The following is a 72,089-nucleotide window of genomic DNA, read 5'->3' as shown; positions in this document are numbered from 1 at the left end:
GGAGGGTGAGGGGTGGGGCAGGTCCCCCCTTCTGCCTTCCCAAACCATGCTGTTGTATGGTGAGATGGGGCTATGGGGGCTGCCACAGCAAGAGTGAAGGGGTGGCACATGTGGCAAGGAGGGCAGGTTCACACTCCCCATTGCCTGCTTGTCTCCCCTTCCACTGTGATCAGGGGGGCAACTGGACAGGGGTGGTAGGAGACACATGTCATCGCACTTGCCACCAGCTTAGTGCCTGGGCTAGTTGTGGGGGCATCTGCCAACTGCTCTCACCTGCATCTGGCAACTGCTCCAGGGGGCATATGCTGTGTCCCTTCTGGATCTGGGGTGTGTGTTAGGGTTTGTGTGTGTTCATGTTGGCTTTTCCTTTGCTGGCAGCTGCAGCTGCAGCTGCTCTCTTCTCTCTCCTGCCTTGTGGTGAGCAGGGAGTTTGGGGCATGGGGACGGAGTTCAGTGCCTTTGACAATGCTGCAGTTGCCAGGAAAGGATTAACTGAGGCTACCAATCAGGGAGCAGCCGGACTGCAGCTTGGAGCCCTCTGAGTGGTCTCCTTGGGTCACGTGCTTGCCCTGTCCACTCATGGAGCTGCTGTTGCCAGGGGCAGGGCTAGAGGACCAACCATGTTATCTGTGGCTGGGGAACCTTAAAAAATTAATCATCTGTTGCTCACACTCCATGCAAAGTGTGCAGCATGTACTCGTCTGTTTGCTATGAGGTAAAAATAGGGTTCTGTCTGCTTTCAGTGGGTCACCCTGTTTTCTGCTCGTGTGAATAGCATCCCTGTGGCATTACTCATAAAGTGCACCTCTGATTACATCAGCCCAGTCAGACAGTTGTGAATACTAGGAGAATTGAATGGAACTAGATTTATTATCAAACATTACCATGTGTCCGGAGTGTGTATTTATATACATGAGTTTGTATGCATGGTTTGCACACATTTCTAACTGCTTACACCAACAGGAATCATAGGCAGATGAGACAATGTGTGGGGAGCAGTGGGGCAGTGCCTGCAGTCACTGCCCCCTTGCAGAGGTGCCACCTGAGGCTGTTGCCTCAGCTCACCTCACTGACAAGCTGCCTCTGATGTGCTACAATTAATAGATATTGAGGATTTCTACTTCCAGTGTTCTGGGAGAGTATCCCAAAGTTTCTGATATAACGTGAAATCATTCCAGCATCTTATAAAACTCCTCATCTTTTGAACATCTCCCAACACTTCTTGAAATCTAACCAGACGTGTCCCTGTTATCCTATACAGAGGGTCCCATCTACTACTGCATCTGCTTTGCATGCAGAAGGTCCCAGGTTCCCTCCTTTGCATCTCCAGGTAGGGCTGTGAGAGACTCCTGCCTGCAACCTTGGAGATCTGCTGCTAGGAGGTACAGATGACAACAGCAGCAGCAGAAGCCATCATCATCATCATCCCTTATTTGTTAGTTGTCCCATAACAAATTGTTCCCTGGGTGGCTTACAGCACAATATTAAAACATGAGATATAAACACACAGCACATTAAATCATAGCAGACCAAAAAAGTGGGGCGGGAAGAAAATCCAAAATATAATACAGAACAATGTAATAGACATTGTTTAAATCAATAAAAATCAGACCAACATTTTAACATTTAAAAGGCCTGAGTGAACAAAATGGTCTTCATCTGGCATCTAAAAGAACAAAGTGATGAATCCAGGTGAACCTCAGTGGGAAGGCTAGTCCATAAATGGGTTGCAACCACCAAAAAGGCCCTCTCCCTAGTAGCCATTGACCTCACCATCATTGACGCTCTATTCAAACTGCACAGGCATGCTGGAGCACCTCGCTGTTCTCAAGGGCCACTGGGCCAGATAGGCAGGCTCAGTGGCTTCTTCCACTCTGCCTGCCACCATGGGTGTGTGTGTGCTCAGCTCAACCCTCACCCCCTGGCCATGCACATGGTGGATAGAATTATTTTAAAGATTGGCAGTTTGGCCTCGTGGTGGCAATGAGGCGGGTGCAGGGTGGCAGCAGGAGGCAAGACAAAAACCTATGCAACATAGTCTGGCCCTGGGCCCGCTTCCGGATCACCGGGCCCCGGTAATTTGTACCGGCTCCCCCCCCCCCGCATTGGCCCTACACCTATCAGGATGCCATTCGAAGGATGACTGAGATGAAAGAGAAGGCGCCGTGCAAAATGCCTGCCTTGGCTCCTCCTCTGAGCATCCACTCAGCTGACCCCACTCCAGCCTTGTGCCTTTCAACAAAGACTGGCAAAGAAATCCACTCCTCCCAACCCTGGGTTGGATGAGCTCTTAAGCAATTGAATTCGGAATGTTGAATGTCAAATGCAAATTGCAAGTGGAAACCTTTACATTTGAAAACTGAAGAGTCAAATGCGAAACACTTCCAAGTGTGGCATCGTTGTGAATAGAACCGATTCAGTGCCAAGACACCCACATGTATTTAACCCTCTCGTTTTTATATCAATGGGACTCAAGAGCTTCATGTTGGCTGTTTTGTGCGAAAGCCACACAATGAAAACTGTGATGGCATATTTTTGGTATCTCATTGTTGTATAATATATAACATAGCACATGCCAGAGGCATAAAGTTGGCCAATTATCAGTTTTAACCCCCTGGCGCCAAGAAGAATGCCTGGAACTATACAAGGAGGCAAAAGCCTGCTACTCTGGGGATAAAGCCCAGTGGTGATGAAGACATCAAAAATGCACTTCTTTTAAGTATGAAAAAGGTTGGGGGCTTCCGCCCCCCCCCCAACTTCTCCCCTATGGTTACATTTGGGTTAGCTTTCTGTATTATCAGGGGACCTTCTTGTTGTCTCAGGCATAAAGGCTGCCTCTCCTTATTTAGTCTTACATTTCATCTTAATGATCCTTTCTGATAAATATCTTCAAAGCCCTTGCTTGTTTGAAGAAGATGAAACTGCAGAGGCACTGGGCCTGTGAACTCCCATGTGAAGGGCCTGCCTTCCACAGCCGAACGCACAAGGATGAAGTGACTCTTTTTCGCTCCGTCATAAGGGCTAGATCTCCTTTGCCAAGACAAAGAGGAAAAGAAGCATCTTCTTCCTTTGCCGTTGATAACTGAGATTTCCTTTTTTTAAAAAGTTGCAGAGGTGTGTGAACAAGAGCAAGGACTGTAAGACTGGGGTTCAATAATTTGTTATGAATGTTTTAATTTTTATTACCTCCTAGACCTGTTCACATGACGATGAACTAGAGAGGATGAGCATTCTTCCTAGTTTCAGGAAATCTGTGCAAATTGTTCAGAAGCTGGATATGGCGCTCTCTCCTACCCAGGTGGAGATTAGCAGTCACAATCCTCTCCCCCCTTCTTTTTTGCTTGCACATGACCAAAAATCAAGAGTGCACACAGCTCCCAAAAACTGGGTAGAAGCTTGTCCTACTCAGTTCACCGTCATGTGAAAAAGCCCCTCGTTTGTTTCTTTGTTTATTTTATTTGTATACTACCCCAAACTTCCATCTCCGGGAGGTTTACAGCCACAAAAAACAAATTACAGTTATTTAATTTCATTTTTAAAAAATTCATTCTACATCATAACATTTCATCAAAGCAATTAAAACTTTAAAACCATTTAAAACCACAAAAAGTTTGGGTGAATAAATGTGTCTTTAGAGATTTTTTAAAAGTTGTCAGAGATGGGGAGGCTCTTGTTTCAGCAGGGAGCGCATTCGAGAGTCTTGGAGCGACAACAGAGAAGGCCTGTCCTTGCATAGCCAGCAGATGAGACGGTAGCAATGACAGATGAACCTCTCTGGGTGATCTCAATGAGCAATGGGGCTCACAGTGGGGAAAAATGTTCTCTTAAATGCCCAGCTGTTTAGGGCTTTATAACCAGCACCTTGTATTTTGCTTGGAAACTTATTGGTAGCCAGTGTAGTTCTTTTAATATAAGATTAATATGGTCTCTTTGAGATGACCCAGAGACCAACCTGGCTGCCGCATTCTGTTCCAAATGAAGTTTCTGGACTGTGTATAAAAGCAGCCCCACATAAAGCACATTGCAGTAGTCAAGTTTATAGGTTACCAGTGTAGGTACTACTGTTCCGAGGTCGTTTATATTAAGGAATGGATGCAGCTGGCATATCAGTCGAAACTTATAGAGAACACCAGGGAGAGATTTGGATCCAGAGGCACCCCCAGATTGCATACCTGTCCCTTCTGGGGAAGTGTGACCCCATCCAGAACCAACAGATCAATTTTGTCTCCTAAGTTCCAGCACAATTCAGCCTCAGTTTTTATCCCTCATCCAGCCCATCACTGCCTCCAGGCAGGCATTCAAGGAGGTTATCCCTTCTCCTGATGATGTTGACATGGAGAAATAAACCCACGATACGGAGAGAAATCAAGAGATACAACTATCAAGCCACAAAGAGATGTTGGCTCTAGGGCACCCTCTCTGTTTCAGTGGAATAATCGGTGCCGTAGGCTTTCCCAGTGCCTCTGTGAAGTGAGTGTGCAGTCTTGAACACTTCCCAGAATCCTCTTCAATACTCCAGGAGCTTCTGTGACAGTCAAGCAGCAGTTCCTCAGCAGGCATGTCAGTGTTAAAAAGGATCTGTAAAGCCATAAAGTCAGAAAACTGCTATCCCATACTGTGCTTTCAAGCATAGCACCAACACAACATTTGGTATGGGGCACAGAAACCAGCACCTTGATAGGCTAAAGTCCATACAACATTGGAGATGGAGTTCTAGTGAAAATAATCCATTTTACAAATTTTCTTAGTTACATGTCTATTCCATCCCTCCTCCAAAGATTTTAGAGCGATGTACAAGGTTCTCTTCTCCCAATCTTATATTCACAACAACCCTGCAAGGTAGATTGGGATGAAAGGGAGTGACTGTCCCCAGGCCAGTCCATGAGTTTAGGAACATAGGAAGCTGCCATATACTGAGTCAGACCATTGGTCTATCTATGATCTAGCTCAGTATGGTCTTCACAGACTGGCAGCGGCTTCTCCAAGGTTGCAGGCAGGAATCTCTCTCAGCCCTATCTTGGAGAAGCCAGGGAGGGAACTTGGAACCTAGATGCTCTTCCCAGAGCGGCTCCATCCCCTGAGGGGAATATCTTCCAGTGCTCACACTTCTAGTCTCCCATTCATATGCAACTAGGGCAGACCCTGCTTAGCTAAGGGGACAAGTCATGCTTGCTACCACTAGACCAGCTCTCCAGTTTTATGGGAGGCCATGGATATGAACATGGTTTTCCCCAATTCAGGTCAGACACTCTATCCATTAGCTCTATTTTCAGACACTCTATCCATTAGCTCTATTCCTGGACAAGAAGGGTCTAGAGCTGAGCAAATTTTTTTACTTATTACATTTCTTTATCACCACACACAAATGTCTTATGGTGGTTTACAAAGATAAAACAATAAAACTCCAGTTACAACCAAGCAGTATAACCATTAAAAATTTAAAACCAGCATTAAGAACAATAAAACCAAATGGAAACTGATTGAAAGTCTTGCTTAAATAAATGAGACTTGAGAGCTCGTTCAAAGGCTTCGAGAGATGGGGAAGCTTTTACACCCACAGGGAGTTCATTCCAAAGTCACTTACCAGAGAAGCATAGCAGGAGGAGGAATGGGTGGCAGCAAATGGCAGTGATGTCTGCCGGAAGGAGCAGGTGAGTGACACAGCCCCAGGGGAATAGGGCAGGGAAAGCTGAAGATGACAGGTGGCCCCCCTGTGGGGAGCAGCATCCTCTCATGAGACTGCAGTCACCTTAAAGGGCTATTTAGGGCAGGAAGTGTCAGCACTGAGGAGAAAAAGGAGGCTGCTTGAATGACGGTCCCAAGTCCTGTAGAGCAACCGGACTGGAACAGTATAGCTTAGGTGAGGAGGATGGAGGTGGTGCCGGAATCCCCTTACTGCACCCTTACTGAGGGTGCAGGTGGGCAAGGAAAGGGCTGAACCAGCTGCTCAGCACCCAAGAAAATCTCATAACATTGTAGCAAAGGATGGTTATGCTCCCCTAGTAGGATACAGTGGGATTTAGTCAGATACCCATCCCTCATCCTCTCTCGGGGCCAAAAACATAAGAAGTTCTACTCCATGTAGGGTTTGTCATCAGTTCAGAGGCTGACAATGAGAATATGGCCAATATGATAGACTTACAGAATTTGGTCAATGGCTGGCAGATCACCAAGACCAACCAGCTGAAGACATGATGAGACAAAAAAGGAAAACCCAGGCCAGACTGGTAAATGAAGAAGGCATGGCTAGAGATGTGCACAACATGATTTTTTTGATTCATTTTGAATTCAAATCGAATTCTGAACATTCTGATTTGAATCTGATCTGAAATTTCAATGTCTATTTGAATCAAATTTGAATTGATTTGACCCTGTTTTGGTGCCTTTTAACCAATCAGGAGACCTGAATGGTTTGAAAAAAGTGTCAAACAGCTCTCAAATCAAATTTGAATCAAATTTCAAAAATTCATTTCGAATTCGAATCAAATTGCCCTTTTAAGAGGTGTTTCGATCCTAATTTGAATTGCTCAGATCACCTGGATTCAAGTTGAATCAATTTGAATTTGAATTTATTTGCACATCCCGAGGCATGGCCACCCACTACGCTGTGCCCTTAAGCTGACCTGACTGAGGACACAGTTGGAGGGATAGCTACTTCCTCTTTTTTTTTTTTTTTAGAAAACAGTCACCTGACAATGAAATAGAGTCCTTCCTCATCAACTTTGAGAAGATGGCATGAGCTACATATTTGCCCAGACCTCAGTAGGCCTACTTCACTGGACCAGAAGCCATTTTGTGTACCTTGCCAGCAACCGTGCCTAACTACGATGATGTAAAGGGAGCCATTCTAAGCTGATATGGAATTATAGAAGAGCCATAAAGGCAACAGTTTTGCTCAGAGAGATACCAGAAGGATTAGTGGGCAGCTTTTCTAGGTCATAAGCCCTAGCCCAAAACTTTAACCACTACACCAGGCTCATTCTGGATATTCCACACCAGAGTTGGAAGTGTTGAAATACTATACATGCCGTGGGCGTACACATTGTTATAGGCTTGATCCAATTCCCCCGAATTTCTGATTTATAAGAGAAATCTAGTTTCAAATTCCCCCAAGCCTTGGTTTGACCTCCCTTCTCCACTTGGCTCAATGTGAAATTTTCAATTGCCTTGTTAAGGAGAGGGTGACAGCTGACAATTGTTTGGTTCAGAATCATGGAGCTGCTAATGTCTCTTCCACCAAACGAAGGGCGCTAATGATTCGTGCAGGGACGTTTCTTCGTGCTCGGCTGTGCAGCATACAGTTCAGGGCTGTCATTTGTGTTTGGGGAAGGAGGAAAAGAAGGAGGGGAGTGGAGCGGAGGTGCTTTGCTCTTCATGGTAGATTTCTCTATGAAGCAACTAATTATATCCTGATGTTCCCCATGATTTCTGTTTTGCTCAGCCATCTGAAGGCTGCTTTGAAATACCATGTCCTAAAAATATTTTTTCTCTAAAATAAAACAAAAAAATCACTTAAAAAATTACAAATAGGTTTCATGCAAACTGATGGAAAGCCTGCCTCTCCAAGCAAGCTGCATTCAAGCAGAGCTATATTATGAGAAACCCATGGGTTTCCCAGACCCCTCTCCCTGACCATCCCCCTGTTTTCCTCACAGCGTGGCCCTGTACCTGAAAACAAGTAGTGATGGGTGAGTTCTTCTTAGCTCAGATTGGGTTAGCCATCAGTCTATTTTTCCTCCAGAGTGGGAGGAAGCATTTTTCTGGACTAATCCAGATGTGGACAGAACCCACCTGACGCTCATCCCAGCAAGCTTCAGGGCTCCTTTCATCATTCGCATATGCCTGCTTTGCTCCACATATCTTGCTGTTGCTCATAATCTAGTGGGAGTGGCAGCACATGAGACAGGGGGCATGTGAGAGGGAAAGAAAATGCTACCTCCTGACCCCTGGTGTGCAGCTGTATAATTTAGTTGTGGCCTGAGTTATTTACTAAAATTATATTCAGCACATTTCAGGGTACTGCTAGGGACTTAAGGGCAGGGTGAATCACAGTAGTTTTAGGGGGGCTTACAGAAGCCTACCACAATTTTTCCAGGGTGGGGACTTACATTAATGGTACACTTCCTGGCTGTTGGATCCTGCCCACTGCCATGTGTTCCTCTGGAACACACTTTGGATGGCTTCACATTAGGGGGTGTGCACGAATTGCTTCGAAGCAAACTGGTTCACTTCAAACCGTGCTGGTTTGATGGTTCTGTCACAGACTGAACCGGAGGCGGTTTGATCTGTGATTGAAGCGAACCCAGCCCAATCCAAGTCCGACCAAATCAAACCAGTTCAGTGGTTCGAGGGGGTATGCTTGTAAAAGGGTATGTGGTTGTGTCTCTGACATTGACTGCCATCAGACAATGGCTCCAACACTGACTGGCTTCCACGCATGTATGCCCTGTATACATGGATGGACAGCCTGCTGGGGAGCGCTGGGTGTCTTCTAGGAGCGGCGAATACCGAAACTGAACTGTGCAGGTGGGTGGGCTGGTGGGAGCACTGGGGGCCTTCTAGGAGCAGCGTACCACCGCCACCAGACCAGTAAGGATCTTTAGAAGCCTTTTTAAGAATCCCCCCAGCCCTTTGCTTGTAAAGAGGAATTCATCTCCTAGAATGTGATGGCGGCTTTCTAGGAGTGATGGTACAGTCGTCGCCAGACCAGTAAGGCATGTGAAGCCAACTGCCAGTTCCTACACTGAGTTACTGAGTTTCTACAAAGCCTGACTTCTGTAAACAAGATCTGAAGTTGAGAAGAGAATCTAGGCAGAATCTCAGAAATTGTGGGACCTTCACAAAATGCCAGATAGCCTTCTCATTTTTACTGCTGAAATGGGTGGTGAAAATGGGTGTTGCACTCATAGTAATATGACTGTGCAAGGTGCAAATATCATCTGAGAAAGTTAAGTTTCTCAAGGACTAGTGCAAAGCAGGAAAGTGCCATGACCCTTGGTCTGAAGACCCCTCAGTCAGGGGACAATGGACAGTTCAGGGGATGAATTGGGATGGGAAGTCTGAGTTGTGTCACACCCACTCTATCACTATAACCAGTGGATGCATAGCTGTCCCACTGGCCAAGGTGGAGATTTCCCAGCCTTGCCTCAGCCTGCATCTCCAAAACAGGGCACAAGCTCTTTCATGTCTCCAGCCCTCCAGAGTGTCTCCATTTCCCCTTCAAAAGGGCTCAGTCTTCTTCAGGACACTGCTGAAGCAACTGAGTGTAAGCCCTTGCCTTGCTCCCAAGTGGACCTGACTTACCAGCTTGACCTTTGCTTGTTTTGACTCATGCCTGCTCATGCAAATGCCTGACTTATTGGCCGTGTTCACTCGTAATGGGGGACCAGAGTTGCAGGGACCCGCGGTTTACTTGCCATTTTATCCAAATGTCTGCAATTCTGGACCCATCCATAGTGTGACCCAACATCACACTCAGGAGACTACAATTTGGACCCTCAGTTTGTAGTGAGTTTTGGTGCTCCAAAGCAAGGGTCCAGCACTGGAGGCTGCATTTGGCCAGACTGAATTTGAGGGAGGAAGGTTTTCCCTCTCTCCCTCCCTGATTGGCTCTGCAGGAAGCTCGAAGGAAGTTCCTTCAAGCAAGAAGGAAGCTCGCATAGCCAGATCCCCCACCTCTCTTGCTGATGGCAAAGAGGACACTCTCCAGTACATCCAAATTCAGATGGGAGAGCAGAGGCTGGGGGTCTTGGACCCATGGTTCCTCATTACATGCAAATGTCACTGGCTCTTGACACCGACTTGTTTGACTTTGACTCACATTTGCTCCTGCATCCATCTTATTCATTGGCTCTTGACCTTAGCTTGCTGACCTCCTCTCATGTGTGCCCTTTGACATGCTGGCCCAGTCTTGTTCTTGTGCTTGAAGTCTTGCCACAGGATTTTGTTGTGGAGACAAAGTGGTGGGTTTACACACCCTCCACCTAATCTCTCCAGCAAATGTCCCTTGCAAAGCATGGTTGTGGGAACATGTACCATATCTTCTGAGTTCATGCGTAGTTCTGGACTGAGTTGCTGGGGGGAAGGAGAGGGGTGTGTATCACCGAAGACCCCAGGATACCTACAGTTCTATTGATGGCATACAACAGGTCTATGTCTCAGAAATATCTGCAAATGACATCATGTATAAGTTAACTATTTGTGCATACAATTGTATGTGTAATTTGGATCATGAATGTGAGATGAATTTTACACATACATTCCTGTGTGGCAGTAACATAGGAACATAGGAAGCTGCTATATACTGAGTCAGACCATTGGTCTATCTAGCTCAGTATTGTCTTCACAGACTGGCAGCAGCTTCTCCAAGCTTGCAGGCAGGAGTCTCTCTCAGCCCTATCTTGGAGATGCTGCCAGGGAGGGAACTTGGAACCTTCTGCTCTTCCCAGAGTGGTGGCTCCATCCCCTGAGGGGAATATCTTGCAGTGCTTACACTTCTAGTCTCCCATTCATATGCAACCAGGGTGGACCCTGCTTATCTAAGGGGACAAATCATGCTTGCAACCTCAAGACCAGCTCTCCTCTCCTAAGAGAGAGGAGCTCACACATGATATAATTCACATTGTGCCAGGCTGGTGGGGTGGGGCTGCCCACTCCAGATATATGTAGAATTATGGGCCAAATATCTGAGCCATTCCTTCCTACAGACTGCCGAAGAGTTTGCCAGCTCCATGGAAGGGCTGGGTGTGTGCTTTCTTTTATTTCTATGGCTATTAAATAGGGGCATAGGAACATTGGCAGCTGCCTTCTACTGAGTCAGAGACCATTGGTCGATCTAGCTCAGGATTTTCTACACAGACTGGCAGAGGTTGCAAGCTGGAGACTCTCACAGCCCTGTCTGGAGATGCCAAGGAGGAAACTTGGAATCTTCTGCATGCAATATGCAGATGCTCTTCCCAGAGCAGCCTCATCCTCCAAGGGGAATGTCTTACAGTGTTCATACATGTAGTCTCCCATTCAAATGCAGGGTGGGCCCTGCTTAGCAAAAGGGACAATTCAGGCTTGCTACCACAAGACCAGCTCGCCTCCTTTTCAGCTGCTGCTGTCTCACGTTTCCGCAGAACTGTGGCTGGGAGAGAATGGCAGGGTGTCATAATAAATTTAGACCCCTGCCTCTTCCTGCCAGTATCTCCACCACTCTCCTTTCTGTCATCTTCACCCCACTATAGATTCTAAGCTGCAGGATAGACTGGTTAGGCTATGAAGCTCCATTATCCAGGGTCAGACCAGAGGTCCATCTAGCACACTGTTCTCTGCACTGACTGCTCCAGATCTGAGACAGGGGGCTCTCCCAGTCCTACCTGGAGATGCCAGCAACAGAACCTGGGACCTTGTGCATGCTAAGCAAGTACTGTACCAGTGAACTACACATGGGGGGCACTTTCCTGAAGGAGTGAACAGGAACCCATTCACCCTGCCTACTTCAGTAAGAATGATGGGGCTTTGTTGGCTGGAAGTGCGCCTCCTGCAGGTACTGGTGAGGTGGCACCACCACATTGGGACCATGGCGATGCTGCCACAAGAGCATTATGTGAAATGGACTAATCATCCCTTAACTCTCACTCGATTGTGCTCGCAAACACAGTGGATAAACTGTGGCTGAGCAAGACTGTTTTCAACCACCTTCCGTCTGTACCTTTATAATGGGAAGTCTAATCAACAGTTGTGGAACCGGAAAGTGGTAGTTATCCTGGACTGGTTGACGTCTAGTACAAGGGAGTAATCTCATGAATGTAACATGAAGTTCTGAGAGATGTCCCCAGCCAAGCACAACATTAAATTGACTCTATCTCTTTCTCCCCATACAAACAGCTATTTGCAACTCACCTGTTACAATTCAATTAAAAATGGATAAGCTTCTCTAGCCTCCTTTCCATGGAAAAAAGCACTTTGTTAGCACCACGCCATTCATTATACAGACACTATCAGCCATTCTGCATGAGTGCATCTGCTTTTGCATTTTTTTAAAAGTATCACATACACAAGCCTGCTCCCAAGTCTTCATGCAAAGCTAACTTTGCCAATTTGAAGAAAGGCTGTGCAAAGAAGTCATTTCCATCCTGCTTTTTAAAAAAATGTAGCATTTATATGTCTTAGCTAAGGAACAAGAAGCTTTGTTTCACAGACATTCACAAAGCGTTCTTGTGCAGTTATCTTATCCTTTCTATTTGCCTGCCTATTGCCTTCAGAGATAACAAATGACAGATATTTTGTTAAACTCGATTTCAAATCCTTCTTTCAAAGCCCCACTCTTTCAAAAACTTTAATCAATTTGGAACCTTTAAAAAAACCACCCTGAAATATTTGACTTTTTGTGGGCGGATGCATCCTCAGAAATCCAATTTTGAACTTTAAATAAAATCTTATTCCAGCACTCACAACGGCTATGGCCTTAATTTGTCCTCATATCACCTTGGCAATCTTTTTTTTTTAATTATTCTTATTTCAGTGCTTCAGTATGGATTTTCTAGGACCAGATTTCAGCTTATTAAAAACAAGATTCTTAACATTAATTATAGAAGGTACATATTCAGATGACTTTAACTCTTAAAAGTTTTCCTTGCTTCCTTCTACAAACAGCTCCACTGGACACAAACCTTACCATGTATGTATGTGTATGAATGCATACATTTAGTAAGGCTGTGCAGTTGAATAGGTCCAACAAGCATGTTGGATCCAATATGCTCTATGGCATACATTACAGAAATATGGAATGAGTTTTGCAATGACAGGAGAGAGCTCTTCCTGCCCGCTTCCCCTCTCTTACCTGGACCTGGGTACAATAGGCAGAAGCATGATGCCTTCTTCTGAAGGCTGGAGCCATCCTCCCAGTTGCTTACTTCTTGCCATGGTTTCCATCTTAAAAGGGATACATTTTTTCTTTGAGGCTCTTAGGACCCCGGCTGATGTAGTGGATTGTAGGAATCATTTCTTTTAATGGATGCAGTAATGGTCAGGAAAATGCAGGGAAAGGGGGGAGATAGGGAGAACAGCCCTGCTGGATCAGGCCCAAGGCCCATCTAGTCCAGCATCCTGTTGCACTCAGTGGCCCACCAGATGCCTCTGGGGAGCCCACAGGCAAGAGGTATGTGTATGCCCTCTCTCCGGCTGTTATTATAGGAATATAGGAAGCTGCCATATACTGAGTCAGACCATTGGTCCATCTAGCCAAGTATTGTCTACACAGACTGGCAGTGGCTTCTCCAAGGTTACAGGCCGGAATCTCTCTCAGCCCTGTCTTGGAGATGCTGCCAGGGAGGAAACTTGGAACCTAGATGCTCTTCCCAGAGTGGCTCCATCCCCTAAAGGGAATATCTTACAGTGCTAGTCTCCCATTCATATGCAACCAGGGCGGACCCTGCTTAGCTAAGGGGTCAAGTCATGCTTGCTACCACAAGACCAGCTCCCCTCTCCAAAAGCTCCCTGGAGCAGAGAAAAGGCTATAGCTCTGGCTTGTCACCAATCCAAACCAGGGTTAACACATGCTGCCAGGGAGAGAACTTGGAACTTTCTAATCTTCCCAGAGTGGCTCCATCCCCTGAGGGGAATATCTTACAGTGCTTACACATCAAGTCTCCCATCCATATGCAACCAGGCCAGACTCTGCTTAGCTAAAGGGGCAAGTCATGCTTCGCTACCACAAGACCAGCTCTCCTCTCCTCTCCTCTGTTGCTCCCCCGCAACTGCTCCCCCTCATGACTGCTGTCTACAGCCCAGCTGCCTGGCACCTTGGGATGTGGAGAAACTCTTTGAGAACATTATCTGACATTTCTCCTTAGGAGGAATCTGAAATTTGGAGAGATTTCTCCTTGGGTGAACTATGAAAATCGCAAAATCTGGCAAAAATTTACACTGGGGTGGTGGTGGATTCCACATCTCTAGGGAAAGGTGCAGTGCATAGATTCAGATGCAATGGTACATTGTGTATAAGGAGAGAGCCGGGAGAAGGAGAAAAGGAGAGCGAGCGTACATTGTGCCACAATTTGAATTAAAATCAGAACCAAGTAACTTTTAAAGCCTTAATGCTTGCCTTGCATTTGAGGTGAGCATTGCAACTCGTGTTTCCAATCTAAAAAATGAAATTAGTCAACATCCCTCACTGAAATCTCAAACTATCAGAAAGTGATTGAAGTGTCTTTGGATGTCAAACACCAATAAACAATATTTGGGGGATATGTGAAGATCCAAAGAACATCTGTTGAATATTCAATGGTATATTTAACAAATTATATTTTACCAGCAAATTTGATTACACTTCAGTAGACACCATAATGCAAATGTTCCAAAGGGAACTTGTGATAATGTCTTTCTCAAATATACCAGGCGCAACCTCCAGCTGCACAAAGCACCATTTTGAAAACAAGCTTACCACCATACAATGAAGATGTGAGCTCTGCAAATTGGAATTAAAGTTGCATACTCTTTAGAGGATCCTCCCCCCACCCTTCACTAAATATTACAAGATGGTGCATCTCAAAAGGAAAGAAATGTTTAATGGCAGGTTGTAAATAAGAGTACAAACAGATGGTTAAGAGCTCTTCTGTGATGAGAAATGACTTGCTTGACTCTTATTCATTTTTTATTCTGACCTAATTTGTGAGAAGATCAGGCAATGTTCTTTCATTCTCCAGTATGAGAAATGCACCATTCTCTTGCAAGTTCCCTTTAAAAGCAATAGCCATTTTTCCCCACATGAGAGAATCCCACTATCATTGATAAACGGAGAGAAAAGCATGCTTGTCTCAGACTCTTACTAGATTAAAACATACACATGTCCAACATATACAGATCAACTACCAGACATAGGGAAGGGCTCATTTGAGCCCAGGCTAAGCACTGGAAGCGCTTCACGTGATTGGTGGGAAGCACCGTTAGGGTTAGTGGAAGCTTTCCCCGCACACGGGTGGAGAGCCGTCCCCGGGCAGCCAGATCGGCCGCTCACATGATTGCCAGCTCCATCACGGAGCCGGCAGGAGTGGTGGGGATCGGGGTCCAGACAACCCTCAGAGGTTCCAGGATGCCTCACATGAGCATGGGGTACATTCTGGAGAGACTCCCGGAGCCGGGAGGCTTTTTTTAGCTTCCTGGCAGGGGTCTCCTTGTGTTTTGCTGCAGTGCGGAACCACACTGCGGCAGCACACAATCAACTAAACGGGGTTAGTGGGGCGCTTGCTCCACTAACCTCATTTAAGGGGAGGCGGTACTTTTTGTAGTTTGCTGCTGGAAGCCTCACTGCTCCCCTGGCAACAGATGACCAGGAGAAATCAGGCTAGGCTCCCTTCTCCCGGTTTCTCCTGGTCCTGAGAATAGCTTCAGCACCTAGAAAGTTGTTTTATACCAAATCAGACCATTGGTTCATCTAGCTCAGTATTGTCTACACTGATTGGCCTCAGCTCTCCAAAGTTTGAGGTAGGAGTCTTTCCCAGCTCTACTTGGGGATGTCAGGCATTCTGCTCACAAAGCCGATGCACTTCCTGAAAAGTGTTTTCCACACTGTCCCATAATGTCTGAATCGTATTTCTGTTACTTCCAGTCAAAGGGTTAGAAAGATTGGTATATGGAAGAGCTGGATGTTGCCATGTTTCAATGAAGTGGAAAATGACAGGTATCTGACTCCAGTTCAGACATATTTCCATGACATCACAGCAGTTTGGCCACCAGGAAGATGAGTGTGTTCCTTGAGCTGGAGTATGTGCTGAAGTTAAATTATTTATCAAAATATTGTTACCCCAGCTTTCCATCCATCTAGCTTCTCATGACAGAAAACAATAAATCAATCATTTAAAAAACATCATAAAAGATAAAAGTCTCTCATCATTAAAAATTAAACACCAGGCAGCAGCATCATTTGAAGGAAAAAAGCATTCAATTCAAAGCAGCAGAAGGAAGAGGGAGAGCTGAGAGGAGGACTGATTTTGTGGTAGCAAACATAAATCATTCCCTATGCTAAGCAGGGTTTTCTCTGGTTTGCATTTGGATGGCTGATTACATGTGAGCACTGCCTTCTGTAAGATGTTCCGCTTAGGTGATGGGGCCATCACACAGTGGTAGAGCATCGGCTTTGATTGCTGAAGGCCCTAGATTCACTCCCTGGCATCTCCAGGTAGGGCTGGGAAAGACCCCGGACCGAAACCTTGGAGAGCTGCTGCCAGTCATTGTAGACAATATTGAGATAAATAGACCAATGGTCTGACTCTGCATGTTCTGTCATGTCCAGACAGAACATGGTGAAACATACTGGTTCCCGATCGGCAAAGGAGTAAGACAAGGCTGTATACTTTCTCCTTCTTTATTCAATTTATATGCTGAACATATACTGAGAGAAGCTGGATTGGAAGAAGATGAGTGTGGTTTTAAAGTTGGAGGAAGGGACATCAATAACCTGTGCTCCGCTGATGACACCACTCTGATAGCTGAGAATGTGGATGATCTACAAGCTCTAGTAATAAAGATCAAGGAGCACAGTGAAAAAATGGGACTACAATTAAATGTAAAGAAGACTAAACTAATGACACTGGGTACAGCAACCATCCTCAGAATTGACAATGAAGATATTGAAGTGGAGTTGGTTGTTTTATGTTCTGAGGTATTTACATCTAAAATAGGGTGACACGATTCCAGAGTCTTTGTCCGTGAAGGGTGGATAGCTTCTGCCTTTTAGGATCGACCGTCAACAGTAAAGGATCCAGCAGTCAAGAAATACGCCACAGACTAGCACTTGGTAGGGTTGCAATGAAGGCCTTGGAAAGGATATTCAGATGCCGTGAGATGTCTACACCTACAAATATTAGAATCATTCGGACAATGGTTTTCCCTGTGACACTCATGGATGTGAAAGTTGGACTTTGAAGAAGCAAGATAGAAAAAGCATTGACGCTTTTGAACTTTGGTGTTGGAGAAGACTTTTGAGGATACCATGGACAGCCAGGAAGACAAACAAATGGACCACAGAACAAATCAATCCAGAATTTTCACTCGAGGCACAAATGACCATGCTCAAACTATCATACTTTGGACACATTATGCGAAGACCCAGCTGCCTTGAGAAGTCCATAATGCTGGGGAAAGTTGAAGGAAAGAGAAGAAAAGGACGACCAGCAGCAAGGTGGATGGACTCCATGACGACAGCAATGAATGCACCACTGAGAGACCTTAAAGGCCAAGTTGAAGACACATCATCCTGGAGAGAATCTATCTATGTGGTTGCTAAGAAGTGACACCAACTTGATGGCACTTAATCAATCAATCTGACTCAGCATAAAGCAGCTTTTTACATTCCTATGCTTCCAATCTCCCATATGACCAAAGAAATGAGTGGACCAGACCCAGACTGTACTGAAATAACAGCCTGAAATAAGAGCACTGAAACAATAGACCTAGTGCCTGGATACAGGAAGAGAGAGAGCTGACCAGAGATGGTGGGGCAAAGAGTTCCACAAAATGGGCATCACTACCCCAAAGGCCCTGCCCTGCATATCCACCTGTCCTGCCCATCTCTGTCCTGCATATCCACCCAGCTGCTGGTAGAATATGGATCCGGACCTCTGATTAAGCTCTAAGCCTGTGAGTGAGCAATTGACAGTTGACAGAGAACTTTGAGTCTATCATATATGCCCTGGTCTTTTTTTGGGGGGGTGGGGGCTAACTGTACCAGGCTTTCACACTGGAAAGCTAACACCTCCTTTAGCCTCGGGTCCCATCCCTGCAGCAGAGACAAGCTCGCTCCCGCTTTGTTAACTTGTTTTCAATGCTTCTGTACTCCTGTTTCATTGACATACATGAGGATAACATCCAGAGACACTCTTCTCAGGCAGTCATGTGTATCAGGCCGGGTGCTCTCGCTGTCAGCTTGATAGGCCCACTAAATGACTGTGCACTGATCCAGAAGCAGCTATTTCTCATACTGTGCAGCTCGCTGGACGTTTTATGCATGCTGTACGGAGCGATGACAGCTCTGTGTGTGCGCAAGGATGTGTGTGCATGTGTGTGCGTGTGTGTGTTGTGCAGCTATTCATTATATACAAATATAAATCCCTTTTTAGTAGCAACTGCATCCATTTCACTTACAATTCCTCCCCCCCCCCACCAATTTGTCAGAAGGTTTTATTTCTCGCATGCTTAGATTCAAAAGGGCTTTTTTATAAGCCCTTGCCACAATAAGGGAAACTTTCCTTCTGATGCCATTAACCAGCAAAGGTCTCACCTTGCATAGTAGAAAGCTGCAGGTCCATTCCATTTCCTTCAGCAACATCCTTGTGCTGAAAGCAAAAGAAAGGGAGCCACTAGCAATTAAAAATCATCCCCAGACAGCAAATTGGGAAGTAAAAAAAAAAAAAAAGCCCAACTGGATGGTCCTTTATTCTTATTTTTCTGTCAAGGCTGACAAAGGTTTATTGGGGAAGCCATATCTGGGACTCAAATGGGATGCTTCACAGGAAAAACCCCCAAACATTTTCAAGCACTGCAGTGTTAATCGCAATATCATTCCTTCCCAAATACCATCAAAATTGTGAATAGCTGCTGTAGACTGCCAGCCTATTAGATCAGATTAGCTAATCAGATTAGCTAGTCCTTCTACTCCAGTCTGATTGGTAGCTATCTAACCTTTTCTCAGAATCTCTTAATGAATCCTGTTAATGGCAGCTGGCATTCAGATTAACGATGTGCAAGTGCAGGTAACTCTGCATGTGCTCTGGAGGTGAAGCCATTTCCGTTGATCTCCCTTTTCCTCTGCAGTTGACCGTTCCTCCCAAAATTATGTCCCTGAGGGCTGTACAACCCTTAGAGACATAGTTTCAGGAGACACAGTTGGCTTCAGAGTGAAGGGGTATTAGATGAAAACCATCCCATTTCTAGAGGGCATGCAAAGCGTCACACACACACACACACACACACACACACACACACACACACACTTCACCTGGATGTTGACTAGGGATTTTAATTTTTATTTATTTTAATAGCTTGTATTGTGCTTTTCTCTAAATCAAACCAAAGTGGTAAACAACATCATGACAACAATATAATATTAAGAATATTTAAAAAAAAAAAAAAAAAAACAACCACCACCACCCTAGGACACAATACTCACATTCAAACAGAAAGACTCAGCAAACAAAGCTAAAGAAAAAAAGAAGCATATTTTAATTAATTAATTAATTAATTAATTAATTAATTGTTAAATTTATATACTGCCTTTCATTAAAACAATCCCAAGGCGGTTTACAGCAAAATTTAAAAAAAGATGGTAAAAAAGAAACAATTAAAATATTAAGTGAAAAATATTAAACAAATCTGATTCAAAATTTAAAACAAAAGCATAAAAGCAATACAGAGTGCAAAGAGCAGCAGCAGAGAATCAAATAAATACCTGGGCAAAAAGCCAAGGTTTTACACTCTTTCTAAAAGCTGTGATGGAGACCGAGGAGCCACCGGGAGTCTGGGGGCAGCAACAGAGAAGGCCCTGTCCCGCGCACATGACAACCAAGCCTCCCTCATTGTCGGCACCCAGAGCAGAGCCCCCTCAGATTACCTCATCAAGCGGGCAGCAACCCTTGGGAGCAGGCGGTCCCTCAGGTATCCTGGGTCCAAACCGTTAAGGGCTTTAAAGCTCAAAACCGGCACCTTGAATTGAACCCGGAAACAAACTGGTAGCCAGTGCAGCTCTTTCAAAATGGGTGTGATGTGCTCCCAACAGGCAGCTCCAGATAAAGCCCTCGCTGCCGCGTTTTGCACTAGCTGCAGTTTCCGGATATTCTTCAAGGGCAGCCCCACGTAGAGCGTGTTACAGTAATCCAGCCGTGACGTGACTAAGGCATGGGTAACCGTGGCCAGATCTGCCTTCTTGAGAAAGGGACGCAGCTGGCGCACTAGCCAAAGCCGTGCAAAGGCACCCCTGGCCACCGCCTCCACCTGAGCTTCCAAAAGCAGAGCCGGGTCCACTAGTGCTCCCAAGCTGCGTATTGTGTTGAGACCAGAAACATCAAATCAGGCATGCCCCAAAGGCCAGAACATTCCTAAAAGGTTTTCATTTGAAGTCTGTAGGACACAGTTGTCAGAGACTAGTGAGCATCTCTAGGTAGGGAATTCCATAGGCTTGGCGCCACCAAGGCCTTCTTCCTAGCCGATTCTCACTGAACCTCAGTTGTTCGAGCTCAGTTGATGAACAGAGCACATAAAAGGAACGAATGAGGGAGTCACTGGTGCAGTTCTATGGAAAAACCGCACATGAAAAAAGCCCACAAGAAAATTTCACACAGGAAAAAAACCCACTGTCATAAAAGCGCACAAGAAAAATGCGCACGTGGAGCATTGCTCACATGGAAAAATGCCCACACGTAAAATTGCTCACACCGAAAAATGCCCACATGGAAAAATGCCCACACAGAAAAATTCTTGCGTTGGAGCGTAGTATATATGTGTGTATTTTCCCGTGTGGGCATTTTTCTGTGTGGGCATTTTTCCGTGTGAGCAATGCTCCATGTGCGCATTTTTCTTGTGCGCTTTTATGATTGGGTTTTTTTCTGTGTGCAATTTTCTTGTGGGCTTTTTTCATGTGTTTTTTTCCCCTTGTTACCCACTGGTGCACATGCTGCAGATAAATGGCAGGGCTGTGGGGGTGAGGGCGAACTCATTCCCCTAGCTACATCAGTACCTCTAGGAATAGATGCTCAATGGGAACCTCTGGTTGCCAGCTTCTGAGTTGGGAGGGGTCATGTGAAGCCACCCTGGATCTTCTAAGAACAGGCCTCAACCTTTTCCTCTAGCACAAATCATGAATCATGAGGAAATACTGAAATATCCCACATGTCCAGGGATGGTTTAAGCTTTTTGCTGTCCACAGGCAAAAAGGCTTTTGCCTCCCTTTTACCTTAAACAAAAAAGGTTTGCCTTTACAAAAAAATAAGGTTAAAGGCGAGGACTTTCTCCTCACCCAGTCCACCCTTGCTGCAGCCACCACTGCCCATTGAGAGGGCCGGCAAAATTTTAGGGGCAAAATTTTCTGCTCCTCAAATGCCTACTCTGCCTCTCCGTTAATCCACCACTGCACATGTCCCCCTGGGGATCCTGTAGTGTGTGTGTGTTTTGTTTTGTTTTTACATTTTATATCCCGCTCTTCCTCCAAGGAGCCCAGAGCAGTGTACTACATACTTAGGTTTCTCCTCACAACAACAGCCCTGTGAAGTAGGTTAGGCTGAGAGAGAAGTGACTGGCCCAGAGTCACCCAGCTAGTTTCATGGCTGAAGGGGGATTTGAACTCGGGTCTCCCCGGTCCTAGTCCGGCACTCTAGCCACTACAGTGTGTGTGTGTGTGTGTGTATCCGGTGGGGTGGGGTCAGAAAATAAAAGGAGGGAAAGGAGAAGGAGAAAATGAAGCTAAAGTAGGACTTTCCAACCAAGCTGACACCCACATATTCTGCCTGTGACATACGGGCAGCAACCCAGACCAGCAACCATCCACACCTGCAGGACCCTTCTTTCTAGCCATTGTGCTGAGCAATAATTGCCACATCCTGTCCTCTATTTCAAGCAGATACCTTTTCTCCTTAATGGCCCTTTCTCAGCTGAAAATGCTACAGCTTCAAAGCCCTGGTGTCTAAGTGTGGCATGCAGCTGGCAGGGAAGAGGAGATGAGGGGGTGACAGGACAAAGAGAAAGAAACAAACAGGAGACATCTTTGCAGCTTTGTTTTTTCAATTCAGCAGCAGATTTAAAGGGGAAAGGGCAGCTTCCAAGCTGGAACCTGGCAGCTCAACCCAGGAGCTCCAAGGTATCTCTTTATTAAAGCACCTGGAGCTTAATTTGTACTGCTTTTCAAGTTCACAGTTGCATTCAGTAACCATCAGAGTGTATAAGCTTTCGTTCTGGAGTAGTTTCAGGGTTTATAATGCATGGAATAAGGCTTGTCTCTTTGTAACACAGATCATTATTTAAACTAGGCTGAATCAAAGCTACCCACTGTATTTCACAAATAATTTCAGCAACATCAAATAACTTGCTACAAATGTTGGCAATGTTTGAAAATATATCGTTTTTAAATCTCCTATTATTATGCAGTCTCCTCTTTTGCTCACTTGGCTTCCTTTGCCCTCAGCAATTTTGTCACATAGCCTCATCTGACTGCAAACTTAGCATTGTGATGCCATCTCTTGCACTACCTGGTCCCTGACTTGCTGGGGACACCCATGCGCTAGATCTGGAAAGCTTTGCTCTCACTCTTAACTGACTTCAGTGATATTGTCTCATGGCCATATCTGATTGGTGTTATTAAAAAGAGAGAGCAAGGCCCCTTTCATCAGCTCCACTGGGCCCTGTAGAAGCCAAGGGAAAGAGTTGTGGTATGCAAGGACAAAGCAATGTAGAGGAATCAGGACTATTAATAGTTTAATGAAATAGATATTATGTACAGAGAGACAAGTGCAGACTGCTTTCCAGTACTCTTGCTGCTGGCTGTTTGTTAGCCTTGCTTCTACTCCAGCACTGGAATACAAGTAATTAAAGGCCCATTCAAAAGCTGGCCTGGATCAAGGAATGGATTGACCAAAAGCACCACAGGCCCCACTACCCTTTGATCCTCCCAGAGTGGGCTCATGCAGAGGCCATTTCCGTCTTCCTTCCTCTTATCTTTTCCCTTTCTAACCAGGTCATGTAAACTGCCTTGAATGGTTTGACAGATGGTGGCTGACATCCTGACCAATATCGGCTTGGGCCCACGGTATTTATGAGAACACCTTCTTCAGTATGAACCCCACCACCTATTAAGATCTTCAAGGGAGGTTCATCTGAGGATGCCGCCAGCTCATCTGGTGACAACTTAGAGGTGTGCCTTCTCTGTCATTGCCCCCAGCACTGTGGAATGCACTTCCTGCTGAGATTAGAGCTGCTCCATCCCTGTTGCGCTTTAGAAAACAGCAGTGGAATGGCGGGGGGGGGGCAGCAGTGTGGCTCCCCTGAATCTCCCACCGGCCTCCCCAATAGAAATCCAGGAGGCTGCAGCCTGGTTCAGTAACTGCAGAGCATGCAATGGGCCTCCGCCAGCAGGAAGGTAAGTTACCGTCTCCCCCCACCCCGCCTTTTGGGAATCCCCCTTTGCTTGTAAAGGGGAATCCTCAGTGGATTCCCCTTCAAAAGCATTGCCCCAAACCAGTTTGGACTGTTTCTGTTTGAACCGGGGCCAGTCCAAACTCAGACTGGCACCTGATTTGGGGGGTGACAACACCCCTCGCTCAGTATTGCCTACACAGACTGGCAGCGGCTACTCCAAGGTTACAGGCAAGAGACTCTCTCATCCTTATTTTGGAGATGCCAGGGAGGAAACCGGGGACTTTCTGCACACAAACACACAGATGCTCTTCCCATAGCAGCCCCATCCCCTAAGGGGAATTTCTTACAGTGCTCACATGTAGTCTCCCACCCAGATGGAAACCAGGGCAGAATCTGCTTAGCAAAGGGGACAATTCATGCTTGCTTCCACAAGGCATTAGTCAGGATGTCAGTGGATATGTCAATGTCATATCTACATAAATAGAAATAAAATATTTTTAGGGAAATATTTTTGTCTTGCATACTTGCCACCCTCTCTCGAAAACACTACTTTGGATCCTAAAATCAGAACAAGAGAATATTCCACACAGAGCACCATTCCAAATTCCAAATTTAGGAGTAGTGCTGCCACAGTTATCCGGTGCCCAAATCCAATGATCAACACCTCTGATAGCAGATGGGTCTTAAAAAATAAATTAATTAAAAAATAAACCATCCAAGTCCATTTTTATCCAAAATATTTGCCTGGCTTCAGAATCTGGTCCCAGGCTGCTCTATCTGCCCAGCCCATGTGTGATTTTCTGCTGAAACCAGCCAAAAACAATTTCTTCTAGCTTATCATCACAATATTGATTCCGTCATTTTTTATTATCCAAGATTGATGTGGATATTGAAAACCGCTGAAAGGAAGTTCAAGATTATGTTATGTTCCGAGGGGTTTTTATAATCCATTGTGCAAACCCGTGTTTTGTATTATAGCGCTTAAAAAAAAATTGGCCCTCTCTCTTTTACAAAAGTAGTTTATTTGCAGCTTTGTGAATGCCCTTTTATTCTTTCAGCCTGAAATGCTTTAGCACAAAGCGAAGAGAAGGTGAATACATGCACCACATAACGCAAAAAAGCACCAAGCTCCTATGCCAAAAATGTTTATTGTGGCCTTCAAATCACTCACATGTGGAGAAGTATGATTGACTTGAACAGAATTACTCCCTAGCAAGCAGCTTTGGTATTGCAGTATAATAATTTGATTCTGTGAATGAAGTTCTAATAGTCAAATGGGATTCCTATAGGTGTGGCCCTTTCATGAGGCAAGGTGAGGCTGTAGCCCCAAGTGGCAGATTGCTGAGACACCATTAGGGCGGCAAGGAAGATGCATCCACTGCTGCCATTCTTTGGGGCTCATCTGACTCTTGCAAATGTTGCAAACCTCTCCTCACACGCCTTGCAAAATTTGCAAGAAGCTTGAGGAGAGAAGAGGAGGCTGCTAGCAATCTTCCCTTCTCCCTGACCCCGTGCACTTTCAAATCTGGCAAAGGTCAGTTTTGAAAGGGGGATGGCTCCCACCAGGAACCCTGGGCAAGCTGCATTTTGCACTTCACCTCAGGTGCTGAAGAATATCTTGGGCTTATATCCCTCTGTCCCTATATGCCGCCACCTGCTTTTAATTATAACACAATAATGGGGGAGCAGGCCTTGCATTGCATTGGATTGTCTTGTAAATATAGCTATTAAAAATAAATAAACACCCCACAATAAACAGGAAAATAACTGAGTTTAATTCAATCGCCGAGTTCAGATTCTCCCCCCTCTCCCATCCACATTCAGATGACAGAGAGAGCTGCCTCTCTGCAGTCACTGAGACTGCTGTGAGGGGGTGGAGCTGGCTTTGTGGGCTTCCTTCTTGACAGGACAGCCCACACAGCCAATTGGGCTGGAGTGAGGGAGGAGCTTCATCCCTCAACTCTGGCTCCATGGGTCCCTAGCTGCGATGCCAGTGTTCATACATAATGCTGCCACCACAACACCGGAGTTAAGGGCAGCGAAACTCCACTCTGACCGAAGGTTCAGAGTGAAGTTTGGCGAGGGAAACCGCAGGTCCCTTTTTGCCCTTCACTCTGGTTTTCCAAGTTTGGACAACTGGCTTTGGAAACTGGAGGGGAAGGGACTCCAGTTTCCCATGTAGTCTGAATTCAGCCCAAGTTACATCTAAAAAGAGTAACAATACCTGTGTAAACTGTAGACAGACTGTGTAAGTGTTGAACATAACATGAGAATAGGGCTTTTTGCAGTTAAAGGAAGCGGGTTTAGAAATAGAGGCAAAGAGTAGATGGGAAATGGAAATTGGGTCAGACATGGCCCAAGATCATTTTTCCCTGAGAAGGAAAAATCAAATGGAGACCACATAGTGATGGTGAGAAATCCTAATAATAATAGGAACATAGGAACATAGGAAGCTGCCATATACCAAGTCGGACCATTGGTCTATCTAGCTCAGTATTGTCTTCACAGACAGGCAGCGGCTTCTCCAAGGTTGCAGGCAGGAATCTCTCTCAGCCCTGTCTTGGAGAAGCCAGGGAGGGAACGTGAAACATTCTGCTCTTCCCAGAGTGGCTCCATCCCCTAAGGGGAATATCTTCCAGTGCTCACACATCAAGTCTCCCATTCATATGCAACCAGGGCAGACCCTGCTTAGCTAAGGGGACAAGTCATGCTTGCTACCACAAGACCAGCTCTCTTCTCCTATGATGGTCAATATGATGTGGGAGGGGACAGGAAGTCCCCTCCCTGGCATCTTCAAGATAGAGAAAACTCTATGATAAGAGATGAGAGACTTATATTATCCTTCAGTCATAACCCCAAATCTGCAACCTCTGTCTTTCAATAATACCTCCAAATCTGCCACCTAATGGCTAGGTCAGCCTATGCATTGGCCAGCCTTGACAAAGGTGCAATTTTTTTATTATTGAAAGAAATCAGAAGGTCTGTTTTAAGATTCTAAAAAAACAGTATTTACAATAGGAACGTCCAGGGAAATTCACTCTTGTTCTTCAACCTTAATTAAAGGCATCTTTTCCTAAGAATTCAAGCTAGGTTATAGTTTACGCCCTTGAAAGACACTTCAAAATGAGTCTGAACACACACACACACACACACACACACACACACACACACACACACATATGACCTTTTATGATCTCCTTTTTTTTAAAAGAAAGATTAAAAATTGTGTGATCAATAGCACAACACAGCTTTCTGGAATCTCATACCATTCCTGCCTTTAAGACAAAAGGAGGTTGGTAGGGCTTTTTTGATTTGTTTTTTAGAGGCTTTAACTAGAGGGAAGAAAAAACAAAGAGGAGCCTTGCTTTTAGTTAGGCAGTGTAAAACAGTAGCAGCAAGAAAGAAATTGGCCTCAAAGTTAACTTGTGATTTTTGAACAAAATCAGAAGCAGAATCTTTAACAAAAGTGTTCACATCCATTGTATCTCTCCACCCAATTGACACTTAGAAGTGTTTGCTTTCCATTCTTTCTCTCTTTGTTGTTGTTTAACTGTTCAAACACCTTCAGTTTCAAATCAATTGGAGCCAGTTAAGGCAGGTGTCAAAAATGGAGTTGCTAAGAATCTCCAAATATATCTCTGGGCAGATACACAATTATTAATTTTGCAGGGAAGGGTATACTGGCAATTAACCCTCATTCAGTCATGATTTTTGCACACGTGTAGAAATTTCGAACTCCCATATAGTCCCATTGATTACACTGAATGCCTCCCCCCCACACACACACCTTTTTCAGGCCACAGAACCCACAATAATTTAACATTTCACTCCAGGGGGGTACAGTGGTTTGTTTGTTTACGCACCTTTATGCCGCTGGGGGTGCATAACCCCAAATCTAGATGAGGCAAATTCTAACCCAAAATCTGGATGAGTCTGAACTGAAATACACATGGAGGCCAAGCATTCTTAGTTCTCTTAAGGATTTTAATTAGGGAGGGGGAAAGTGTTTTGTTTCCGATGTTCCTTGGGGCCGTCCACTCTTGCCCCCCCACACACACACTCCAAGGGAGAGGGGAAAGAATGAAGTTGTCCTTACTCAGGATCCTTTTCTTCTGACCTCTCCTCCTCAGTGCTTTTAGGAGACACAGGGCAGTCTTTCTTGACCAGATATCCCAAGTCTGGTTCACATTCCACTAGCCACATTCACATGTCATGTGGAACTCCGGGTCCAATGGACCCACAGTTCAGTGTCCCCCTCCCGCTACTCTCCCATTTGAATTTGGGCATAATGGAGAGTATCCTCTCTGCAGTCAGCGAGACTGTAGAAAGGAAGGAGATCTGGCTGTGCAGGCTTCTTTCTTGATTGAAGGACAGTCCACACAGCCAATCACGTCAGAGTTGACGGAGAAGCTTGCTCCCTCAACTTCAGTTCCAGGGGATGCAGCCTGCAATTCTGCTTTCAGATGTACCACAGGCTGCATCCAGCCTCAGGATGCAGTGACAAAACTCACTAATACCTGAGAGTTCAGATTGGAGTTCCAAATCTGAACCCTAGGTTTCACTGCCATGCCAAACTGGAATTTCCCACATGGTGCACAGGCACAGCATTGCAAACAGCCTCTGCAACATTTAGTAATGCAGATGGGCAATTTTCATCAATCCCCTCCAGCTGGACATGTTCCCTGTGACCTGGAAATAGATCCCTGAGGGTTGCACTGCCCTCAAGGACCTACTTCTGGGTGGCAGCGAGTGCTTCCAGAAGGATAATGGAAAATCACTTCCCCTACACGCACAGCATGATCCTGCATTACTAAATGCTGCAGAAGTGGTTTGGATGCTGCATCTCTGCATTGTTGGTCAGGACGTCAAAGGAATATAGGAAGCTGCCTTCTACCGAGTCAGACCTTTGGTCCATCTAGCTCAGTATTGTCTACAATGACTGGCAGCAGCTGTCCAAGGTTTCAGGCAGACATCTGTCTCAGCCCTACCCGAAGATGCCAAGAACTTAACGTGGGGCCTTCTGCATGTATAGCAGATGCTCGCCCTCTCACCTGTGGCCACATCCCCCACAAAAGGAGGAGCAATCAAGGAACTTGCAGTCAGATTTTTGCTCCATCCTTGGTTTTGGCCTCAGCCACTGAATCCTTTCAATGTTGTGATAGCCGCTTGCACAACTGCTATTCCTTTTTATTTAGTTAGATTTATATGTCGCCCTACTCCCATAGGACATACAAGCAAATGTACACAACAATTTAATTTCATAAAAATATATCTTACATAGCCTCATAAACCACAACCCCATACAATACTCATTCCACATGACATAATAACAATGGATTCCAAGATCACTTTAAAAAAAAGATTAGAGATATTCCCAGATTTCAGGTTTATCAGCAGCTACTGGCCATCATAGCTAAAAATGGAACCTCCATGTTCAGAGATAGTACACACCTCAACTGATCAGTTGATGAGAACAATGTATAGCTCTTGCCATATCCTCCTCCCTAGGACTATCTGGCAGGGCCCTGCAGAAGAAGAGTGTTGGGTTTAATGTTCTGAATGTTTCATGTTTGTTGCCAGTGACCCAAGACCTACTGTTATTTCACGGGCTTGCTCTTGGAACACTGTCTTCCAAGATGTGTGTCAATTTGTGGCCTCTGTGAACTCGGAGCCAAAGTGAAACCTACATGGTTGCTCTGGGTTTCTGATGAGGTCTTGGTGTGATATGAACACTGGGCTATATGGATCTTTAGCTTAATCTAATCTAAAAGCAGTAACATTTTCCCCTCTGCATGAGATTGCTAGATGGATTTCATGCTTTCCTAAATTGCTGGATTTCCCTAGCAAACCTTTTTCCAAAAGATAATTTATTTCAACATGAGAATTGCAACTTTATTTTTATTCAAACTACTGGGTACAGGTGCAGATACAATAGATGACAGCAAAGAAGCACAAATTCGCTCCTCAGAAAGCATTGTAGTGAGAATGAGCTGTCAGGCACCGTGGCATAAAGACAACTGGCAATTAGCACAATAGACTAGGTGATTGTGTGCCACCCTATTGTTTGCTGTTGCTCTTTGTGAGTTCGTTTTGTAGGGACTCGAAGGTTAAATCGAATAATAGCACGGGACAAGAGCAAGAAAATGGGCCCCGCGACAAAGACAGAGAAGGAAGAAGAGGACAGTTGCTAAATAAACCCTTGCATGCTAAATAACTACCTATGGTAAATGATGGACATGTTTGCTGTGCCATCTTCAGACACATGTCTTCTACAAGGCTGGTGTGGATTTGAGAGTGGAGCTGAGGAAAAGCACATGTAGGAACTTTTGCATTTAATACCAGGGAAGCATCCCAGTTTCTGTCTGGATTTTGGATATCTGAATTACCTTGTTTTATTTCTGATGCAGAACCAATGCATTAGGAATCCTACATTGCTCCATTTCGTTAGTTCCTGGTTTTGTACAGAGTGCTGCACATGTGCACTTGGCAGCAGCTTTAAACTCCTCCGGTTCATATGTAGGGGTGTGCACGAATTGTTTGATGCCAAACTGGTTAACCTCGAACCAGGCCAGTTTGGAAGCTCAATCACGAATCAAACTGGAGGCGGTTCAGTCCACAATTGAATTGAATCAAGCCTAGTTCGGGCAGACCGGTTTGGAATTAAAAGGGCAGCAATGTGGAGGCAGCAAGAGAAATACTTTAAAGTGCTTACCAGCCTGGCCTGGCCTGGCAGCTGGCATTGCCACTCACCCGCCTGGCACAGCCCAACATGTGCAGAGCAACATGAATGGTGCAGCTATGCATGGAGGCTGGAAATGTGCCACAGTTTGTTAAACGGGGGATTGCTGTGTGGTTGGGCTGTGCCAGTGGGGCAAGCGGTGGTTCTTGCAGCCATGTTGGGCCAATAAGCACTTGAAACTACTTCTCTTGCCACCCTCCCCACCGCCGTTTAGAGGATTCCCCACCCCTTTACTTGTCCTCACTGGATTTCCCTTTACAAGAATAGCCCCTCTAAACGCCGAACCGATTCAGTCGAATGGACCAGACCAGCCATTCAATTTGACCGAATCAGTTCAGTGGATAGCTGTTTCAGTTTGAATTCAAATTCGAACCGAACTGCAATTTTAGGTCTGTGCACACCCCTATTCATGTGTAACCTTTTCTCCCTCTGTATTACTGATACAAACACGTGCATTTAGAAGGCACTGCAAAAAAAAAAAAAAAAAAACCAGCAAGGCTACAGGGCTAGACATACTAAGGCTATTCACACGAGCAGCCCTACCTGGGCTTGTGCAACTCTACTGGGGTAAGGCTGCTCATGTGAAGTGCAGCCCCCCTGGGTAGAAGGGTGCGAGAGGATCCTTTTACCTAATACTCAGTACAAGTACCCAGTACTTGGGCAGGAAGCCCAAGCACACACCGATCCTGACAGAAAGAGTGTCCAGCTAAGGGGGGAATCTCTCCGTGTGCTGTGTTCCTGGCGCAGAGCATTGAGGGATCTAAGAGGACTTCCTCCTCCAGCTACCTGCTCTGCTGCTTCCTGCAGCATGGCTCGTGTGCCATGCAAGCAGAAGAGCCTTAAAACAAAATTTGATCATTGTCAGTGAGACAGGTAGGATCTTGCCTCTCTGCCATCCCTCCCCACTCAGCATTTTGAGTCATGTGAACAACCTTAAAGGTAAACGTAAAGTGTGCCGACAAGTCAATTTCTACTCCTGGTGCCTACAGAGCCCTGTGGTTCTCTGTGGTAGAATACAGGAGGGGTTCACCATTGTCTCCTCCCGCCCAGTATGAGATGATGCCTTTCAGCATCTTCCTATATCACTGCTGCCGCTATAGTACCAGCGGGGATTCGAACTAGTAAACTTCTGCTTGTTTGTCAAGCATTTCCCCACTGTGCCATTTAAGGTGACATGAATAACCTTACTGTCTCTTTATTGCCTCTGATCAATATGCACAGTGATAAAACACCACAAAAAAGCATGTGAGTGTACATGCACAGGAGTGTGTGTATGCAGCAGTAAAACACTGCAGGAAAAGAAGCTGGATGCAAATAAATACAATCACATCAACTGGGTTGCAATGTTTTTATCAATGTGCATGTGTGCATCAGAAATACAGAGGAAGGGAAAGACACAGATGAACAAGAGGAGCCAATCACAGCTGAAAATTATGCATGTTCTAGTTGCAGTTTAGAAATTGTCTGAAGTGTTTGAATTTTGAGACCCCTCCCCATTTGAAGCCTTTTGTTATTCTCGTTCCTGAATACAGAAAGTCTCATAAGGACTTGCTCACACAGCTCTTTGGCCTGCGCTACCGTATTCAAACATAACATGGAACCATGGGTCCAATGGACCTATGGTTATGCTCCCCCTCCCCCGCTCTCCCATCTGAATTTGGATGTAACAGAGAGCACCCTCTCTACAGTCAGCGAGACAACACTGGCTGTATGGGCTTCCTTCTTGCATGAAGGACAGCCCACACAGCCAATCACGGCCAGAGCTGAGTGAGGGTCTTCCTCCCTCAACTCTGGTTGAAGAGGACGTAACCTGTGGTCCTGAATTGAGATGCAATGCCTCTGGTTGTGGCAATGAAATTCACTACAACCTGAGGGTTCAGACTGGAGTCAGAAAAATGAAATCTCAAGCATGTCACCACACAGAACCACAGCTGTATGCATTTGCACATGACACTTGGTGAACCTCTGGTACATTCAACTCAGGTTCCATGTTATGTGTGAATGCGGGTTCGGGAAAGTAAGCTGCTTCTTTATGAGGGAACGAGAGAAGAATATTTCCCCTCCCAATCCCCACAATAGGAGAAGACAATAAACAGAAGGGCCTGTAAAACATAGTCCCGCAGCCTTGCTGAATTTTTAGCACAGCAAACAAAAAAGATTTCCAGGAAAATCCAGGAGCACAAATCTAATTAACTTTCTTTATTGTGCTCCCCAGCAGGAGATTGTATTTACATTCATAACAGCAGCCATGTAAAATGCTTAGTAATCCTCCTCCATTGTATACAGCTTAGGACCACAACTCTCTGCTTCTCCTTCTTGTGAGGAAATAAGGCCCCACCCACTCCTGCATTATTCCCCAGTATTTATCATTATTCTTTAAAAAAATATATGTATGCACCGCTTTCCCCATAAATTATGGCACAATGCAGCTTAAAGAACTAAAATCAAGCAATATACAGTATTACCAAAAAAGGAACACAACTACCAATAGTTAAAAACAAAACAATACCAACACAAAAAAAACCCAGAGCAAACCAGGAAAGCCTCATTTAGCAGAGACCCCCATCCAAGACAAAATGCTTTGTAGAAAAGACATACCTCTTCATTGACTGCTGAAGGAATATAGGGTGGGAGTCAAAGAGGCCTCTAGAACATTTCACTGCTGAGGCCAGCACAGAAAAGGCCCTTCTCTAAGTGGATGCCTGTCCCATAGTCCTTGTCAGATGATATTTGTAGGCAGAATGACAGTATGTAAGGGCTGAGCTGAGGGCAGCCACTCAGAGCTGAAACGTGGGACCAGGACAGCCATGCAAACATTCAGGTATTGTGGATCAAAATGGAAGCCAAAAGTCAAGGACATGCCAAAGATCAAGCCAAGCAGACAGTCAGACAGTCAATCAGGGAGTGAAGCTGTGAAGACAGGCCAAGTAATTGAGAGCAAACACACCACGAACAAGTTCTTGATAGTGAGTTTAAACCTGCCTCTATTGTTTCTGCTATTGAACATTCAATGGTTTCTACAGTCAGTGGTTGATCCTGTGGGGGTGAAGCTTGTCCAGGGCCTAAAGTCCTAAAAACCTGTTACAGGAGAATTTTCTCAGATGGTTTTTCCACATCCTTATAATGGCACGTGCAGAAATATTAGGTTTTTTTAAAATGTAAATCAGAGTCTTGCTTCATGGTGCACTGAATTGCCATGAGGATCGATTTTCTCTGAAGAAGTTGCCATTTTACAGGGTGCAAAATTGTACACAAAAATCTTCCACTCTTCTGCATGTTTTGTGCTTGTTCACAGTCATTATTCCCTTGGGTACAAGCAGGAAAGAAGAGAGAATTTGCTTTTACTGCCAAGGCAAAGGGGTGAATAGTCCTTTGCATACACATCCCTCTAGTCTGAATATCATGAAACAGAAAAATGAAACCCACATTCAGAAGTGCATCTACGTGCAAAGGAGCATGGAGCTCAATGCGTTCTCAATTCACACATAACACAAAACCACAGTTAAAAAGGGCAGAGGTTGGAACGTGGTTAAGTCCAAATGTGTCCAACCATGGTTTTGCAACAAAAGCAAATTGAGGTTTGACTTGCCAAACTCTAATTTTAACCTTTGGTTTGTAGTGAGCTTTGCTACCATAACCTGAGGTTTTTTGGTGGCAGTGTTGTGTCCAAATGTGGATGGTTCCATAACCGTGGTTTTGTTCAGTTTCTGGAATCGTAATCATAGAGATGGCAAGACAGACCTGCCCAGAACTGTGCCCATTCCATGGCTGCAGTGCTTCCTGCTGGAGGCCTCTCTGAGCACTTGCCCCACCCTCATCTCCAAACCCACAAAGCAGTTGCCCAGCAACAGGAATGCCGCCACATCCCATCCCAGGTTTCAAACCCTGTCAAACGGCAAAGTCACACAGGGGCATCCCCTCTTCACACTCTTCCCCTTGCTTCCTCGCACCTGTCAATCAGGAGAGAAAGGGGATGGGATGGTAAGATGGGTACTATGTGCTTTACTCTCCGAAAATGAAATGACATAGATGTATGTTTGTGCGTATACATGCACTTGAGGTGGCAAGATAAAAAGGGCAACATATGGCAGGGTAGCAATACCAAGGGTTGGGTTTAAAAGGCAGCCCCAACCTGGAATTCTTGAATGCTCTATTTTTTGTGCAATAATGTTGAGGAAGGGGACCCCAGACCCTTCGGGGGAATGTATCCGATGTGGCCCCTAGGCTTACTCATGAGAAGGGCCAAGGAGCAGGATCAATTCAAAATATGTGATGATGAGTGGACCGCTCACTCATGAGAGTGTGAGGCCATGGGGATACCCCTTCACAACTCATTAGAAGGACCATCTGTGGGGACAGGGCCATACTGTTGAATTGCTAATAATGTGCGATGATGTCCCCTTCTCCCACATACTGCTCTCTCATGAGAGTTTCAGGCCATGGAGACATGCATGAGGGCCAGAGGGCAGATGCCTCCCACAAGGTTGCTCTATACAAGCAAGTTGCGGGGACAGGTACCCCACCAACATCTCACCCTTACATGATGACTGCCGCAAAGAAGGTGTTAAAGTGTACCCTCTGCCAGCCTGTTCTCCCATTTGAATATGTCCATCTCTCTCTTTTTTGCCTGGAACAGCAACCTCAGTCTCCTGGGGTCACTGGAAATAGGGGTTCCCCTCTCCTGCAATTCCCCGCACTAGCAGATCTGCATACAGTGCAACACCAGTCCAAACTCGGGAAATTTGAATGAGAATTAAGATCTGTCCCCAGTCCCAGTGTTTCTGCAGTCTGCCCACCTGGCTGTGCCCAGAGACATGGAGAGTCAGAATCTCCTTTGGGTGTGTGAAAGGCCTCCCTGGAGAGGAGTGGGTTTCTGCCCAAAAGTTCTGTCATCAACCAGAGAGAATGGGGGCCCCATGCAAGCAGGGCCCCCTTTTTTGGATGCCTCATCTCATGAGCGTGCAGTCCGATGGAAGACTGAAGGTTTTTGAGCTTAAAGTCCTCCACGGTAGACTGGTCCTCCCATAAGAGGGCTAGTGACCTGCAGGCAATCCAACATGGGGGCAGGAGTATGGTTTGGTCTGCATGGACTGCTTTGCTGGGGTGAGACATCACAAGAGCATCCTTGGTCAGAGTGGGCCAGACCCCAGGATCCTTTGCCCTCCCTCATATACATACCCCTCCTAGAAATTCTTCCTAGAAGTTCCTTTCCCTTTCCTGAGTAACAGGGAAATGTCTGCCCCACCTCCTGCCACAATCAATCAATCACTTTTATGTTGGTCTCAGACCAGCATAAGCACAATAAGAACATAAAAGAATAAGAATAAGCAATGTACTAGAAGCCTAGAGGTGACGCATATGGTATGGAATTACAATAACTATAAAAGACTATAAAAATCAGAAGTAGAACTAAAATTCAGAGTTAAACAATATCTGTCTAGTACAAAAAGCAAGACCGCAAACTAAGTAGCCCTTAATGGCCAAGATCTAAAGCCTGTAGTTAACAGTAGTGCACAGCAGTTAATAATACTAAATGGTAGTTAATACTGTTAAAAGGTGGATACAAATGTTTATAATAGGTTTATTAAAAAAAACATAAAAGGCATCATACAAGGTCATAAGGCATAACAGAGAAAAGCAAAAATGCATTAAAAGGTTATATAAAAGGCATAAAGCATGCATAAAAAGGCGTATAAACGCATACAAGGGCAACTATAGGCATCGAAAGAGATTTGCCAATTTAAGGGAAGGTAAGAAGAAGCCAAGAAGCTGTAATGAAGGCTCCCCACCACCCGCAAGATTCCCTACCTCCAGAAATTGTGCTTGTGAAAGACAGTTTGGTTTCAGGGGCTCTTACAAAGGCTGTGGTGCAATCACTGTCAGAAGAAGGGCTTGAATGGCATGGCATTTAAAGGGGTTTAAATGCCCTTTCCCTGCCAAGCATGGGCAGACCATTCCAAAATGGTACCATTGCATCCAGCACGCCCCTCTTGAAGATCGTGGCCAATGGCTCCCACTCTGGAGACCTGCTGACAGTCTGGTGATGAGAGTGCTACGGAGCTTGCTGGGACATGGCCTCGGTGGACCAGAACGAGGGAGGGCCTCCCCTGCCCTGAAAATGGAGGTTGCCAAACTGCTGTTGGATGAATGTCTGCGATGTGAGTCACAGTTTGAAAAATTAACCCCAGGAGCAGCAACATCTGGTTTCATGTTATATGCAAATGTGGCCAATGTGAACAATTTCACCGCTTTTTATAGAGGGATACAAACATGTTGAAAAGGAAGGCTCGGTTTGTTAGGAATGAACAGGTTCACAAAATGTGCCTCCAACACTGTAGCCCTCTTCAGGGATTCATGAACATGTGATGGGGAGACAAAAATGTGCAAAAGTTAAACCTGGGGAGGTTCTCTCCCCATGATCTTGAACAGGTCTCTCTCTCGCTTGTGTAGAGTCCAGGGAGAAAATAGTTTGTGCCCCACCCTGCACTGCATAATGAATCAATATGGTTCTGGCCAGCCAGAACTAGGAGAGTCTCAGTTGTAGCACTGTAACAAACGGACCTTTTAAGCACAGGGCCACAAAGGCAACCGCCCCAACCCAACTAGCCTCCCCCTTTCAAACCCTGATCTCAAACTCTGACCATTCAATATTGAAAACCACAAGGAGAAATTCTTAATGAGTTTACCTCCACAGACAAGTGGGAGCACAGAGAGAGAAAGGGGCATAGCTAGAGAGGTACAACAGCATAGGAGCATGGCTACCCAGCATGCTTTCACTCCCTATTTCCCCACATTCCAACTGAATGTGGGGATAAAGCCTGAATAAAGCTTCATTCTCATGCACATTTGTGCACAACTTCAGCCCACCAGCTGTTGCTGAACTACGACTCCCATCATCCCCAGCCACAGTGGCCAAGAGTCAGGAATGATGGGAGTTGTAGGCCACCAATATTATTTATTTATCAGTATTATTTTTACTAATAATAATAATAATAATAATTATTATTATTATTATTATTATTATTATTATTATTATTATTATTTGATTTCTATACCGCCCTTCCAAAAATGGCTCAGGGCGGTTTACACAGAGAAATAGCAAACAAATAAGATGGAACCCTGTCCCCAAAGGGCTCACAATCTAAAAGAAACATAAGATAGACACCAGCAACAGTCACTGGGAAGTACAGTGCTGGGGGTGGATAGGGCCAGGTACTCTCCCCCTGCTAAATCAAGAGAATCACCACATTAAAAAGGTGCCTCTTTGCTCCTCCAAGGAGCCCAGAGTGGTGTACTACATACTTAAGTTTCTCTTCACAACAGCCCTGTGAAGTAGGTGAGGCTGAGGGAGAAGTGACTGGCACAGAGTCATCCAGCAAGTATCATGGCTAAAAGGGGATTTGAACTCGGTTCTTCCCGGTCCTAATCCAGCACTCCAACCACTACACCACAATAGCTGGAGGACCAAAGTTGTACAGCCTTGAGTTAAACATTTGCACAACTTTGTGCTTCTGTGGCACTAGTTTAAATAAGGGTCCCTTGACATTCCCATTCTCTTGCTCCAGAGAGCAAATCTAACCTCTTTCTTTGTATATGCAAAATATAAAGCAGTGTATGTAGTCATTTTGTTGTATATTCTCATCACGCGAGCGAATTACAGAGGACTGTGTTTTCCTGTCTCCTCTCCTGCACCAGATTTTCTTGTTGGCTTAACCTTTATCTAATGGTTATATTTGTCGAAGCCTTGATACTCCTAATGTCTTTCTCAACCATTTCATGTTTTTAAGATCTTTCTTTCCTAATAGCCCAGCTTTCAGGAAGATTTCAAGGCCGTGCAAATTCAAGAAAGGGTAAAAAAAACACAACACAGCTATATTTGCTAACTTTCCAGTGTGCAATTAGATTAGTGTTCAATGCCAAGCACTAACCATCACACTTTCCAGCATAAATCAGTTTCTCCTTACTCGGTTCCACAAGCAACCTCACAAACACAGGAACCTAGGAAGCTGCCTTATCCCAAGTCAGATATTTGGTTCAACTAGCTCAGTATTGTCTACACCAGGCCTGCTCAGGTTCGGAGCTTCTGTAGATGTTGGCCTACAACTCCCAAAATCCCTGGCGATTGGCTACTGTGCCTGGGGATTATGGTAGTCCGAAAACAGCTGGAGGGGGCCTATGTTGAGCAGGCAGATGCTTTTCCACTGAGCTGTAGCCTCATTCCTTAAAGAGAATATCTTCCTGCAGATAGTACTCACATGTAGCAACACATCCAAATGCAAACCAGGGCAAATCCTGCTTAGCTAGGGTTTCAATCCTGCTCAGCTAGGGTATTCCCCTACTAACTTGGCAAAGAGGCACCTTTTAACGTGATGATTCTCTTTATTTAGCAAGGGGAGAGTAACTGGCCCTATCCACCCCCAGCACAGTACTTCCAGTGACTGTTGCTGGTGTCTATCATGTTTCTTTTTAGATTGTGAGCACTTTGGGGACAGGGATCTATCTTATTTATTTATTGTTTCTTTGTTTAAAGCTCATTGTATGATTACGTTAATACAAATACAAATGCAACAAATATTTATATACCACTTTTCTACAAGTTCCCAAAGCGGTTTACATAGATAGACACCAGGAACAGCTACTGGGGGGATGCTGTGCTGGTGGTGGATATGGCCAGTTGTTTCCCCTTTGTGACATAAAGAGAATCACCACTTTAAAATCGCCTCTTTGCTCAGTTAGCAGGAGAGAGCAGCCACACTCCATACATCACCTTCTTGGTGAGCCGAGCTCCACACATCTTGTTGCTCGTGTTTGAGGGAGTGGCCTTCTTCTTTCCTCTTCTGTCTCATCCATATAGTTACTGGCCACTGGCCTCCTGGAACCTGGATAGGAGAATCACATTTGAGCATAGTTTTGAGAAAATCTGCCCATGGCCTCAGGCCTCTACTTGCTACTCCATTCTGCAACTCAAACACATCTTTGAATATACATCATCTTTTGAAATGCACTTGAAATGACCATAGCTCCAAGCTGTAGCCACTGCCTCTTAAACATTCTCCATTCTCCAGTTTGCCAGTACAACCCGTGTATGTTGCTGCTCTCTGCTGCCACATAGTCACATGGAGGCAGAATATCCAAACTGGCCCTAAACTTGCATTTGAGCTACCACGATAAAATACAATACCATCCACACAAGTAGAGCAGATACAGACATTCTGCCTCATCTGACTCTGTGGGGGTGTGGTACAATGGCACCTGGCACGCCTGCTTCATGCAAGAACAGGGTTTATCATCAGCCCCATCTGATTTCTCAAACTCTACTTTGGAGTTTGAGAAATCAAACTCCTAGCAAAAGGGGTTCTTTCTAGTGGAAATGCTGCAGTGTTGTAGGGTCTTTCAGTACTGGTATAAGAGAGGATTGGGGTGCAAATGGCCCCCCAATTTCTTGCAGATCCATCAAGCCAAGCTTTGCATCTGGTGCACAGAAACCAGTCTTTCCATATGGATTTCCCTTATTAGGAACAGTTGCAGCTTCCCCCGATATCTCCAGCAATGTCTTGACACGTCACCATGTTCCTAATGAATTCACAGCAACGGATTTGCACATACTGTATTACAGTTAGCTGGGATTTCTGCCTGTTACAATTGCCCAGACTTCTTTTTGCACCTTTAACTAAGGCAGTGTCTACAAGGATCCTGCTTGGAGATTGAACTCCCATCTTCTGAGCGGCTGCATAATCTTAAAAGACAAACTCTGCAATGAAAAAGAGCATATTGATTTAGTTGAGTTAGGATTTTGCACCCTGAAAATCCACTTTAACAAACAGAGGGATCAATACATGACTTAGTTAAATCACTCTTCATTTTTACTAGCTGGCTGCCTATTGTAATCCACCCATCGCCCAACATGTTAATTTGAAGCACAGCCATGGACAAAGGTTGCCTGTGGACAGAATGTGCAAAATCAAGTAAGGAGAATCATCCCTGGCCGTTACCAGGATGGCAGAGGAATATGAGGAACCTGATGCAGCAATAACAGCATCATTAGGCCATATTGTGGTTGGAGAATTGATGCCCTCCTGGTTGATATATCAGAATATAGGTTAATCTGGCAATATTTCAGGGATAGTCCCTTCACTGAGCAGAGGCCACAACCATCAATGGCAGAGATGACCACTGAGAAGCACAGTTTGAGGAGAATAGGGATGTGCGAGCTGGCTTGAGGTTGAGCCAGCTCACACTCAAACTGGCCTGGTTTGAGTACATTCGAGGTCGAGCTGAACCACCTGGACCAGTTAGGATTTTTTTTAAAGGCAGACTTAGCTATGGCTTCTGTGGCCTGGGGGAGGGTGCTGCTGCAGCCATGGGCAGGGGGAGGTTCTCCAGCGGTTCCCCTGCCAGCCTCCCCCCAGTCTCCCAAAGGCTGGTTCGGCCCAATTCAAAAACCATTCAAACAGTTTTGTGCACAACCCTAGAGGAGAATGGCCATCTAAAGTCAGTCATCACTAGTCCATAATATCATGCTCTGCCTTCTCTGTGGTCCTGCATCTTACTGCCCCTTGTGGCACTCTGCTGTATTGCAAGCAGACTCCCTAGTCTCCTGAAGCCCGAAGAAGCCCCAGCCTATCACTCATTGGCCTTTTCCTGCAGCAGGAAGTATAAAAGACTTCCGGCCTGAGGCAGGCCTCTGGTGTTTTGTGCTGCTCTTGATGAGCAGCTTGGTGTGATCCATGGCTTCTGTCTGACTATCTGGCTCCTGACTACTTGACCTCCAGCATGTTCCTGGCTCTTGATGTTCCCGGCTCTTGACCCCCTGGGCTGGCTATTCAATGGATCATTTGGTGGCTCCATGACTCACCCAGCCCCAGCCCCAGACTTGTTCCCCGCACCAGTGCACTGCCCATGGCTTGGCTCCTGACACCTGAATGGCCATCAAGCAGATTGCCTAACAAGGCTGTAAAACCTTGGTTGTACTTTGGGATACAACTCATTCTCTACCTACTAGACCTTGTTGCCTCTTGTTGAGAGCACCTTGAGATGTCATGGGCCTTTCACCACTTCTTCCTGCATGATTGTCTCTATCATAGGGCCATTTTTCTCATATAAAGAGCAGGAGAACAGCATATCAAACAGCAGGGGTGGGCCTTGAAAAGATGTAGCTTGTAGGGCAGGGGTTCTCAACCTTGAGTCAGAAGTCATTAGACACTCATCAGCCCCAGCCACAATCAGAGGCGCACCTAGGTAATTTTGGAGCCTGGACCTAAAGGCCTTTGGAGCCCCCTCCTCCTCCCCGCAAGTTAAGCATCATTTTTTAACACGTAGGTTCTCGAGGACACAAACCACACCACCCAGGAGAGACGAAAAGGTTTTTTGGAGGCCCCCAGGAAGTGTGGAGACCCTGGACTTTGGCCCCGAAGTCCAGGGGTAAGAGAGCCTCTGGCCACAATGGTCTTTGAGCATTGTGGCTGAGTATTATGAGAGTTGTTGTCCAACGATCTCTGGGGACCCAAGATTGAGAACTTCTGTTGTAGAGAATAATGTGAGCAAAAACATATCCTCCTTAGAGGATGGGGCTGTAGCTCAGTGGTAGAGCATCTGCTTACTTGCCGAAGGTCCTCAGTTCATCTCTAGGAAGACTCCTGCCTGAAATCCTGGAGAGCCACTGCTGAGGCAGTGTAGACAGTACTGAGCTTGATGAACAAATGGTCTGACTCAATAGAAGGCAGCTTCCTATGTTCCTTGAAGCAACTGGATGAGTTTTTTGTGAAAGGGAGAATTTAACACTCACACATTTTTAACCATGCTCACCTTTACCTTTACACTGCTCCAAGCGGGGAATGGGTGAGTCATTTTGTGGTCTCGCTGGACTGCCTGAGATGCCTTTCATCTTCTGAGTTATTTGATTCTCTCGTTAGTATTTGTTAGTGGCCTTAAACTTATAGAAAGGTGAGCTATAAATATGGTAATACATACATGTGCATTAATGGAGCAAAATATACACACACACACACAAAGTGAAATGAAAGGAAATCTGACTTCCCAGACTGCTAGACCCCGCCCCCACCCCACCATATAAATCAGTTTAGTTCTTTTCACAGGGTGTATTTGAAGTAAGCTGTGACTCAGTTATTGTCCAAGATGGGTATCATTAGAATAAACACTGTGTATTTTAAGCCCTGTACTATAAACACAGAGAAAGGGAGAAACCAGGAGATTTTATTTCCAGCCAATTATCCTGCTTTACCTATGAACATTAACGGGAACAATCTAATTATTCTTTGAGCAAATGTATTATTCTCACCTCCTCCACAATTAAAAAAAAACACCTCTCAGATATTTCTTTTTATTTCTCCCTGCAACGAAAGTTTAATGAGGCGTATTTGCTTGTTTCCATGGTATTTCAAAGAAGGATTATTTGATGAAGGCAATGAAAGGTATAGAATTAAAGCAAGGATGTGTGTGCATGTGTGTGTTTTAATAACAGACAGACATCTTGTTCTCCAGATTAACTGGAAGGAATAGTCAGCCACTTCTAATGAGTTACTATAGCTTTGATTTCATGTCTCAAACCTGGTTTTTTTCCTGACAGCCAGGGGGAAATGGGTACAGCCCTTTTCCTTCCAATAGATTCTGCCAATGGGTGCACACCTGAAGAATCTTCAAGTTTTCTCAAAAACGTCTTTTGATTTCAAAATTATTCACAATGCAGTCCTTTGCATATTGACTCTGAATTAAGTCCTATTATGTTCAATGGGACTTACTTTTAGATCAGGGAACAGAAGACTGGAAACTCAGCTGGTTCTTCAGAAAAGCGCCAAACCAATTCCATATCAAGTTTCATTTTAGGTGAAAACTAGAGAACACTTATGGATGTGCCTTCATGATTCTTATCAAAAGTCCTTTGGCTTCCCTTGAAGTGCCTCAGGTGTATCGCCTGAAGAACAACCCCCAGATTTGCTTGGAATTTTACTTTAGGCAGAATTTTGGTTCCAAAAATTTCTTCTAATAAATTTTCAGTTCTTCCAATGAGAAAGGAATTTGTGGTGGATTTTTTGTGCACTTGTCACTATCTGGTTGACCCTGATGCTCTCCAGGATCTCCAGGTCTCCAATGACCAAAGGCAATGACCCCTGCTAACTGAGCAAAGAAGCACCTTTTTAAAAGTGGTGATTATCTTTATTGAGCAGTGGGAGAGCAACTGGCCCTATCCAACCCCAGCTCAGCATTCCTCCAGATGCTGTTGCTGGTGTCTACCTTTATGTTTCTTTTTAGATTGTGAACCCTTTGGGGACAGGGTGCCATCTTATTTATTTATGTATATCTATGTAAACTGCTTTGAGAACTTTGGTTGAAGAACAGTATATAAATTGTTGTTGTTGTTGTTGTTGTTTTCGTATAGTTGGACTACAACTCCCATCTTCTCCATCTACAATCAATCATAGCTAGCAGTGATGGGAGCTGTAGTCCAACAAATAAATGGTGGCTGAGGATGATGGAAGTGTCATCACCAGTTGAAGAACCCCTGGTTGGTCACCCCTGCCTTATAGGGTGGCAAGATGGAAAGGGGAGGGTTCCAACTGTGCCTGTGCTGTCAACAGGTTTTGCCTTAAGTGAAATATGAAGAAAATGGACAGCATATTGTTATGATCAGCCAACTATTCCTTTGTTAGGGAGATCGCTTATTAAAGACACAATCATGTCCGGGTTTCAAAACTCTTATTCCTATTATTAGGACACAGCTGGAGATCTTTCTTGAGTGTTTCGACATGGACAACAGGGAAGCTGACATCCCCTCCAGCCAAGGAGAGGAGACAGGTGGGTATGTGTGAAGCAGCAGCAGTTTTGTCACCTAGAACAGAAAAAGGCACAGACAAAGGGAACTAGCCGATATCTGAAGACATTATGAGGGCAGAAGAGCCCTCTCTGGGAAGCTGAGGAGGGTTAGGAGATCATCTGTCTTGTAGAAGTGCCTCCTGTTTACCTCCGCTTATATTTCTAAGTAAGCAAATTTATTTTGATTGCTAATAGGATTAGACAGTTTACGATATCTTCTATAGCCCTTTAACCTCCCTGTATTGTAGCTTTTGGATACTGTTGTTATGCTCTGATGTTTTTCTCGATATTTTCATGTATTTTCTCTCTCTTCATTTTCTGGTCAGTGACTGAATAAAGATCTATCTGTTTTGAAATGAAGCAAATATTAGGCTTGGGAGCCTGATGAGCAGCCCGACATGAAAACTTCAGGACACACACTGACTCACCAACACATGGAGAAGAGGTGGGTGCGGTACTGTATAGCTCCACAGAAGTCGCAGAGATATCTTCGAGCTCTATTGAGCCAGGGCCAGGAATTGTGAGAGATATAGAGAGGAACCATTAAGAGGGAAAAGGGGGGATGGCTGAAAAGAAGGGATGAGGCCATGGCATAGCCACCAAGGTGCCCCCTCGCCCTCTTCAGGGCACCATTGTTCTCCCCTGCACCTAGCCAGGAAATGAAGTGATCACCAGCTGGGAGAGGTGGACATGTGGCCCCTTGCCCTCTCCTACTGTGTTCTTTTCTTTTCTTCTTTCATTTCTTCCCCATTTCTTCGAATGGGAAGAGAAAAAAAGCACCCAGTCAGTGAATGAAGCAATGGCTGGCCAGCTGGCAGAGGGGAAGGGGACACACATCCTTGCTCTGGTGTCAGCCATGCCCCTTTCGTTGATGTGCTTCTGATACCAGATCAAGGGGCATGGCAGGCAGGAGTGCATGGCGCACAGCAAGGGGGCACCATGAAGACAGTCAGAGGCCTGTCCTGAGACTGTCGCCAGCCTCCCTATGCCCTTCCTATGCCCTCACGGGCTTGCAATGATCTCTAAACTGCACAGGCATGCCTCACAGTTAGTTGAGGATGCTGGCCTGAATGGACGGGACCAGCGTCGCTCCGGTCTCTCCACCGCTGGGGGAGTGGGGGAGAAGAGAGAAGGGGAAAGGACTGCTCCGCTCTCCCGCCCCCACAGCCCCCCTTGGCCATGGTAACAACAACAACAACAAACAGCAGAAGTTTGGCTGAGTGGGCGCGGGGTGAATGCCAGATGCCCCTGGCCACGGCCATTTGGAGGCCTCCCTGGACCTTGGAGGACCGGACCGGGTCCCCAAGGTCCGGGGGTTAGTGCACCTCTGTGCACAGCACAGTGAATGTGGTGCATTGGGGGATTCCCCCAGGAGTTGGGCACTCTAGGTGCCCAACTCTGTGTATTCTCAGCAGCCCAAGTATCCACACGACCTCATTCATGGGGTAAAGGGTGCGCTTGTGCCCTTTAACCCATATAAAAGCCCAGGTACAAAACCCAGTCTTGCAGTGAAGGCAGCACTGGGATTGGGGTTGATCCCAGCACTACACACCATCAGCCTACCTAGGTAGGGCTTCCCTACCCTGGGTAGGGCTGCTTGTGTGCATAGCTTGATCGTCTATCAATTTTCAGTTTGAAGACATTTCAATTCCATCCCTAACCCAAATCCAAACAGTACTGCACCTAGAATTTCTCACTGATCAGGGAAATGGGGAGCATTTAAGAGCATTTTGAAGGAAATAAAAATCCCCACAAAATTAACAAAACATCTGCGGAGGGATCCACAGTTCCATCCATCAACTTTCTAGATTACCATCTTTCAACTGCATTCTTACCATCTTTCATTCAGGCTGCACTCTTGTCTCAATCACATTAGGAAAGTGGCTGGTCCAGAAATCAACCTAGGGCCAGCACTGACGATACCATTCCAGACAAAGGTGTAGCTATAATGGAAGGGGGGATACAAATGTCCCTGGGTGTCTGAGGGAGGGGAGGCCACTGGCTAGATGACAGCTTGCTCCTTGCTGTCCTCTTCCCACCTGTGAAGAAGTGGGTGGGGGAACAAGGGCCCATCTTTACTTTTTTCCCAGGGCCCACTCCAACCTTGCTACACCCCTATTTACAGCACACATGAAGGGATTGAACAAGAGAACACCCATCATAGTGTTGGCTGAGGATGTCCCAACATGTTTTCTGTGCATCCCTTTATAGCCCAGAGGGGCTGCTCATCTGAATTGCCCCTCTGTGCACACTTCAAATGCTTGTTTAAACAGATATTTGGAATGTGAGTAGAGAGGTGTTTCTTATGAACCACTTCCATATGATAAAAGTGTCCAGGGGAGAAGGGCTGGTCTTGCAGCAGCAAACATGAATTTTCCCCTTGGCTGAGCAGGGCCCACCCTGTTTTGCATTTGGATGGGAGACTACAGGTGACCACTGTAAGATATTCCCCTTAGGGGTTGAGGCTGCTCTGGGAAGAGCACCTGCATGCTTGTGTGCAGAAGGTCTCACGTTCCTTCCCTGGCCTCTCCAGATAGGGATGAGAGAGATTCCAACCTGCAACCTTGGAGAAACCGAGGCCAGTCTGTGTAGACCAGGGATTCTCAGCATTGGGTCTCCAGATGTTCTTGGACTTCAACTCCCATAATCCCCAGCCCCAGTGGCCTTTGGTTGGGGATTCTGGGAGTTGAAGTCCAATGACATCTGGGGACCCAACACTGAGAATCCTTGGTGTAGACAATACTGAGCTAGATGGACCAATGGTATGACTCAATAGAAGGCAGCTCCTTATGTTCCAAAAGGGATACACTGAGCAAGCGCATTGGGATATCCTCCAGTGATGTCACAATGGGCATGCATTCCGTGTAGCACCTTCCCTAGTTGCATTTGGCAAACTAGTAATGTCCACACTGAGCCATGAACTCTTTGTGATGCTGTTAACATTCATGCTGTAGTTGATAGACACAGTAAGGAACCTCCAGCTGCTATGCACTTCTGTTGCATAACCACCCTTACCTTTGAAATGCTGATTAAAAGAAAATTAGAAGCCTGATCAACTAAAGCGTTAAAATATTACTCTGCTCCACCAACTTGAAATTTCTTGGCATGGGCTGAGCTGTGCTCTAAAAGCCATTGTCATCCGTGAGACAACCTGTAGTTTCAAATGACTAGGCTGTCAGTTCCCAAGCTCTCTGCAGTTGCTTTTTTCTGCTTTACTGAATAGTAACAATAACATGGCAAACAGCATGTTATTTCCAACTCTACTTTTTTTAAAACAAAAAATATATATCTCTGAGCTACTTATCCTGTAGCTTATATTTAGTTCCACAATTAAATTTTCATATGGAGTCTTAATCGTGTCAATGGGCTCTAAATGATTCCCTGTGGTCCTGCTTTGAATTTTCCACATGATTGAAAGGGTATTTCTAATTACTGGTAGGGTGCTTTTCCATGTATAGGTTTGGGGAGGGAAGAGTTAATATGAACATCTAAAATCCTGTTTTGATTTCTCTTTTAATATAATTTTATTTCAGACTTGGTACAGATGGCGGAGTTGGTGTTTTAAAGCTTGTCTACTGTAATGGCTAAAAGTGTAAGTCAGGAAAACCCTTATTAAAATGTCACAGAATGAGGCAGGAGACTGAGGCCTAGTCCTCACTGAGGTGACAAACCTGGGTCTAGGCTATACCACTTCAAACTGCAGGTGGAGACTCACATAACTAGATGATCCTCCATTTAAAAAAAAAAATCACTTCTCATTAGGGCTGTGCACCCAATCTCACCCGATCCCACAAATATCAGTTAGGGATCCTATGGACCCTTCAGAAGGTTGCAGTCAGGCTGGATATTTTCCTGACCAAGCTTTAACTAAATTTTTAAAAGTAACCAGGATATTCACTGTGAAACACAACAGGAAATTAACCGAACACAAGAGAATCACAGGGGAAGTGATATAACACCAGAAAGTCACAGGGGGAATCCCGGAAAATCAGCCGCTTTTAAACTGAAAAGGGCTTTAAAAGTTTGTAAAAGAGAGAAATAAATGTATATGTGGGCTGGCAGACAGGCAGACAGAGAGAGGGCAGAAGATGCCCCTGCCCCCAGCCACAATCGTGGAAAAGGAAGCAAACTTCCACTCGAATTTGTAGCTCTGGAGAGCTATAATTCCCCCCACACGGTTCTCCGATCCAAACTAAGCTTTCCTGGGTTGGGGTATTCCCAGCACCCAGAACTGAACTTCTTGACCTGGCCTTGTACACCCATACTCCTCACTAAACATGTGAAAAAGAGAGATAGTCTGGAACACTTCCTCCTGACTTCTAGCTTTGTAAATACATGGCTCTTTTTGTATGGAGGAATGTTCAGTCATGTAAGAACCCCCTGCTGTCTGAAGTGGTTCAGCCTGGACAACCTCAGTGTGGCCTAGATCTGAAATAGCAGAATTCTGAACGTACCACTTCCTATTACCAATGGGAATCATATTTGTGCCTACTACCCAATATTAGAAAATGATCTGAAGCATAGCTGCTACACCTGACTCCTCCCTCTCACTTGAATAATGAAAAGACCTGCAGTCCTGGAGAGAAGGGAGCAATGAGCATGCAGCCAGGCAATGGAACATGCAACTGCTAATGGCTGAGGAAGTGAAATGAGATGAAAGGAAATGGATAGAGGCACGATGGGATAATGAAAAATGGGGATTTGGGGGAGCAGCCACCCCAAACAATACTAGATGTTGACAATACTAGATATAGCCCCAATGTAATTGTATTTAATTGTTTGCTAAAATTCACCTTGGGGATTCTTCTTGGTCAAATGGTGCAATGGAAATTTAATACGTCATAAACATAATTTTCTCCATGTAAGAGCACATGTCATCAGATACATGAAGTATTATCTAGTCACAGGTTCTGGTCCAAAAAACATCAGCCATAATAAATGCATATGTATTTAAGGTGCCATGAGACTCTACTACTACTACTATGACAAATATTTATATATCGCTTTTCAGCAAAGTGCTCAAAGTGATTTACATGGAAAATAAATAATAAACAAGATTTATAAATAAGATGTTTCCCTGTCTCCAAAGGGCTCACAGTCGAAAAAGAAATGTAAAATAAACACCAATAATCACCACTGGAGGGATGCTGTGCTGGGTTTGGATAGGGACTGTTGCACTTCCTCTCTATATAAAGACGATCTCCACTTTAAAAATTGCCTCTTTGCTTAGTTAGCAGAAGTATCCTGGCTGTTTTTGATGAAGCAGACGGACACAGCTACCCATCTTGCTTTTGTCTCTCCAGTTAGCTCCTCATACATGCTAAACCTATATTTCTGATATGCTAATTTACTACATGGAGGAAGAGTTTATTTGTATGTTTGAAAAAGAGGGATCATCCAGAAATATGGATCCCACTCCTACAAACTTGGGGAAAGGTCATAACTCAGTGGTAAACCCTAAGCTTTATAAGAATAAGAATCTGGATTCACTACCTAGCAGCAGCTTCAGATCATGTCAGATGCCAGGGAAACACCCCTGTCTGAAATTTTGGAGAGCCACTGCCTGTCAGTATGGACAATATTAAGCTTTTCCCCTATCTGGTGTTAGGTATGAGAAAGAGAGAGCACTAGCTGCCACTGTCCATTTCTCACCACAACACTATCTCACAAACAAAACAAACAAAAATCAAGAAAGGCAAGGATCCAAGTTCAGCTTTTTTCAATCTGAGATCCAGCAAAAACAGATAGTTAACAGCAGCAGTAGCAAAGCATCTTACATTCAGTGCTGAGAAAAGAAAACCACATAATCAAATTTTCCTTCCTCCTGTCCTGATGTATCCTCTTCTTCAAGAAAGGCACAGCATAAGGGCTCTTTCTCTGTCTCCCTTTGCAATTCATTTTCAGATTCCTTCCTTTTGTGTTCCCCCCTTCTTCCTCCCTCCCGCCAGCCAATGAGGGCACAGTTGCCCATGACAACACTCCATCTGTATGATAAGTAGCCAACCAAGAAGGAAGGAGATCGCAACCTAGTCAGAAGCCAGTATCAGAAAACCAATCAGCAAGAGGAGAACAGGCCTCCAAAATGGCGCTTGAAAAGTCAAAGTGTTTTGATCAAAATGGGGTTTGTTCTGCTCCAAGCAGGGCTGTTATTTAGAATGTGTTCTGTTTCAAGTGCGAAACACTCTAAACAGCCCATTTTGAGTCAAAACATTTCACCAGTGAAATGTTCTGCACATCCCTGCTTTCCACATAGCTCTGTTCCAAAAAAGTAGTGGGAAGAGGGACTCACATCTTTCTTGCTGCTTCCACCCTTCCTTTGTTCTAACACCCCTGGAGCAGTAAGCAAGTTTGGAGGTCGTCATGTAACTGAATGGGAGGCGTGTTATTCTTAGAATAGACTAACAGGCAGAGAAGATCTTTCAGGACCATGATGCTGGCCTCATTTTTGAGACAAGCACTACAAGCTGCTGAAATTTGTATTTCTGAGTGAGGAGACACAAAGGTTCATGACATCACCGCAGATATTCATGGTCTCAACTTCAGATCCTGGAAACAGACATGGGAAGCGTTGAATTTATTTAAATGCTTACCATTCCTCTTCCCTTTATTTAGAACAAGTGAATTTTGGCCCGTTGAATAACGGGAGCTAGTAACGGCGCTCCTGGCCCCCCGCCGCCATTCCCCCTCCCACCGCCGTCCGGCCGCCCTCCCAGCTCCTTTGTGTGTCCCCCCCACCTTTAAGGGCCAAATCGGCCCAGGGACTTGCCCCCGCCAGGCTGGGGAGACGGAGGCCGGGACCGGGGGCGGAGCGGAGGCCATGTAACTTTTTAAAAAATTGCTTCCGCGGCCGACGACGCCGACCCTCCCTCACAGCTGCCGAGTCCCCCTTACCCTGGCCGGCTGCTGTCGGCCGAAGGAAGTCCTTAATTTAAGAGGCAGAGAGGAGCTCACAAGCAGAGCTCCTCTCTGTGCAAAGCCTCTTGCCGAACTGCCGCTTTGGGCGCAAGGGACGCAAGCGCCCAAAGCGGCAGTTCAGCAAGAGGCTTTGCACAGAGAGGAGCTCTGCTTGTGAGCTCCTCTTTGCCTCTTAAATTAAGGGCTGTCTTCGTCTGACAGCAGTCGGCCAGGGTAAGGGGGACTCGGCAGCTGGGAGGGAGGGTGGGCGGTCGGCGGCATCGGCCACGGGAGCAATTTTTTTTAAAGTTGCATGGCCTCCGCTCCGCCCCCGGCCTCCGTTTCTTTCGGCCGAGGCGGTGGCTCCGCCGCCGCCTCGGTCAGTTTCCCCCGCCGCCGCTTCTCCAGCTTCTTCGGGGCGGCCGCTTCTGGCCGCCCAAGATGGCCGCCGGGTCCTGCCTTTCGTGCCTCCCTTGCCCTGTTCTGGCCATGCGCTTTGCGCATGCCCAGAACAGGCCAGGCACGAATGCATGCTTGGTGTCCGTCCACGGACGGACACCAAGCGTTTTATTAGAGAGGATGTTTAGTATGAGATATTCTTAAGCTGGGCTTCTCTTTTGTTTAATGCATAGACTTAACTTGTGTTGCTTATTTCAAGGGCCCCTTTCCCTTTCTCCAGGTGGATTGCCAAAATCCAGGGAAGATAACATGATAGACGTGAAAGGATAGATATGCCTTATACTGGGTCAGAGCATTGGTCCATATAATAATAAATTATCTACTCCAAGGGTTCTCAAACACCCCGCATGTTGCCAGAGTTGTAGTATAACATCATCTGGGACCCAAGTTTGAGAACTCCTGGTCTGCCTTGACTGGAAGAAGCTCTTCAAGGCCTCATGCAGAGGTCTTTTCTGCTACCCCAAATCCTTTTTTTTTTCAACTGGAATAAGACTGCAGGTATCAAATATATTATCCTTTTCCCAACAAGCATGAAGAGAGATTAATCACCTAGCAATTAACTAGTATGACCTCCCTGTTTTTCACTTCTTAAGACAAAATTTGGTGGGTTTTTCCTTAAAGAATTTAACTTCAGACTCTGTGCTTTTCTTTTTTTTAAATAAAAACCTCAACACTTCCCTCAAAGCTTTGATGGCCCTTGCACAACTTTGTTCATTATCAGTTAACTATGCTTCCTAATTAACATTTTTGTATTTAGAAGAAGAACCCGTATTACCTTAACACTTTGTGATGATGGTTGCCTAGCAATAAAGCTTCCTCTGTAAGTGACCCCTGCATTTCAAAGGACCTTTTCTCTTTAGTAACTGAAATATAATAAAATAAGTTTTATATTTTAAAAAGTCTTAAGTTCTCCTAGAAAAGGAGTTGATTAATTTATCTGGTCTCTTAGGTTCTGGCCTCTTAAGCCTTATTCTCACTGTGGTGGTAATCCGGGCTCTGGGCTGTACCACTGTACATTTCTGGTCACCACATCTCCCAAAGGATACTGTGGAGCTGGAAAGGGGGCAGGAAAGGGCAACCAAAATAACCAGGAGGCTGGAACACTTTCTCTACAAGAAAGTTTACTAAGGACAGGTAACTAAAGGGACCTGAATTAAAAGTTTATATTATATGTGGTGTGGGGAACATGGATAGAGAGACCTTTCCCCCCTCTTGTCATAACATTAGAAATATGAATAACCCAATGGTTTTGATTGGTATTTCTTCAAAATATTTCTTCACAAAGCACATAATTAATCTATGAAATTTGCTGCTACAGGATATAGGACCCTGCCATGCAAATGGCCAGGGCGCATGTGCGGAGGCTTCCAAAATGGCCACTACCAGGAAAAGGGCCAGAACAGACCAAAAATGGGCCGAAACGGCCCTTTGAAGACTGGTTGGAGGCCAATGGGGAAAGGGGGAAATGGTGGAGACCCCCTCCCATGGCTGTGGAGGCACCACCCAAGGCGGCCAGACCTGCAGTGAGTGTTTAATTTTTAAAAAAAATTAGAATCCCCGAACATGCCCCAGACTAACCCAGAGGATTCAGCTCGAGGTTGAGCCCTCGAGCCAGACTGGTTTGATGGCGAACAGACTTGTCCTCAAGCCGGTTTGCACATCCGTACTCTGAACCTTCATCCTGAGATTGTAATCCTTCCCCTGGAGATCCTGAGAAGTATACTAAACCTTTAGGGCAAGCCCTGAAATTTGGCAGAGTCATTCTCAAATGTGTCATTTCATCAGCACAACTGAAATCTACATTGCCTACCCGAGTTTCCACTTCCCTGCAAAGTTGATGCAGGGAATCTGTGATTTTGTCAAGTTGGCACAATGCATATTTGAAATGGTCCCATGGCTTTCTTTTTCACTTTCCTGGGAAGGTGTACACAAAAATAAGACCCTCCTGAAATTCTTAGAAATTATTTCTATTCTTTCTATAACTATATAGAACTTGAGTTTTTGAGCTCTAGCAAAGGTTTTTAGGAGATAAAGCAGAGTAGTTGGGATTTTTTTTTGGGGGGGGTAGTATTTAGTAAAACTAACTTTGCTGAAAGTCAGCCTGAAGTTAACAAGGAAGTGAGTTGCATTCAAATATCCTCAAGCAAATTTTCCTCTCAGGAATTTTCTTGCAACATTTCAAATGTATAACATCCTAATTGACTGTGGTTTTCTTTCAATGTACCCAAGCATGGATGCTGTTCAATTTGGAATTTTTAGAAAAAAGAAATAAGTGTTCTAAATACAAACTGGTCAAACAGGAATGATGAACATGACTGGGTTTACATGTAGCAGGGAATTTGCAGTTTGGCCAAGTTCCTGTAGCCCTGAGTGCACACATGAGTCCTACTTCCAATCTTGAGAAGAATATGCCAAGACTGGACATGTTGCACAAACCCGCCAATCTTGGCATATTCCACTGTACTGGAGGTATGGAACCTGGCATCTGTAACTAAGGCCAGCTTCAGACATACCTTGAACCTGCCAGTCTAATAGACCCATAGTTTGCATTCCCAGACTATTACAATCCTCAGTCTGGGAGCCAGCAAAGTGGGTGGGGCTGACTGTGCAAACTTCCTCTGACCCTGAAAGGACAGCCCTCACCAGCCAATAGAGTAGAAGCCATGGGAGGTGTGTCAGGACATGATGGGAGGACTCAGGGAGAACTCGTAGTTACTTACTCCAAAAGCCAGTTGGGCCCAGCTGATGACACATGCATCTTGCTCATCAGCCCTGATTGGAGATGGAGGCGAGGTGGCCGCAGTTCAGCTGGGTGGGTTTGGGCCTTGACAGCCCACTCAAGAAGGAGGATGAAGAGCACGAGTTTTTGCCTATCTCACAAGACCCGGGGGCAAGATTTTGGAGTGGTCCCACATATTGTGAAATGTGTGGGAATTGTTAGGGGTTATTTAAAAGTAGGCAGGCCAATGATGAGGGGCTGTCTGCCAATGAGGCTGTTGTCACTTGGCTGGAAATGGCAGAACCCACTGGGCCCAGAGAAGGGGATAAAGGTGGTGCAACCTCCCCTCTCTAGTAAAGTTATTCTGAGACTTTACCCAAAGAAGCAAATAGGAAACCTGGTAGGCTAGGGGAAATGACAAAAAGCTTCCTCCTTTAGATCTGATTTGGGCTATCCAGACAACAAAATGGAGCCTCCAGTCCAACCGCAGTCAGACAACCAACATTTTCAGGGCAGAGGACCCCCTCCCTCTAACTGGTTAACTGAGTCTATATCCCAGGAGCCTCCATAGCACTCACATTGCCAGTCTGGTGGCAAGGCATTAGAATATCTGCAGGGCAGCAGCCATTGGCCACAATCTTCAACGGGGCATGCTGAGCTCAATTGTGCCTTTACACAATGGACCACCTGCCCTTGGCAGGGAAAGGGTATTTAAATCCCTTTAAATGCCATGCAAACCCTTCATCTGACAGCGATTACACCATCACCCTCATAAGGGCCCTGCAAAAAACCAATCCCACACAAGCACAGTTTCTGGCAGCAAGGGGATGCTGAGAAGCACTATTTTTCTGTTACTCAGGAAAGGGAAGGGAACATGATAAATTCCTAGGAGGGAATATGTATATGAGGGAGGGCAAATAATCCTGCGGGTCTGACTCACTGTGACCAAGGATGCTCTTGCAATGACTCACCCCGTCAAAACAGTCCATGGAGACCAAACCATACTCCTACCCACATATCAGCTTGCCTCCTGGGGATTGCCTCTCTCATGAGAGGGCCAGTCTACTGTGGAGGACTTTATGCTCAATAACCACACTTGCCATTAAACCGCATGTTGGGGCCTCGCCATGACTTCCCCCTGCCCCGCCACTTCAGCGGGCTTGGCGGAGGCCCCACAGCCCCCAAGTGGCCTTTCTGCCACAATCCTGACTGCATCTTGCAGCCTACCACCTAAGCCCAACAGGCTCTGCTGGTCCCCTTGGTCAGGCGTCCTAGTACTGCCTGACAATAGCAAGATCTCACAAAAGATGATTTACACCTCATGAGATCCCAAGATGAACTCTCGCGAGACTTCCAGCGGGACAGCCATTGAAAACAACAGGCACCTGACCAAGGAAGTAATTGGGGCAAAGGAACTCTGAGGCCAGACCCTGGATAATTCAGAGGGCAGATATGCAATGGGGCAACAAGGGGTTTCCCTCCTCCTGCCCCACTTAGGGCCTGACACCATGGTTTCATGCATTTGGATGTACACAAATTACAACCTCTGCCCCATTTAACTGCAGTTTCACATTATGTGCAAATGCAGCCTATGGATCTGTAAGATTTGATGTGAAAGATAGATGTCCATTTCCATGACACAACTAAAGTAGGATGTGCCAAGATTGGTGAATTCATATGTCACACCCAATCTTGGCATATCCTTCCCAAGACCTGAAGTAGGGCTCACCTGTGCACCTGGGACTCCAGCAACTTGGCTGAACTGCCAGTTCCCCACTACATGTGAACCTGCCCAATTTGTCAAATTAGAGATTTGTGCAACATTTTTACGAAAGCTCTTGCTTGGTTCTCTTTTCCTCTAGAGTCCAGCACTGATGAAACAGCTTTTCGATGACTGATCCTTTCTAATCCCATTTTGTCTATGTTATTTGTAGCTATGTTTCTAAAGCATTCTTCCATGCTATCTCCAACTTTGAACCATCCATCTGCTTGGCGAAACAGATGCTGTTTATCATTTTCCATGCTTTTCCCCAGCTGCCGTTAGTTTTCACAGTCAATGAGAAACATTAGTTATAAAAGCTAAAAACCTTTGTCAAATCAACGCAGCAAAAGAAGACATCAAAACCTTGCAGGAGGAGATCAGAATGTATCCATCCATTGGCACGCATGCTGGTCTCCTACTGTGGAGATCTATATTTATGCATGTTCCTTGTTTGTTTCCTTAGAAATCTATATATTATATCCATATCTGTCAGCCTGACAAATGTTTTAGCCAATATGCCAAAGGAAAAAAAATTACAGGGGGTTTTTAATGGCAGGGGTATTGAAGTACATAGTGAGCAACACATTAACCATTTCTGCTTAATACTGAATTCAGGTTTTAAGTAGCCAAAATGTACAAAATAACTTAAGACAATGAAATGAAAAGGGTCTAATGGTCTCTCGTACAAAGAGCTTTTTAAGCGGCAATGATTTACTCCTACATTGACTTCATGTCAGCATCTGCTGGGATTCAAGTCAGGAGGCTCCTGATCTGTGCACTGAGTCCCTTTGTGACAAATCACTTGAGGCTAGAGGGTTGAGAGAGAAATATCGTAAGTCACCCCAAGCTCCTTGGAAGAATGTTGGCACAGGCAGATAGATATGCATCCTTTTCTTCTTTTCAAAACAGAAGTGGCTTAACTGTACACAATTCTCCATTCAAATACTGTATACAGATTTCATCCTTCTCCAGCAAAGGAACAAAGCATTCCATTTCATATCCTTCCACATTCAAAAAATGATTGTACTTTCTACCCTTTGTGAAATAGGGTTAATGTAAAATGTCTCCTTCCTTCCTTCCTTCCTTCCTTCCTTCCTTCCTTCCTTCCTTCCTTCCTTCCTTCCCTCCCAGAAATCTATTGTAGACCCTTATGTGCAATTGCAAATATCCTTTTTAATTGGGGGGGGGGGGGCTCGGCAATCATAGGGGCTAATCTTACAGTGCCTAGCCAGGGTAGGAGATCCCAATTGGTGGTTATGTTGTGTGTTTGCAGAAGGCTGGAAGAGTGACCATGAGGGAGGCAGGAGCTGGATGGCTTTTTGGATGGCTTTTTGTCCAGATTTGATAAAATGTGGGGGACCAAATGTGGGTTGACAATACCCATCCGACCCAGCTCCTGGCTCCCATATAATCCCACATGGGAGCAGAGCTGGTCTTGTGGATGAGCCCCTGGTGGCGCAGTGGTAAAACTGCCGCCCTGTAACCAGAAGGTTACAAGTTCGATCCTGACCAGGGGCTCAAGGTTGACTCAGCCTTCCATCCTTCCGAGGTCGGTAAAATGAGTACCCAGAATGTTGGGGGCAATATGCTAAATCATTGTAAACCGCTTAGAGAGCTCCGGCTATAAAGCGGTATATAAATGTAAGTGCTATTGCTATTGCTATTGTGGTAGGAAGCATGAATTGTTAGGGGTGTGCACAAAACCGGTTTGCCCAGTTCAGTTTGAGTTTTGTGCCCCTCAAACACTGCCCACTGGCTTGGCTTGAATTCGAGCTGGTTCAGGGTTCTAATGTGTTAAAAAAAATTAAGCATTCACTGCCTCCAGGGGGCACTCCCACAGAATGAGGCTGTCTCCGTCGGTTCCCCCTCACTCCGCTGGCCTACCCCCAGTCTTAAATTGGCCCGGTTCGAGTGGTTTTTGGCCTGTTCTGGACCTCTTTGCACAGCCACCATTTTGGAGGCTGTTGCACATGTGTATGGGCCATCGGCATGACCAGGGTCCCGAAGATGGCTGGTGTGCATGTGCATCGGCATCCCAAATGGCCACTGCCAGTGCAAAGATGAACTGGCCATTTTGAAACTGGGGCAGGGAGAACCACCAGAAACCCCCACATGGCCACGGCAGCACCCCAGAGGCAGTGAGTGCTTAAAAATATATGTGTTTTAAATGTTAGAACCCCCAAATTAGCCCCAAGCCAGCCGGGGGAGTTCAGTTTGACCTTGAGCCAAACTGGGCTCTGTCCAGCTCAAGGATGAGCCCTTGAGCCAGACCAGTTCCATGGTGAACTGTCTTGAAGTCAAGCCGATTCTCACATCCCTACCCTTTGCTAAGCAGGGTTCTGTCCTACTTGCATTTGAATGGGAGAATACAGGTGAGTACTCTAAGATAGTCCCCTTAAGGGATGCCGCTGCTCTGGAAGAGCATCTTAATGTTTGCATGCAGAAGGTTCCCATTTCCCTCCCTGGCAGCATCTCCAAGACAGGGCTGAGAGAGACTCCTGCCTGCAAGCTTGGAGAAGCTGCTGCCAATCTGTGTAGATAATACTGTGCTGGATAGTCCAATGGAAGGCGACCTACATCTCTCCCTCCCTCCCTCCCTCTCTTTATGGCAGGGGTAGACAGCCTTGGCCCTCCAGATGTTGTTGAACTAAAACTCACATCATCATCCCCACCTACAGGTTGCCTATCACTGCTTTAGAGCATAGGAGAGTTTGAGATATTGGCTCTCCAGTCTGACATGGATCATACCAATGCTTCAGGAAGCCATAGACGTCATCTGTATTGTTTGCTCTCATTGTTTACTCTACTCTACCAGAGGCATCTATCAATCAGACTGTGTCCTAATGAGGGCCTTGTCCTCATTGTCTTCAGTGGGACAGATTATTCACTTGGAAGTGTCTCCGTATAAAAGGTAAGATCTTCGCAATCCTCTTCATCCTGATTTGTGCTAGCCCTGATTTAAGGTGACTTGCCATTCAACTGTGAAAAAAAGTTTCCTTCCCTCCTTCTTGCTTGGGCTAACACACCTATTATGGCCTGTCATGGGTGTCTCCATTATAGGTTAAGCCGTCAAATGGATGTAATAGATGCTTTCATGTAAAGAGTGGAAAGCTGTGACATTGGTGTCAGATCAAGTACTTCAGCTCTCCCAGGTGATAAATCAAAACAGCAAAACTGGTGACAGGAAGCAAGAAGCTGCTTCGGTGGGGGGGGGTGTGCTCTGAGAGACAACATTGCCTCTTGCAATGGAATGGGTCTCCCCTTCAAAACAGACTAGTATTGATCCAGGGATGTCTCCCTGTAAGAGAATCAGCTTTTGACAGACACATTGGTAGACTGGCCATGTACAAGCAGGAATTTATTCATCAGGGGCCTTGTAGTTAGCAACCCATGTTTAGGACTTATATGCCCCTCCCCGCCTTTTTGTGGTGCCAAATTCAGGTTTGGGGGCTTGAAACAAAACACAAAATGCTCAAATCGATTCATTGAAATAGAAGCCTGCTATTTCAACACGACACTCAAAGTGTTTTGAGTTATTTGAGCACCATTTTTCCAGGGAGAGCTGGTCTACCAATTGGGATCAGCAGATAGACCAGACCTCCACTCCAGATTTGGCATGTTGGCCCGCCTCGGAGCACTGGTCTACTGGGTTGACTAGTCATCCAAAGCAGGCCAATGCTCTAAGTCCAGGGCGAAGGCCTGGTCCACCTGCCTCACACAGTGGGTAGACCACTCATCCGAGGCAGGCCCACACACTAAGTCTGGAGTGGAGGCCTGCTCTATCCACCACATCAGCCCACCTCAGAAGACTGGTCTACCCACCAACCCTGATTGGTAGACCAGCTCTCCCTGAAAAAATGGCACTCAGATCACTTGAAACGATTCAGGTAGTTTTGTTTCGAGCTCAAAACAAGCTCTTTATTTTAAGGGTGATTCATTTCAAGCTTGAATCGTTTCGAGTTTGAATCTATCTGCACATCTCTACCATTGGCATGTTATTTAAGCCAATGGATTACAAGTTGTATTCTGGAGAACCCTGGGATTCCTTATAATCCTACTGGATCTTCAGTCAGTGATGGTAGACAAGCTTCCCTGAAACACAGTTTGCTCACCCACTAGTGATCACCCCCTGCAGTGTGCAGCAACAAGTGGATATTGATGGTTTTTCTAAGATGCACTCTCAGTTCATCTGAACATACAGAGCTTGCCTTACACTGAGTCAAACCATTGGTCCACCAAATGTAGTAGTATTCTGACCAGCATTGGCTTTCCCAGGTCTCAAGTCAAAGGCCTTCCCTCAACCCCGCTACCTGAGCTCCTTTAATTTGAGGTGATGGAACTGAAGTCCTTGGCCTTCTCTATTCAAAAGATATGTTCTGTCAGTGAGACACAGCCCCTCTTCAACAGTGGGGCAACAGTGATACGTCTGTGAAGGCAATATTGCCACTGCTTGTATGCACCCCCATAACAACTTTGTATATGTTTTAAGCTTGTTTTATGCTATTGTTAACTGCCCAGAGATGAAAGTTTGGGGCAATGTACAAATTTGATTTTGATTTGATAAAACTTCTCAACCTCTGCATTTAAATTCAGAAAAAGTGTCCTGTGCTTTTCCCCCCCAAAGGAAAACTGAGGAAAGCTGGTCTTGTGGTAGCAAGCATGAATTGTCCCCTTTGCTAAGCAGGGTCCACCCTGATTTGATTTTGAATGGGAGACTATATGTGAGCACTATAAGATATTCCCTTTAGGGGATGGGGCCACTTTTGGAAGCATCTGCATGAGGTTCCATTTTTCCTCCCTGGTGGCATCTCCAGATAAGGCTGAGAGAGACTCCTGCTGCAACCTTGGAGAAGCTGCTGACAGTCTGTGTAGACAATACTGAGCTAGATGGACCAATGGTCTGACTTGGTAGAAGGAAGCTTCCTATGTTCCTAAGATCTTGTGAGGGTGCCCCAATATTTCTCACCACTCAAAAAAGTGGAATGGCTCATTAATAGAAATCAACGGCTAGCACACCGAGGGCAACAAATTGCTTGTGGAAGCCTTAGCTAGTTATGCTAAGCCTGTTGCACTGCAAACCAGTGTTGTGCAACAGTTGTGCAACTGTGGCATACTTCCTTTGTTCCATGGTGGACGTTTGTCCCAAGAGGGCTGTAGTGCTATTAGTGCAGCAGCAAAGAATTCCCACACATACCTGTTGTGAGCATAACTAGCAATAGCAATAGCAATAGCACTTACATTTATATACCGCTCTATAGCCGAAGCTCTCTAAGTGGTTTACAATGATTTAGCATATTGCCCCCAACATTTCTGGGTACTCATTTTACCGACCTCGGAAGGATGGAAGGCTGAGTCAACCTTGAGCCCCTGGTCAGGATCAAACTTGTAACCTTCTGGTTACAGGGCGGCAGTTTTACCACTGCGCCACCAGGGGCTCAACTAAGCTAACATCTTGCACTAGCGCAAATTTGTTTGCTCTGCCAGTAGTTCTGGATATCAGCCAGTATGCTTTACATATTTAGAACACCAAAAGAACTATTTTTAAGTAAGACCAACAATTGGCTTTTATTTCACAGCCCAACACCATCCAGACATTCATTTCCTTCCTCTAAAGATGTAAAGTTCACGTTGCTAAAAATAGATCTCGTTTCACCTGAGTTCCTCTCCCATTCAGTCCTTCTGATCAAAGAGGAATTGTTTAGCAGTTCAGCGCCTGCCTCTTGTAATTTAGTATTCTTCCTCCTCCACCCCCACTTAAGGTGTCAAAAAGCTACGGCTAATTGTTCACATAGCAAGGATAATCATACCAATTATGATTTGTTAAAAAAAGAATACAAGAGACAAATAATGTATATGGAAGGCTTAACAATGACAAGATAGATTAGGGAAAGAAAATGTCACAAAGTAGGGGGAAAAACTTTTTTCACTGTTGACAGAAAACAGTTAAAAACTTTAGAGGCATAAAGTCTCTTACTGGTTTCAACTTGATTTGTTCACACCTACCACACCTACCACACTTGCGTTGGTGTGAATTCAGATTAGGCTGAATGGCATGCTTATAAGGATGTACATGAGCAGCAGGAAGAGATGCCTGTGGCAGAAGGCTTCCTGACTACCATAGCACTGTGCTTTCCTGCGGGAGAAAATTTTAACCACTCTCCTTTTACATAGGAACATAGGAAGCTGCCATATACTGAGTCAGACCATTGGTCCATCTAGCTCAGTATTGTCTACACAGGCTGGCAGAGGCTTTTCCAAGTTTGCAGGCAGGAGTCTCGTTCAGTCCTATCTTAGAGATGCTGCCAGGGAGGGAACTTGGAACCTTCTGCATACAAACATGCAAATGCTCTTCCCAGAGTGGCCCTATCCCCTATGAAGAATATCTTACAGTGCTCACACATGTTGTCTAGTCTCCCTTTCATATGCAACCAGAATAGACCCTGCTAAGCAAAGGGGACACGTCATGCTTGCTACCACAAGACCAGCTCTCCTTCCCTCAGAATGGCCCTGCCCCAACAGAAACTATGTACCTGAGGGCTGTGTGACCTTCAAGGGCATATTTTTGGGTGGCACACAGCACTTCCAGGGGAAGAGAAGACTGGCAATTTCCTCCATGCAATCAACATAACTATGTTAGTAGAAGCTTTCTACTGTATTGGTGCATTTCACATAGGGCATGCAGCCTTAGTCAGGATTTCAGCCACCATTTGTGAAAGATGAGAAATATTGAACAATGAGATAAATAGTCAACATTCTAGATACATGAAAACATTGCCTGAATTGAAATAAAAATGAATTTGGGTGTTTCCTCCTAGGTGGAACATCTCAGGTCTTTGGAAGGAAGGAAGGAAGGAAGGAAGGAAGGAAGGAAGGAAAAGAAATTTTCATACAAGTAGCCATTTCTCACTGTGAAGATTTGCACATAGCTATGATGTCGCCTGGTGAGTCTGGAGGGTGGAACCTGTTGAGTATTTCACGGGCAGCTCAAAAGAGTAATGAGAAGACAAGTGATGTTCCATGGCAGGTGGATACCATACAGTCTGGCCTTATTTAATCACCACACAAAACAAGCTGTCAAGTCCTCTGATATGAGGACTTGAGTCATTTTTGGAAGGGCTGTATATACAACAAATAAATAATAAAATGATAAATAAACTTGACTCTCCTCCTGTATTATTCTTATATTCTGCTGAAAATCAGTTCTCATTAACTAACCATCCCAGTCTTCGAAGACCATCAGTATTATTTCTTTGGAAAGTTTACTGGGCAAGATAAAACTCACTCAAAGACTACAGATGTAGTGGTAAAAATATGGTGATCTGTTATATGAGTGTTGACAAAGACAACCTGCAAGCTCTTGACACAAATCAAGTCAATACACACCTGTGGACAGTATAACAGGTGATAGTATGTTAGCTCCGTTGTAAGCAGATATTTGAACACTCTGAGAAAATTGAATTTCTGGCTGCTGCCACTTGACTCTCCAGAGGACAGAAGTCTTGGTGTTACAAGTCATAATGTGTCAGACCAATGGTTCCAGTGTAGTACTATAGCAACAGCTCTACAGAGTATCAGAGAGAGGTCTTTTTAGTTTCACGGTTTGAAATAGCTTAATGGAGAAGCCAAAGATTGAGCCTGGAATTCCATTTCCCGACTCCGAGAGCTATCCAAATATCTGTCTTCTTCACATATAAAGGAAGAATGGGGTCTTCTTTTTGCATGAAAAAGAGCATACAGGGAGGGGAGCAAACCCTTCTCACTCCCTTTTTACCTTGTTGCAATCCTTATACTTCTTGCTTTGGTTCTAGTTTTCTCTTAAAACAATGGATTACAGAAAGATAAGGCAGAGGAGATGGGTAGGGTTTGCTCCCCTCGCTTGCACTTGCCTTTTGTATTAAAAGAAGACCCTCCACATCTCCCCTATATTAGATATGAACAGACATACGCAGGGGTGTAGCTATAAGTGAGCAGATGGGTTCAAAGAACCTGGGCCCTACAACTCCTGAGGGCCCCCCAGATCCACCCCTCCCTCTTTTCTTCATTATCTCTCTCACTCTGAGGGTCGATGGAGAGAGGGGTGAACACCGGCCCCCTTCCCCCTAGATACGACCCTGAGCGTGTAGATAAAATATTCAGAGCTACCCTGTCATATCTAGTTTTATCTTCAATATTGTTCTGACCCTGAACAGCAACCTATTGACATTCAGATTAGTTCTGAAAGTTCTTGGGGAATAACGTTTGTCTCCACTGCCGTGGTGGGGATCGGGGGACAAAAGGGATGAAATTGACCTTCCCTTTTCACCAATTTCCTCTGTTTCATTGCTATTGCAGTTTCACAGCATGGGATTCCTGGTGCCTGATGGTTGCCACCACCATTCCCGCCCCAGAACACCATGTGGGAATGATACTGCTTCATTAGAAGCCGCTGCCAGTCTGTGTAGACAATACTGAGCTAGATGGACCTATGGTCTGACTCGGTATATGGCAGCTTGCTATGTTCCTATGGTCCTATGTACATAGTATTGCTTTGGGGGTTTTGTTTCTTTCTTTACAAAATGCTGCTTAGGAATGACACTGTTTAATGATGTAGCTTTATTCTCAAGAGGCATTCTCGGGGAAACCATAGAAGTCCCCAGTGGCTGATCCGTCATCACCCTGCCTCTCTGTGATTGCAAGGTGAAATCTTGTTAACCTTTCTGTAGAAGTAACACCCCTCTCTGCTGGGCTTGTGACTCCTTTCTAGAATCATTTGGCAAGAGACAAAAGGGGCCAGCAGAAGCACCTACAACCCCACCTAGATGAGCCCAAGCAGAACAGCCGGAGCTCCAGGAACCCCTAGTCAGAAGACACAGGCAAGTTGTCGGAAGCATTTCTGCTCAAGTTGGAATTTGGGCTCTGAAGGGAATACTTGCCTTTAGCCAATTAGACATCCTATTCTTGACATTAATTTGACAAGCGGCCAGACATGCCTAATGCTCCATTTCCATTGCATATGAAGGAGAATGTGCTTGAGAGAGCATCGCCAGAAGCTGGTTTTAAAATATCATCTCACATGCTATAAACTTGAAAAGAAAAGAAAAAAATCATCCAAGTGGAACCTCTTTGGTTAGAGATTTCTGTGATGCAACACATTTGTAACAGCCAGCTCTTTATTTTAAAGCCTCATTTATCAGTCAGGTTGGGGTTTTTTTTAATGTCGTCCTCTTGAACTAAATCTTAAGATTTGTAGAGATGTTTGGAAATGTTGTGATCTTTTTATTCTGAAATTTGATTATATGAGGCCTTAAAAAAGAACTTGGGGACTACAATCCTATTTGCATGCATTAGAGAGTAAGTTCAATTGAACTCCAGGGGACTTAATGCTGAGTAAACATGCTTCGGACTGGGCTGTAAGGCTACAATTCTATTCACTCACTTAATGGTAAGTCCCTTGGAACAGAGGGGTAAGCATTCATGCACTCAGTGCTCAAAACAGGTTGATGCAAATGGATACAATTGATCGTGTGCACTCTTGCCAAATTTATTGCTTTAACCAGTTTGGTCAAAAGCCAAAAAGCCAACAGCATCCTTCAGGGGAACGGTGAAAATTTTCAGAGACAGATAACATGACTATATGAATAATAATGATATTTACTGGGTTAATTAGGGTTCTTTTGCCACTTTTAAATGCAGTGGCCCTCAAAATGACTCACAGTATTAAAAATAGAATGAGGCTATTCACACGAGTCTGGAAAACTGGGAGTCCAGCCCAGCTTTGCACGCTCACGTGAACCACCGGGATGGTGCCCGATCCTGGTGGTGACATGACGGCGAACCTGCCCAACTAATCACCTTCTTAAATGAGATGAAGGGAGAAACCTTGTTTTTTTAATCGTGTGTCAGTCGGTGGGGGAGGGAGGATCCCAGTAATGCCCTGCGCACTTGTCCAATGCATTATTGGGACTCCTGAGGGTGGGGCGAGGCATGGTAGGGGTGTGCACGGAACCAGCTGCTCTGGTTTGGTTCGAGTCTGGACTGGACCCAAACTAGACCGGGCTAGTTTAATCCAGCACCCCTCAACACCACCCCCCAGTTCAGTCCAGAGTGGGGGGTCGCAAACAATTTTTTTAAAAAAACATATTTAAAATGTACTTACCCCCTTTGGGGGAGTTGTTGGAGGTGGCAGTGGAGAGCCGCGGAGGTTCCCCCTATAGGGATGTGCATGGAAGCGGCTGGCCTGGGAGGGTTCGAGGCCAAACCGGCCTCAAACCCAACCAGGCCAGTTCAGTCCGGCACCCCCTTGAACCTTCCCCAGTTTGGTTCGGGCTGGGGGGGGGGGGTTGTGAGCTTGTAATTCTAAAAAAGTATTATTATTATTTTACCTTTTACTCCCCACGTGGGAGTTCCTGGAGGCGGCAGGTGGGGGCCGCGGAGGTTCCCCCTCCCCCCGCCGGCCTTCAAAATCACCCCTCAGCCGGTTCAGCCGCTCTTCGACCACTCTTCGGCCTTCACTCGGCAGCCTAGCGGCCATTATGGAGGCTGTGTGCCTGCTTGTAGGACCACTGCCAATTAGTGTAAACAATACTGAGCCCAGGGTGTAGCGATCTTCCCGAGGGCAGGGGGACAAAGTGTAGGCAGGGGGCCTCCATCATGCCCCAGTGCCCCAAGCCTCTTCCCCTGTGTCTGATGTCAGGCACAAGGAGGTGGGGTAATTAGCAAAGTGTGATGGCCCCTACTCAGTCCGCAGCATCTGCTGAGCTCAGCAGGGCACATCTCTCTCCGTCCCTCTCGGCCGCTGCCTCGAACCGCATCTGTCAGGGCAGCTGTCGCAAGCTCTCTCCCTCCCTGGCTGGCCTGCCTGCTGTATGTGTGCCTTCTTCCACCACAGGGATGGGGGAAGAAGCAAGACAACCGCTCTCACCTTGAGAAGAATGGGAGCACCCTGCCCATGCACCTGCAGTTGCTCTGGCGACAATTCCCCTGCCCTTACATTGGCTCGGGGAGAACGGGAAGGAGGACTCAGAAGTGGGGAGAGGAGAAAGGGAGAGCCGTGGTTCCTGAAGGTGAAAGGCAAGGGCTGGCGGAAGTGGGTGCCTGGATGAGGAGGAGGAGAAGGAGGGGGAGTCACTGGGGAGAAAGGATCAAGGAGGTGGTGCCCAGGCTCACATCATGCCTGGTGGAAAGGGCAGTGGCGGTGGCAGGGCACACTCCAACCCCCAGCCAGGGAGAGCCTTGTGGGCCCCCTGACCCTCCAGGCCTGGGGACATATCCCCCCCCTTGTCGAAAGGAGGCTACACTCATGACTGAGCCAGATGGACCAATGGGCTGGCTTGGTATAAGGCAGCTTCCTATATTCCTGTAATGTCTAATAAAGTTGTGTCCTTCCACACACACACCCCAATTACCCCATGTTATTATTGCCCCGTGTTTTTAGTGTGGGAACAACGGTCCCCTGTGAAGCTGCCTTGTACTGAGTTGGCTCAGTGCAGCCTACACTGATTGGCAGCCAAAGACTGGATCGGGGACTTTTTTCATGCAAAGCATGTGCTCAGCCTCCGAGCGATGACTTTATCTCCAATCCCCACCCCAGCCTCACGCTATGAGATTGCTGGTCCAAACCTTAGAACTCTCACAGTATGAGCCATTTGTCCTGTGATGCCTTCCAGTGGCTTGCTTCGGGCATCACTTTTGGCTGGGGGCAAACTTTCCATGCACCAGCGTGCAAATGAAATCAAATTAAATAAAGTCCAGCACAAACGGTCATGTGCTTTTATATTTAACGGTTCTTACATGTGGAATTAAGCCAAATTTGTCTCTAATCTGCTATTAGTTTCGTATTTCTTTCCTAATTCAAACATTTGTTCACTGAAAAAGCCTAGCCAAGGAAAGGACACACTCTGACCCTCAGTTTTTGTTTTGGCAGAGACTCAGTGCATGCTGAGTGATTGACTGGCTTCACATGAACATAAATATCACCACCACAAAAGGCTTGTGCCGAGGACATCTCTAAAGGCTCTCTTCGGTTTTTCTCTCCCAAACTGATAGTGTTGTGCACAAATTACAAATCTACACTGAATTTGCACAGAGAGGGGTGCAAGGGAGGAGAGCTGGTCTTGTGGTAGCAAGCATGACTTGTCCCCTTAGCTAAGCAGAGTCCACCCTGGTTGCATTTGAATGGGAGACTCCATGTGAGCACTATGAGATCTTCCCCTTAGGGAATGGAGCCACTCTGGGGAGAACATCTAGGTTCCAAGTTCCCTCCCTGGCAGCATCTCCAAGACAGGGCTGAGAGAGTTTTCTGCCTGCAACCTTGGAGAAGCCGCTGCCAGTCTGTGAAGACAATACTGAGCTAGATAGACCAATGGTCTGACTCAGTATATGGCAGCTTCCTATGTTCCTATGTTGACTGTGCCCACAGGCCCCTCCACATTGGCCCCTTCCTGCACTCACACACATTGGAGACATTGCCGGATAGTGCAGCTGGTAGATGACACAGACATGCATTTGTTTTATTTAAATGTTTATATCCTGCCTTTCAGTCCCAAAGGGCCACCAAGGCGGCTAATTTTTATTTATTTATTTATTTATCACATTTTTATGCTGCCTGATATGTAAATCTCTAGGCGGTGTTCAAATCTCAACTTTAAAATCACAGGTTAAAATACATAAAACACGATAAAAACAATCTCAAACAAATTATTGAAATTATTAAAATCCTAATTAAAAGCTTGCGAGAACAGGCGAGTCTTGAGGGTCTTCCTGAAAACAAATAGAGAAGGAAATGCTCTTAGTTCAGCAGGGAGCACATTCCAAAGCCCTGGGGCAGCCACAGAGAAAGCCCGATCCCGAGTCCCTACCAGACGAGCTGGTGGCAACCACAACCGGACCTCTCCAGAAGATCGTAAAAGGCGAGTGGGTGCATGGCAGGGGAGACACTTTCTTAAATAGCCTGGCTTACAACTATCATTCCGAAGAATAGTACTTAGCGTATATAGCATCTCACAGACATTGACTGCCACAATGCACAGTATCACGGCGCCTTAATGCTGCACATCAGGACTGATGCAGACACAGACTTCAAAGGAAGCCCTGACTCTGTTCAGAAGCAGTAGGTCCAGAAGCAACCTTTCCGCAGATTTCCCTATTCACAACAATGGGGAAACCTGTGGAACTTAAGCTTCTGCATCGGTTGCTTCTGAACAGTGTTGGGGCTTTCTTTGAAGTCTGCAGCTGCCCTGTGGTACAGCATTATGGAGCCGTAACTCTATGCATCATGGCAGCCACTATCTTCTCCCAATCCTTACAAGGAACAACACAGGAAGCTGCTATATACCAATTCAGACCATTGGTCAATCTAGGTCTGTATTGCCTACACTGACTTCTCCAGGGTATCTGGCTGGAGTCTTTCCCAGCCCTACCTGGAGATGCCAGGGCTTGAACCTGGGACCTTCTTCATGCAAAACAGATGCTCTACCACTGAGCCTACTCCCACCCCCAAAGTGGCATACATGGGTCTCCCATCCAGGCACTGAACACACACAGACCTGCTTAGCTTCAGCAAGGTGTCTATATCATGTGCCCTTTGATGACCATGCTCTGGGAATCCTGTTATCAAGTATTATGATCCACATTTTGTAGAGTCAGGGCTAAGAGCACCTATTGAGGTAATGGCAGAAGTAAATTTCAAGCCAGAGACATGACTTCGTGATATGTCACTCAAGTTCTTAACCACCACACTACACCAGTTCTTAGGAAGCAATAGTTAGATTTTGACTAACCATCCAACAACCTGGATGGCTTTGAGAGGGACTTGGATAACTTCATGGAGGAGATGTCTATCAATGGCTGTTAGTCAGAGGGACACCTCCAGCCTCAAAGGCAGGATGTCTGAGTACCAGTTGCAGGGGAGTAACAGCAGGAGAGAGGGCATGCCCTCAACTCCTGCCTGTGGCTTCCAGCAGCATCTGGTGGGCCACTGTGTGAAACAGGATGCTGGACTAGATGGGCCTTGGGCCCGATCCAGCAGCTCTGTTCTTATGTTCTTATGACTCCACGATTTTGCTTATCCCTCCTTTTTACCACCTCCAGTTATAAATCCAAGGTCCAGGGGTCAGAGCACCTCAACATATATTTTGCTTTCCCTTGCTTTAGAATTTTATCCTTTTTTAAAAGCACTGGTCACCCAAATACTTCATGCCTGTGAAGTATTTTATTTATATGATTAGATTTTCATCTTGTCCTGTGCTCAAGGACTGTGGATGGATATCCCTATACCAAAAGAATGAACAACATATTATAGGACTGCATTAGGTCAGGAATACATTAGGTCAGAAAATAAAAGGATGCATTTGGCCAGAAAAAAAGAATATAGAGGATGAAGACAATTGTGTTATTTTTCAGCAGGAAGACATATTTCAGAATGCCTTCAGTTATCCCCTGATAACTGAGCAAAGAGGTTCCTTTTTAAAGTGGTGATTCTCTTTATTGAGCAGGGGGAGAGCAACTGGCCCTATCCATCCCCAGCACAGCATCCCTCCGGTGGCTGTTGTTGGTGTCTGTCTTCTGGTTGTTCTTTTGTTTATTTGTTTGTTTGTTTACTGTGAGCCCTTTAGGGACAGGGAGCCATTTTAGTTATCTATATCTATGTAAATCGCTTTGGGAACTTTTTGTTGAAAAGCCGTGTATAAATATTCATCATATTCATATTCATATTCATTATGTTTAGACAAAATATATCTTCTTTCCCCCCTAGGTCAAGCTCGAAAAATACAGCTCATCTTCTTGTTTGCAGAAGAAGCCAGTTGTGGATGGCATTGATTGGCCAGCATCTGTACCATCACAAATCTACCTCCCTCTATCCAAGACAAGCACCCAAAGTATGAGGAGAAAGACTGAGAGTTGAATAACCACTGAATTAGCAGGTATACATGTCTGCATTTTGTTGATGAAGCCAGCAAGAGAGTGGGCTTGCATCCCATTTGTGGGACACACTGTGTTACCTTTAGCTATTGTCTTGCTCATGAAACCGTTGTGTTATAATCCATCATTTTGCTTCCTCTTGCCTCACCTATTCCCTCCTTCGTCTTCCTCCCCACCCGCCCCGCTTTGTAAGGAGTGGAAATTGAGGAGAATTTCTTCCTTCCATTCTGCCTTGCCTTCAGTTTTGTGCCTTTGCTTGCCTTATAAGTCCCTCTGGGACAACAGCATTGCCATATGTGTGCTAGTTTGCATGTTCCTTATAAATTGTTTGTTTGCCTTGCAAAAGGACATGATTGGGTTTGCACTGCAAAAATGTAAACTTGCCAAAAATGTTATTGGATTCAGTGGGAAAGAAAGCTCTTTACAAAGAAATAATCCTTGCAATTTTTAATAACTGCATCAGGAGGACTGTGATGAAATTATATGCAGGGCCATTTCTTATTACTTGATATTTATGCAGTTCTTCCTATGTGCATAATATTTCACAGCATATCTTTTCCCATTGTTATTGTTCTTGTACTATCCCTGTGAGGTATTTTATTTATATGGTTAGATTATCATCCTGTCTGTACTCAAAGGCTCTGGACGGATTACAATAAAAAATATATATCCCCAAACCAAGAATGAACAACATATTATAGGGCAGCATAACTTCAGCCCTCCAGATATTTTGGACTACAGTTCCCATCATCCCCAGCCACAATGGCCAATAGTCAGGAATTATGGGAGTTTTAGTCCAACATCTGCCGGAGGACCAAAGTTGTGCAGCCCTGACATATTACGATGATGCACAGTTTGTCATCACCTTAGTGCTGGGGTGCTGCAGATGTGTAGGCAGCCTTGATGCTCAGAAAACATTACTGGCTGCCATTTTGACTTCAGCAGAAATTGGGATCCATTTTATGGCTCATTTTTTAATAAATAAATTTTAAAAAAGCAAACCCCTCAATATTTTTGGCTGATTTTTCACTATTGAAAAAGGTCCTGGGAGCTGCTTGTGTGAGGAGTGGATTCTGGGGCTTGCAGGCTTAAAAGCAAGGAGGGACCTTGCTGGGACCTACCATCTAGCCCCTTTGCCTCCAGTGGACATTCCAGCTCAGACGGAGTGCAGCCTGCTTGTTGGCTGCCAAGTTCCAGCTGGCTGGCTGCCAGCCTCCCAGCTTGCTGAAGATTGCTGAAGCTCCATCACCTGCCGCATGTCCTGGGAGCTGCTTGTGTGAGGAGTGGCTTCTGGGGCTTGCAGGCTTAAAAGCAAGGAGGCTCACCATAGGCGTAGCCGTTGGTGTGGCCGTCAGGCCACCTGTAGGCGGCCGCCAAAGCCGGCCTCCCAAGGCGGCCTGCCTTTGGGGCCAGGCCTTCAGGGGTGGGGCTGGGGGGTTGGGTTGGGCCAGGCCTCTTGCAGACATGTGTTTGGGCTCTCTTGGGGGGGAAGGTGCTGGGGGTGTGTACACAATACACACAATACACACAATACACAAGCAGTACACAATAGGGGCAGCTATTACTGTAGTGGTAGGGAATAGAAGAATTGGCGCTGGCAGAGCAGCTGGCCGTTACAGGGGAAGGGAAGTCAGTAATTTAATAACTGTTTCCACTTCCAACTGTTCTGTCAACTCTTTGGCCTT

General features: G+C 45.5%; 1 long non-coding RNA gene across 3 annotated transcripts; it reads left to right on the top strand.

The window, feature by feature from the left end:
• The first annotated feature begins 46,576 nt into the window (after positions 1-46,576).
• LOC128328341 (uncharacterized) lies at positions 46,577-62,572 on the top strand. 3 transcript variants are annotated; one of them, XR_008309151.1, is made up of 6 exons: positions 46,577-46,638; positions 47,206-47,264; positions 51,783-51,845; positions 52,344-52,548; positions 58,185-58,417; positions 62,322-62,572. It is a non-coding gene; the product is annotated as an uncharacterized LOC128328341 (long non-coding RNA). The 3 variants fall into 3 exon arrangements; XR_008309152.1 differs by lacking the exon at positions 52,344-52,548; XR_008309153.1 differs by lacking the exon at positions 51,783-51,845 and having other exon boundaries at positions 46,596-46,638.
• Positions 62,573-72,089: the final 9,517 nt, after the last annotated feature.

This window comes from Hemicordylus capensis, chromosome 5 (genome assembly GCF_027244095.1).
Source record: "Hemicordylus capensis ecotype Gifberg chromosome 5, rHemCap1.1.pri, whole genome shotgun sequence".
Lineage (NCBI taxonomy): Eukaryota > Metazoa > Chordata > Lepidosauria > Squamata > Cordylidae > Hemicordylus > Hemicordylus capensis.
Note: the sequence above shows the minus strand (reverse complement) of the source record. Positions and strands in the feature narration are given on the sequence as shown.